We start from the raw sequence: 72,089 nt of genomic DNA on the forward strand, positions 1-72,089 counted from the left end.
ACAATATAGAAGTAATCACCCAAAATCACAGAAAGACAACATTCCCTTTGGGGAATTTTTAAGATTGCGTCGTAACTGCACAACTTTGAATGATTTTTATTTTCATGCAGAAAAGATAGAAAAAAAGTTGAAAGCTAGGGGTTATCCCCAAAAATTAATTAAACACTCTTTCAAGAGAGCTCGATATTATGACCGGAATCAACTAATTGATAACACCAGAGAAAAAAACAATAAAGCTATAGAAAGAATAGTCTTTGTTAGTCAGTTCTCCAATGAGAGTAATAGAATTAAAAATATAGTAAACAGGAATTGGAAGATTTTGAATTCAGGAATTGAGACACGATTGGAAAAACCGTTGTTCTCATACAGACGTAACAAGACAATTCAAAATTGTCTGGTCAAAACTTACAAAGTTGAATCTAAAACTCAGATTACATTAGATGGACAATCAGCACTAGGCAATTACAAATGCGGAACCTGTTCTATATGCCCTCATTGTATACAAACTAAAAGTATGGTGTTTAATGGAAAAAAGACTGGTATCAAGGACCCTAAATAATGGCCGCAGTAAAAACATAATTTACTTACTCACCTGTCCTTGTGGCTTAGGGTATGTTGGTGAAACTAGTAGAGAGATGCGTATACGCCTTTTGGAGCATAAATCGGCAATAAGAAGACGAAAGGAGAATGCTCCTCTGACAAATCATTTTTTCAGGATGAACCATGATTGTGACCAAATAAAGTGGTTTATCCTGGAAAAAATTGTGACCAGCAGGAGGGGAGGTAACTCCGACTCTGTGAGGAAGCATCGTGAACAATGGTTCATGTGTTATTTAGACACCATTGATAAAGGGCTTAATTCGCAAGAGGATTGGCTGTTAATTGTGGCAAATTGAATATTAATTTGGCCGCGACTTATGTTGAGTAGAACCAAGTTAAGAACAGTACATAGGAAACAATACTGGTCTTCGAATATGTGATCAACACTAAAATTATTATTTCATAATTCATGTTGATCCATGCATGGGGGTAATTTGTAGAACACCATCTATCAAATAATAACATCAGAATGATCAACTATGTATTGTTGATGTAAAAATGGTGTTGACCAGTAGACAGGTAGGGCCATTAACAGAAAGTTTAAGTCATAGAAGACAATAATTTTGATGTTCGCATATGTAGGATGCAGGTTTTAATTTAATAGGCATTCTTGTAAATATCACTCTGTTTTAGTGAAAAGTATACATTTTATTGATATAGAGAATGAGGCAACATTAGAGAACACGAAAATAAAAAAAATTACATTATAATTGTGCAATTTAAAAAAAAACGTAGAACTTAAAGTTGGAATAAAAACAAAAAAAAACAAAAATAAGAACAACATAACTGCCAGGCCAATAGTGTCAGTGAAATCAGTACACGTAGCAATACCCGGGTAGTCGATATAAGGTGGTGATCCCAGAAGTACTACCGGGTTAGAACAAGCAGCGTCAGTACAAGAGCAGTAACACGAATGACTGCAAGAGTCATTGAAACAAACTATGTGACGTAATATGAGACCCCAGCCAATCAAAAAATACGCATATATATTTAAACTCGGCATTTTCCCGTGATTCCGTTTACCTAACACAAAGGAAAAAGAACACGTTGAAAGCCCGGGCACTCCGTAGATACGGAAGGTAAGATACTCGTGAGATAGGCGAGTCAGCCTTTTTGGTACTTTTGACAATGAGGGCCTTAGTTTAACGTGTTAATTTTCATGCCCCTTTTTTATCTTTATTTCTGTAAACAGTGAAGTGCAGCAACAAGCAAGAGGAGGCTTGTAAATTTCAGCCCCTCCAGCTCGGTTTATGGTCGTAGGTGGAATTCGTGACATACCGCGATCTCCTGCTATATACATTTTTTGAAAAAGGTATGAAAATCTTTTCTTGTGGATACATTTATAGTGTGGCTACGTAATTATATGAATTATAGATTGTAGCGAAAACAACTGTTATGTCTATTATAGGTTCAGTTACACACCAAAGGGCCATTACGTTTCTAAAATATATACAACAGAAAAGAAAATACGTAAGGCAACCAAGAATGCTGATTTTATATCAAGGTATGACTGGCTGTGAGGAATATATGGTAGTACTATATTTTTATTTAATTAATAGGTTTAGTGAAATAAAATTATAAACCTTTCTTTTATAGGTGTTTGGAATAAAAAGGTAATCTTGCTGCTATAAGAAGGGCTGATATATGACCCTAATTCATGCTAAACAGCACCAGGGGCATAATATTTACGACGAATAGGTGAGACCATAATTGTCAGTATAAAGGTGGACGAAGATTAATAATGAACACAGAGAGAGCAAGAATGTGGATTTTATCTCTTGAAATGTCTAGGAGAAGACCCTATAGTCTCCTATTATAGGAAATGCCCTCCTCCCGTTAGAATGAGAGATGATAGGCCACACTGCAGGGGTGATGTAGGGTGATAAATATAAGCATAAGAATAGTATTGGGAGACGAGGTATTCTCAGCCCAAAAGCAAGGTGGTGTATTTTTGATAATAATGGGCATAAGACGAATAATTTTAGCAAAAGTAGAAAGTAAAAAATGGTATTCTAAAATGATGTAAAGTTATTTTTGAAGAAGGAGTGTTCAATTTAGGAAAATACTGAATGTGTTGTAATAATAAATGGGCTATGAAAATAGTGAAAACAAATCTCGTGGTATTAACCATATGGTTTAAAGATGATAGGAACATGAAATTAAATAGTGCTATGTGCCATATAGAGGCTTTTAAATTAAAATATTATTTTATTTGTATTCGCTTTGTACAGGATGCTCACAGCGACTGTAAAAGAAAACACACAGAGAGACTTGAATTTAATACGGTCTTGAAAAAGATGGAATATTAATAAGAAACCATCGAAACACGTCGACACAAATAAAAGCATAATCCATGGGAAGTCTTGGTCATGCAAATGGTGTAAAGATTTAGTACATTAAGGCCTAGTCTTTATATTTGTCCCAATCGATATGCTCTTTGAATGACAAATGGTGCTGTCATAAGAATTTTTCTCTCTGCATAACAAATACTGTTTTCAATATAAAATGTTATTTTGTATTATGTTTTAATTGTATTGTACTTTAGGCAATATTGTACTTTTTTTTTTTTTTTTACAAGAAACCTTTATTACACGGTAAAAAGATACAAACAAGGGCCTACAACTACAAGGGCCGGCCGCTAGAAAGCTCGGGAGCCAGCAAGGCAACGCCATACATTCAAATGAGCCAGAAGCAAATGCTCCCGAAAGTTCGTAAGCACATATAACAGGCCGCGGCCACAGTCCAAGGGCGATCAAAAAGGACGGTTTCATATTTTCTATTAAAAAACAAACAATAACACACAAACAAGGCAATGAGAGTCCGAAATAGCAGCGTGCGCTCCCCAGGACGGGGGGAAGATCCACGTTATCTGGAATAACTCTTGACAGGAGGTGGTAGTGGGGGGCGGCGGAGGAGAGGACAAAGCATACACAATTATGTAGAATGTGCGGCTAGGGGGACAAAGCGACGTCGACCTCTCGCGGCAGAGGCGGAGCGCAGATATTTCCACGATAGGAATTCCATGGACCCCACACCTTAGTCCACCTCCCAGGCTTGGCTCTCGCCACATACACCGTCTTTTCCCTGAACATACACCAATCCATATTCTCCTTCCATACCGAAATCGTAGGCGGCCTCGGGGAACCCCACAACTGTGCGATATTGCGCTTAGCCACCATGTACCCCAAAGTCACCCACTGCGTCTGCGCCGCATTATAGTCATTTGGTTCCCAGACATTCAGCAAACACCTCCTGGCCTCTGGTAACAAAGCGACATGCGTGACCTCCTCCATTACAGTATGTACCCCATTCCAAAAGCGTACGACCGCCGAACATTCCCATAGGATATGAAGAAAGGTACCCAACAAGCCACAGCCACGCTTACACATTCCATCCCTCGAATAACCCATACGTATCAAACCAGGCCCTGTAACATACACTCTATGGAGTATATTCAGCTGCACAAATCTAAGGCGGGCCGGGATCGCCACCTCTTTCGGGGAGGCCACCGCCGATACCCAATCCTCATCGTCCAGTTCCAATCCGTCGGCCGCCCAGGCCTCCCGCAGATGGGTCAGCAAGTCCGTACGATCATTAATACGTTTTTTATAGATCAGAGAAATAGTGCTGTCGGGCACATAGCCATCTAACACCCTATCTTCCAACGGGGAATATTCTGGGATAGCAGCAACATCCGGAAAAACCGAACACAGCGCATGGTAGACCTGTGCATATCGGAAGTACTCCCTATCATTTAATTTGTATTCAGTTTTGAGCATTTCAAACGTTTTAAAGGACCCTTTCGCCCAGAGGTCACCCACCTTACTTATACCAATCATATCCCATTTTTCAAAGCCTTTCATTTTCCACAGACAACCCAAGCGCTGGGAGGCATCCCTCCACCCCATCGCAGCATTCACCGCATGCCACACGCGTACCGCAACTTGCGTTGGTCCAGTCAACCGTGCATCCGGAGTCGCCGAATACAGTGCCCTATTGTAATCCCCGCCCGGAAGTAATAACTTATCCATCTCGAAGGCCGGATTCAAAGCAGGACCGTATATCCCGTGGTTCACCGCCGCCAACTGAGACGCCCAATAGTATCTTTTAATATCGGGGAGGGCAACACCCCCATCATACCAAGGGCGAGAGCGATCCTCGGTCGCCCATCCCAAAACAGTTGGCGCTGAAGACCCTCCACCTCACGGAAGTAACGGACCGGCACGACATCTAGCGTATTTTGTAAAGCGTACAAGAAGCGAGGCAGTGACATCATTTTAAACAATGCCGCCCATCCGAGCGGCGAGAGCGGAAGCCGTCGCCACCTCGCGACGTCGGCCTTCAATCACTGGAGTGGAGGGAGAAGGTTTCGCTCATAGCGGACCGCGGGGTCCAGTGATATGAAGATTCCCAAATATTTGAACCCCAATGTAGCAATCTGAATAGGGCACCCCCGCGGCAGGAGGGGGGCCTCGCCCGAGAGGACGTAAACACATGACTTGGCCCAGTTGATAACCAGGCCAGAATTACGACCGAAGGAATTCAATACGTCCACCAATACAATTAGCGACTTTCGAGGAGAGGTGAGATACAAAAGGATGTCATCCGCATAAAGGGAGACACGGTCCTCAAATTCCGGCGTCCATCTAATGCCCCGCAACGACGGCTCCCAACGCAACCAGGCAGCGAGAGGTTCTAAAGAAAGTGCAAAGAGGAGGGGCGACAACGGACAGCCCTGTCGCGTACCTCTCCCCAGCGCGAGGGGAGCCGACACCCTACCATTCACCACAACCTGCGCCAATGGGTCAGCGTATAGTAATTTTACCCACCCAATGAATTCAGGGCCAAACCCGAATTTCGCTAACGCAGCCCAAATATACGGCCACTCTAAAGTATCGAACGCCATGGTAGTGTCCAAAGACGCCAAGATGGCTGGCTCACGCAGAAACTCCGCTCTAGCAAGCACGCCATGCAACCGCCTCAGGTTCAGGGCGGTATTACGATGAGGTATAAAACCGGACTGGTCCTGATGAATCAAGTCGACCACGACCCGAACCAGACGATTGGCCAATACCTTAGCCAGAATTTGGGGTTCCGCGTTCAACAACGAGATAGGCCTGTAGGAGGCACAGCGGTCTCGCGGCTTCCCCTCTTTATGTATCACAACTATGGTGGCAATACGTTGGTCAAGGGGGAGGGAGCCCGCCGCCCGTGCAGCGAGGAACATGTCACGGAGATACAGTGCTATCTTATCTGGACGCAACTTATATAGTTCAATGGGGAGACCATTGGGACCCATGGCCTTACCAGAAGCGATCGAGCGAATGGCCAAAGCAATCTCATCCGGCGACAACTGCGCCTCCATCAATATGCTATCAGCCTCCGAGAGGGACGGCAATGCAATATCTCTAAGCAACAGATGAGAGTCCTCCGAACGCCCAGAGACCGGAGAGTATACCCCACGGAAGTAATCCACGAAGCAGTTAACAATTTCTACCGGGTCAGTCACACACACGCCATCCACTCTCTCCACAACCGGCACCACTCTACTCGCTCTCTCCTTCCTGTCCAACCAAGCAATCAACTTTCCGGCCTTATCTCCCACATCATACAGTCGTCCTTGTTGCTCTCTACTCATCCTTTTAGCAGCATCCGTGACCAGCGCTATATAATCTGACTGTTTAAGGCTGAGAACGTGCAATTTCTCATCCGTAACACCCCGCTCCAAATCCCCCTCCATCTCAGCGATGTCAGTTTCCAGGCGAACCACCTCTTCCCTCCCGAACCTCCTAGCATGGGAAATAGGAGACAAGGCATGCCCCCGGATCACCGTTTTATAACCTTTCCATAGGGAGACAGCAGACGACACTGACCCTACATTATCGTCGAAGTAGTGATCAATGGACTTAACCAGTTCCGCGCGAATATTAGGGTTACGTAAATACCAGGGGTTAATTGGCGCTACTCTTCCCTCTGCCCCAGGAACAACCTCCATCTGCAACAATAGAGGGGAATGGTCAGAAATACCTCGGGCCAAATGACGCACCTCCCCGATCATTCCAGCCTGGAACGCCGGCATAAGTATATAATCAAGCCTCGAGAGACTCCCGTGGGCCCCCGAGTGGAAGGTGTATTGTGCCTGCCCCGGGTGCATCAGTCTCCAGCAATCTATAAGTCCTAAAGTATCTAGAAAGCCACCTAGCCAGGCCTGGGCTCTAGGGAGATCCCTGGGGGGGGGTGACGGTCCTCTATACCGTATACAACAGCGTTAAAATCACCCCCTAACACCAGAACCCTCCCAGGGAGTCCCAGGACCAAACGCCCCAAATCAGCAAATGTAGCCGTCTGCAATCCCGGTGGCACATAGACAGCAACGAGCGAAACAGTTCTACCCTCCCATCTCCCCACCAATGCTGCATATCGCCCTCTATCATCGTGGAGCACCTCGTCCACCTCCAACGGGAGAGAGGCCCTGACCAAGATACCCACTCCCCTAGAGCCAGAAGTAAAACCAGAGTGAACAGCAAGGCGATAGCCCCGCCTATTCAGGGCATGGAATGAGTTCCCAATCAGATGTGTCTCCTGCAGGAAAACAATGTCGGGCGAGATCCGTTTCAAAAACTGCAACACCACCCCGCGCTTGATCCTATCCCCCAGTCCGTTCACATTCCACGAAAGTATTCTCAAACCCTTACCCCCCACCCCGCTCCCGTGCATGATGCCCACATCCCGGAGAACACAACCAGGACAAATCAGCAACTAACCTCACATTGCCTTGTGAAACAAACAAACAGTCCCCAACACCCCCCCTCCCCCACAATATCCAAACCACAACTCCCCCCTCCCTGCACCCCTGCTTGAGCCCAAACAGCCCCCCCAACTTGCAGTGTGCCTGTCGCCCTAACATATACTGAACCACAAAAAGAACCCCTGAAGGAGGAAAGGGCCCCAATATGCTCTCCACAACCTCCGAGCATTTGAAGGGCATATTGCACCAAACTTGAGTCCCATAGAGCTAAGGTGCAAAACATCACCAGCCTAGTCCATCACCGGGAACCAAAGTTCTAGTCCTGTTTCGCCGAACCCTCGCCACTCTCCGCCGTCTGACCATCCCGACCTTGACTCCGAGGCAGGGTATCCAACCAGTCTCCAACCGCCTCCGGCCGGTCGAAGAAGTGCGAGCGATCCTCGAACTCAACCCGCAACCTGGCCGGAAACAGCTCGCATACTTCAGCTCCATGTCCCTCAAGCGCCGTTTGACGCCCAAGAATCCCAGTCATTGTTTCTGGACCGCTTGCGTAAAGTCTGGATAGAAGCTGACGTTAGAGTTGTCAAACTTCAGCGGCCGATTCACCCTCGACGCCTGAAGGATAGCATCTCTGTCCCGAAAGTTAAAAAGTTGAAAGTGCGGGGTACGTGACAGGCCAGGCCCTGCATGCCGCTGTTGTTCACTTCGTACCCGGGCACCTCACCAACTCGAGTTCGGGACCAAGGCAGGAGCAGGCCGTAAACTTCAGATCGCAACCATTCCGGTTCCCCGAGCCCGATTTGAATTTGGAGAACGGATGGCACCTCAGCTCAAGCTCATCAACAACAGCCCGTCGACAAAACCAGGATTAATTCAGGATAGACGTGGGAGGTTGCGGAGGGCCTCGGGAGCCTTGAGCCTACGCGGCCATCTTGGTTACGCGCTAGGCTCCTCCAATATTGTACTTTTAATTGATAAAAATTGCTACACATAGGTTGTGAAACAAATTTTTTTTTTAATGTCATTACATCTGTATACGATGTGTTTTTTAATAAAGTAGTCTTTTTGTGATACAATTTGGGACTTGTTAAGTGGATATTACTAGAATCAAGCTAGAGTATTCTGTTGAGGACAGAATTACTATATGACTCAATAAGATGATGGGATTACTGTATGTGTTTTAAATATACTTCAAGGGACAGCTGACTTTACAACTATTTGATAGTTCTCCAGTCCCTTTGTGTTAAAAGGGCTCTCTCTAATTTTTCTATATACCAATGAATGGCAGCCATATCGCGATAGCGACCGCTTGGCCTCAGCGGCATGTCACCCCCAATGCCAAAGCCACACTTGCGGTACTGATACACATATGTTGATAGTCAAATGGCGGTTGGCATGCTCCGCCACCCAAATCAAGGTCACTGGCACCTATGTATGGCATCCATATCGTGGTAGCGGCCGCCTGGCCCCTGCAGTGTGTCACTGCCAATGCCCAAGCCCTTACAGCCAATGGGAACAGCAATCGCGGTAGACTAATGCAATTTTGAAAAGCGCGATACGCGTGCACCGCCACTGCAGGGCTGGTCATTGGATGCAATTGAAAGATGCACGATTGCCGTAGCGACCGTTGGGCCCTGCGTTGTGTCACCGCCAATGCGAAAGCCATTACAGCCGATGGGAACCGCAATCTCGGTAGCCTAATGCAATATTGAAAATCGCGGTAGGCGTGCTCCGCCACCGCGGGGTCGGTCATTGGATGTATTTGAAAAAAGCTGACCTGCAACACCAATTGCAGCAGTCCAGAACCACTGACACTACCCCAGGGGGCTATATATGTGTGGGAGAGAGCCTCACATTTCCACTGCTTCCAGAGCCTGCTGCCTGACACCCCTCACCACCAACTGCTGCTGCTCCTGTCTCCTGGACCCAGTGATGGTGAGGTCTGAGAAGATCCGGGCCCGTCCCTTCACCACCGAGGAGCGGGAGGTCCTGGTGGACGAGGTGGTCACACATTGTGCGAGGCTGTATGGTGCTCCAAATGTCATGGTAAGTGTTTCAGAGTGGAAATGAGAGTGCAGGGAGTGCACACATGAAGTTGATCTGCTGCAGTATGTGCCTGAGAGTGTGGGTTGGTGTCATACACTGCCTAGCATGCTGTCCCCAGGGGACAGGGGTGTTAAGCCTATTTTACACGTTTCCCTGCCTGCACATCAAAATTGGAGGACATGTATTGTTTTGTCAGCCATACAGGGACGAGGCAAGTCGGTTATGCAGGAGTCAGGACAGAAATTGCCTGTGTGAATGGATGTTTGGGTCCCTGATGTTCATCACAGGCTCATCTGTGGCCTTACCAAGGGTTTACGTCCAGAGGGCCTTGATGGAAGTGTGTCTGATGCAAAATTGTCATCATGTATAGTTCAGCACTATGCTCAGGACTTAAATCAGAGGGTGACACTCTTGGTGGTAATTCACCTATGACACAGCAGATTGTAGTACTTCTGTACAGAGCCCCTTCCATTTCCACCAGCATGTGTACTGACTCGCATGTGTGGGCATTATTTACGCTCTCAATTTGTCCATTCATGTGACATTTCTGATGCTCCACGTTGGACCTCAGTGTGAGCCCACTTGGCCTGCACAGTCACTGCCTAATCTGACAAGGACACATCACTGAATGTATAGCGTGAAACCTATGGGTTGTCTGCTAGACTATCCATCAAAGAGCCATCTCAGCCCTGTAGATTGCACACAACAGGCCTTGTGAGAAGAGTGTGAGATTGTAAGGTCATGTCCCTAAATGTGACCTCCATGACACAGTGAGCCATTCACAGGGCAAGGACATTGAGGGCTGCGCAGAGTTGGACACAGTGAGTCTGCCCCGAAACATAATTCCCTCTGTGATGTATGTCTTGCTCACCCATAAACTGGATAGTAGATGTGGGCAGCCCATACACAGCTTTCTGTGCTGGCATCCTGCATGTGTATGAGATGGGCGGGTACTGTGTCCAGCCTCGTACCTGCATACATTTTCGTATGATTCTCACATGCTAATGTACTATGTGAGATGCTGCATTGTCTCTGCTAGACATATCTGTGAAGTTGTGCTGAGTTAGTATCATGCTCCTGTACTGAGAGTTAGTTGTACATAACACTGTGTGCTTATCATGTCATTGGAGTAATGGCCCTTGACATTGCATTCTGAGTTGTGGCCTTCTGGCATCGTCTAAATATGGGTGGTCAGGGACATCCCATGGAAGGCAGTGTGCCTCATCTGAGTGTGCTTTCATCAATGTGTTGATTGCCTGACATCCGAATTGTGTGGACTACACATCTGACACCAATGTGCAACTGTAGTTGTGCCCCAAAGTACGACATGGTGGATGGCATGAGCTCATGGCCATTGTGGACTGATATGTTGGAGTCTGTATCTGTGTTGTTCACTTCTGCTGCCTCCAGATGTGACAGTGGCAACATGTTGGGAGGTACATCTTTTCCCACCTCTGGGACCTAGGTGTGCTCAGAGGGATCTGTGTGTCTGGTTCCACAGAGCCACAGGCAGGCTATTTGGCTGTCTGGTCATCACATGGGTCACTTATGCCAAGTTTGCATGATCACACGCAAAATTCGAGTTTGGAATTGAGGTCGCACAATGTTGCTGCACAGGGTGGTGAGCAACATGGGGGATGTCATCATCTTGTTCAGTGCTTTGCTTGTATATGATGTTTGTGTTAATGTCACTGAACCGACCCTACGTCTCTGTCTCTTGCGGCATCTACCGTAGGAACAGAAGGAAAGGGGACGGACACCAGTGGTGAGGCATCAAGCACGACTGCTACACACGAGCACAGTGACACTGATGTGACCAGCGCCTCAGAGGGGGACAGGAGTCTGCTTGAGGAATCACAGCCAGAGACACCAACCTCAACATCAATTGATGGCAGCGGTGACACATCTATGTTGGCGGGCACAGGGAGCGGGAACCCTGCCTCCTCTTCCACCACACAGCGTCCAGTGCCCACACTCCCATCTACTTCCACTAGTGCTGCCCGTGTTCGCACCAGTAAGAAGGGAAAAGTGTCCTTCACCCCAGGCACCGCTGCCCCTGTCTCCCCTGCTGCCATCAGTGCTGAGTCTGTGGACCGTTTGAGCCAGCTGTGGGTGGGCCAGTCAACTCTCATCAACACCTTCCTAGACCATGACAAAAAGTTGGCACAGGTAGTTGCTTTCATGGAAGGCATTCATTCAGACGTGGGTGGGCTACATCGGACTGTCCAGTCTTTGTCCTCCACAGTGACGGCAGACATTCAGCTGGCACAGTCTCAGAGTCCAGCTCCTGTCCCTTTGGCCAGACCCCTGCCAGTGGCTACAGCTGACGATAGTGACCACACACCACAGACCTCAGGCTCAAGATATAGCACGCACAGCACACAACAGCAGCAGCCCAAGCGGGCCAGAGCGCAGACACCATCCCCCCAAAAAAGCAAAGCCACTCAGAGCGCAAAGGCAAAAGCCCTTCAGGCGAAATCCAAGGGGCATAAAGCCAAAAAGCAGGCCTCAGGCTCACATGCCTCAGAGGCATCCCCAGCCAAGGACTCTCCTGTCCCAAAAGCATCTCACAAAGAAAGTCAGTTCCCCTTCCTGCTGTGAAGCTGGTGCCAGCTAAGGGTCCCCAGAAAAAGCCCGCTAAGGCAGATTCACCCACAACCTCAACTCCCATCCCGAGCCCTGTGAAACAGGGGAAGGTGGTCTGTGTAGGGGGTTCACCAGTTCAACAGGTGATGGGAAGAAAAGGGAAGGCCAGGCCAAGAGTACCCCCGGATCCAGCAGGTCCCCAGAGGGAAGGCCGTCGGCTGCACCTGGGGCAGCTTTGGTGTAGAGTGTGCCTGTTGTGGCCGCAACACCTACCACTCATCCCAAGAACAAACCTCCATTTAGACTCCCCAAGAAGTGGAAAGGCACCCCTCCACATTCTCCCTCCCACACTGTGTCTCACGGCTGCATGACTCCACCTCCATGTGCCACCACACCATCTGGTCCAAGCAGCCCTTCGGCTTCCAAAGCCAGTGATGCCTCTACCTCAGCTGGGCCTCTCTCTCCCCGGTCCAGTCCTACAACTGGCCACGACACTCAGCCACCTCCCAGTCTGACTGACAGCCAAGTCTGAGTCAAAGTTCCCCTCACACACCTGTCTCTCCTACAGCGGTGCCTGTACTGCCCATTGTTATCCCCCTGTGTTGCTGACCATGGCAGGGTACAGTCTCACCCATTCCCTGTACAGGATCTAATGCACACATGTACCTACTCTGCACTTTGGACTGGCCACTGCCCTTGCTGTGTTTGCCCATTCCCTGTGCAACTTCTCATGGACCTACTCTGCACTATGTACTGGCCACTGGCCTTGAAGTTCCTTGCTGCGTTTGCCCATTCCCTGTGCAGCCTCTTATGTACCTACTCTGCTCTTTGTACTGGCCACTGGCCTTGATGTTCCTTGCTGTGTTTGCTCATTCCCTGTGCAGCCTCTCATGTACCTACTCTGCACTTTGTACTGGCCACTGGCCTTGAAGTTCCTTGCTGTGTTTGCCCATTCCCTGTGCAGCATCTCATGTACCGACTCTGCACTTTGTACTGGCCACTGGCCTTGATGTTCCTTGCTGTGCTTGCCCATTCCCTGTGCAGCCTCTCATGTACCTACTCTGCACTTTGGACTGGCCTTGATGTTCCTTGCTGTGTTTGCCCATTCCCTGTGCAGCTTCTCATGGATCTACTCTGCACTTTGGACTGATCACTGGCCTTGAGGTTCCTTGCTGTGTTTGCCAATTCCCTGTGCAGAGTCTCATGGACCTACTCTGCACTTGGGACGGTCCACTGTCCTTGATGTGCCTTGCTGTGTTTTTACCATTCCCTGTGCAGCCTCTCATGTACCTACTATGCACTTTGGACTGGCCTTGATGTTCCTTGCTATGTTTGCCCATTCCCTGTGCAGCTGCTCATGGACCTACTCTCCACTTGGGACTGGCCACTGGCCTTGATGTTCCTTGCTATGTTTGCCCATTCCCTATGCAGCTGCTCATGGACCTACTCTCCACTTGGGACTGGCCACTGGCCTTGATGTTCCTTGCTGTTTTTGCCCATTCCCTGTGCAGCTTCTCATGGATCTACTCTGCACTTTGGACTGATCACTGGCCTTGAGGTTCCTTGCTGTGTTTGCCAATTCCCTGTGCAGAGTCTCATGGACCTACTCTGCACTTTGGACTGGCCACTGGCCTTCATGTGCCTTGCTGTGTTTGCCCATTCCCTGTGCCGCCTCTCATGTACCTACTATGCACTTTGGACTGGCCTTGATGTTCCTTGCTATGTTTGCCCATTCCCTGTGCAGCTGCTCATGGACCTACTTTCCACTTTGGACTGGCCACTGTCCTTGATGTTCCTTGCTGTTTTTGCCCATTCCCTGTGCAGCTTCTCATGGATCTACTCTGCACTTTGGACTGACCACTGGCCTTGATGTTCCTTGCTGTGTTTGTCCATTCCCTGTGAAGCGTCTCATGGACCTACTCTGCACTTTGGACTGGCCACTGGCCTTCATGTGCCTTGCTGTGTTTGCCCATTCCCTGTGCAGCCTATCATGTACCTACTTTCCACTTTGGACTGGCCACTGTCCTTGATGTTCCTTGCTGTTTTTGCCCATTCCCTGTGCAGCTTCTCATGGATCTACTCTGCACTTTGGACTGACCACTGGCCTTGATGTTCCTTGCTGTGTTTGCCCATTCCCTGTGCAGCTTCTCGTGGATCTACTCTGCACTTTGGACTGACCACTGGCCTTGATGTTCCTTGCTGTGTTTGTCCATTCCCTGTGAAGCGTCTCATGGACCTACTCTGCACTTTGGACTGACCACTGGCCTTGATGTTCCTTGCTGTGTTTGCCCATTCCCTGTGCAGCTTCTCGTGGATCTACTCTGCACTTTGGACTGACCACTGGCCTTGATGTTCCTTGCTGTGTTTGTCCATTCCCTGTGAAGCGTCTCATGTACCTACTCTGCACTTTGGACTGGCCTTGATGTTCCTTGCTGTGTTTGCCCATTCCCTGTGCAGCTTCTCATGGACCTACTTTGCACTGTGTACTGGCCACTGGCCTTGATGTTTATTACTGAGTTTGCCTATTCCCTGTGCAGGTTCTCATGTACCTACTTTGCACTGTGTACTGGCCACTGGTCTTGCTCTTGTCTACTTTTGATGCCTATCTGTGTAATATGTGAATAAAGACAGTTACTCCTGTTGTCTGCCTTATCAGTGTCCTTGCTAAATAAAGGGTTTTATGTGTGAGTTTGCTTTCATGTTACACATGCTCTGTATGCCACTTTAACGTTGCAAATGGCTGTTTTGACTTTTTCTGTGGCTTGCAGAGGTGACAGGCACTTCAGTTCTTATTGACTCTAAGGCTTGGGGGTGCAATAATGGTTGTTTGTGATGAGCTAATGTTATCCTAATCAATCTGTGGTGATGTTAGCTAAATTATACACATGTCATGTTTGTATGCACTGCCAGCACAGAGTAGGCTTCTATCCCAAGTATTGCAAGCAGGCTGGCCAGGGTCCATCATGTCTGTGTGATCTTTCTTAATGTGTGACCAGCAGTGATGGTCAGTCATCACAGTCACATGGTTAGATTTCAATGGGTGTACTTGTGTGGTCATGAAGTGTGCAGTGTGAATGGGGTGACTTTATCAGTAGTGTTGATGTGGGTGTGCCCCTGCGATGGAAACTGCACACATGTGTCAACCTGGAATACAGCTCCTGTTAGTTTGATTGGTCAGCCCTGTGCTTGTGATTGTGTGCACATGTGGGAGTTGTAGGTTGTGCACTATGCGGTGTGTTGGTGTGTCCTTGCACTTCTGGGGGACACCTACTTGTTGTTGGTGCCAATTGTGAGTATGTAGAGTGTGTGACTGGCAAGTCAGTGTTGTGTTTTGGTGATTAGCCATGTGTCTTGTTACTATTTGTGCTCACTGTGCAGACCGGCTCATCCACACTGACATTGTGGGTGTGTTTTATCATGCTTTGCTGTCACCTAAGGCATTTTTGGCTCCAGTATGGCATGTGGTATGTGGAGTTATGACATCCACTAGCTGTAAGTGAGCACTTTATCTATTTGTGTATGGTGCACTCCAGACATGTCTACTACTGACGTAAACACCACTTCACTCTCATGTCAGCTGTCCCCTTGGGTTGCCAGTGTGTGTGCCTTCCCACCACTTTATTTGTTACACTATGCTTTGTAGTGCTGATCTGTGCACAGGACCAATGTTGCACTCAGGACAGTTTACCAATTGGCTATATGTGAATTTCCTGTACTGTTTTGCCTTCATGGTTGCTCATATGCAGTTCTACTGTTTGTGCTGCACAGTCCTCTGGTCGTGTGGGTTTCACCTGGGTGTCCCAGACTTGGGCATCTGTGGGTAATGGGTAGGCCTGGGCTAAAAATCTGTTCCGCTCGCGGAAATTGTGATCATTTGACATTTTCGCGTTCCGCGGAGAGCGCGAAAATGTCAAACTGTCCGCAATCCGCATTTTACCGGAAATTTTTTGCTTGCTCGCGCTGTAAAATAATACATTCTCGCGTGCGCGCGATCGCCTTACCTGAATCCCCGCGTTCGCCGACAAGTTTTCCCGATCCGGTTGCGTTCTCCACGAGATGTTGGATTGTTGGTAGCCATTTGCGCTGTCTCACGACAGTTCGCGCCCGCAGTAATGTCATGCGTCGCGCAATCACGTCTTTCTTCTCGCGATCATGCACCGCTAGACAAGTGAAAACAAGATGGCCGCGCCCGCGAGCAACTGCATGGGTAAGTTGGCGAGCCGCGACCACGCAGAAAATACCGCGAACGGGCGGGAAAAAAACTTCCGCATCTTTGCGATATTTCCACGTGTTTGCGGCGATTTTTAACATTTTCGCGATAATTTGCAAAAGTGAATTTCGCAAATTCCGCCCACCCCTAGTAATGAATGAGCTGTATGTGTGTTTGCTGAAGTACCTCTTCCCTTCCTGAGTGTGATGTTGTCTGTGTGGTATGGTGATTGGTGTTGTGGGTGTTAATGGTGTAGCACTCATGTCTGTGTGGAATTGGTATGTTTGGTGTGCAAACATTGCTTGTCGTGCATGCAGTGCTGTGAGTGTATGTTGCCTTGTCCTTGCCTGGTGTGCATCCCCTGATGTCCAGCTGTGTTTGCAATGTGATGGATTGGCATGTGCATCTGTTGTGTGTTTGATTGGATGTGGGCAGTGTTTGGCTTGTGTTGTCTCTTGCAGCTGACAAGTGCTCTGTGTGTGATGTTCTATTTGCATGTCATTGTGTCTGATTTGTTTGTGCATTGTGATACATTCACATGCGTGTTGCAAGTGTAGTGTGCATTACTTGTGTGACTGTCACATGCACTTATGGCTATTCTTGTTCCTGGGCTTGTTTTGAGTACATCCTTGGTGTTTTCTCCTCTTATATTTGACCTGGCACTTGTCAGGATTGTGCATGTGCAAGCATGTGGTACACTATGGCACCATGTTGACTTGATGGGTGTTGTGGTATGTCTGTCTGTGTTTTCTTATTGGCCCATTGCCCTCAGTTTGTGTCCATGATTGTTTTGAGATGATGCACTTCTTGTCTGTGTTGGGGTATGTTGCCTGTGCATTGTTCCTGAGTGATGATATTGTGTACTCCTGTTCTGTGTGGGCTCCCATCGCCTTTTCACTGTTTTACTGCACAGGTCTGGGCTTGTTGTACTTTTGTGTAAGTTGTTAGTGAGTTTTGTGTTCGGCTGTTGTTTTTGTGCCAACATTGGTTCAGGCATCCCTGAGTGTGTGTGTGTGATGTTTGTGGATGCCCCTCAGGGAGTGTGATTGTTTGTCAGTGTATTGTCTGGACATTATTGGCACCATTATGTGTGTTTGACACTGGTGTTGAGTGGTGCAGATGTGAGGTGGGTATGGGAGGGGTATGTGTGAAGAATCCAACTTGTGTTTGACAGTCATGTAGTGTGTCAATGGGCCCTGTGTGCTGTGCTGATATACACCTGTCAAGTTGTTGGATACATATGTGTGGCTGATCACTGTTTGACTTCAGAGACTTCCTATCATCCCTGTGCCTATGCATGGGTTGCCTTGCTGACTCCCTGAGTTGTTGCACAGGGGTAACTGTGGTTTGATTTCACTCACTGTGCCAGCCATGTGTGATTTGATGGCCTAAGGGTGTTGTGATATGTTCCTTCTCATGCATGTGATGTACACATGCTTTGTGGCTAGCTCCTTAGCTTTCCATTAGTGTCTACCTCACTTTGGTTTTGCTCATTTGCTATCCTCCAATGCTGCTGACATCTGGTCTGTGTATGTGGCTGTGTGTCAGTGTGGGGTGTGTCTGTGTGACTTGACAGGCTGTGTGTCCAGTTGAGTGATTGTTCATATTCTGTGTTCATTTTGTGCTTGGACTCAGTTTTCTGGACATGAGTGTAGTGTAGGTGTGGTGTTTGGGTTGCCCTGGCACTGTGCTTCTGTGCTGTGTGTTCCTCTACAGCCCCACCAGCTGACACTTTCTCCCTAGTTGTTTGGTGTGTGGTGCAGGGTGTGGTTATTGTGCACGGGGGAGCACAGGAGGGGCACATTGCATGTACCATAATGGGTGTGGGGGGCCTAGTGTGTGAAGAGTGGAGGTGTGGCCCTATCAATCATCCACATTTGTAAAGCACGAACAATCACCCGGAAGGGTCTCTAGGCGCTGGGGGCCCTCGGAAAGATTAAGCAAGCTATTGCCCAGAGTCACATGGTGCTGGGCTAATCTGCCTCCGGCGCCGGGGATCGAACCGTGATCCTCAGATTCCGGAGTCAGTCGCCCTGGCCACAGCGCCACACCTCTTCCCTATGCCCTATGATCTTTGTGCACTGCCCATGCCTGGTGCTGGCCCTGCCTCCTACATTGTGCACATATTTTCCCGCGTCTTCACTGCTGCTGTGACGGTACCGGGACATTGTATTGATATTGTGGTTGGTGAGTGACCTGGATGCGGAGGGGTGATTTGAATACAGGTAGGACATGGGTGGGTGCACTTGTGGATGTGTTCCTGTCCCCACCAGGGTGTCTAGTGTGGACAGGAACCCTATCATCGGCCCATGAGTTGTGTGTTGTGGTTGTGGGCGGAGTTGTGTGATTGCGTACCTGCGGCGTTGTCCACGACGTGTAGAGCTTGATCCATTGAGGTCAGGACTGGGTGGAAGAGACCGGGAATCTGGTTTCGCGCTCCGCAGTCGTGCTTCCGCCGTCTCTGGTTGGGCATTTTCTCCGCTGCTGTTTGGGGCATCCTGATTTGTACGGCGGTCAGGACGTCATTACGCACAGCGGTGGGTCTCCATTGGCTCCCACGGCGGCGGTGGGGGGTGCTTTTTTATAGCGGTTTGCGTCGCATCGCGGCAGACGGGAAATGGGTTATGTTTGACCATACCGAGGACCGCTGCTGGCGAGCAGAAAATTGCAGTTTCCGCCAGCACTGCAGTGGTGCCTCCGCCCGCCATACAAATAGGGCCCTAAATGTTAAATTTTATAATTTATTTTATATTGTTATAATTTACATTATAATGCTTTAGTTTATTTAAAATTGTAATATTTATCATTATTAGGGGCTGATTATGATGTCGGTTGGAATTGCCTCCGACTGACATCCTTGTGGTTTCCAAACCGACCGACCTTGGGTCTGCTGTCCGAAACTGCAATTACGATGCGACTGCACATGGTGGGGTCACAAACTTCCATTTCCTTTTGAGAGCTTTTGCGGCGGTCAGAAACTGCCTTCAACACAAGTGTAGGCCGCAGAGAGATGGGAGGCCCTGCTAGGGACCCCCAGAGTCGCTTTCTGACAGGCTTTCCATGTTAGAAAGCCTGTCGGAAACCGACATCATAATCCCAACGGCAGAATCGCCGGCTGTACGGGATTATGTGGCGGTTCCGATTGGCCGACTGCCTCCTTGACCCTGTCGGAAGCCACTCGGATTGACCGGCCAGTCTCAAATCCGACCCTGTCATTGTAATATAGGGGTCAGATTTGCAACCTTTGTCGGTCGGGAAGCCTCCCACCTGCGGTCAAAGGCTTTACGACCAACATCCAAATTAGGCTCTTAGGGCCCAATTCACAGAACAAACTTAAGACAAAATCCTAAACTTAGTACCATTTTGGTATTCACAGAATGAATTTACTACTTTTGCGATTCACAGAATAAAATTACTACTTTTGCTATTCACAGAATGGGTTTACGACTACTAACTTTACGTCCGCACTCGGGCCGGAAATTCCGGCCCGGAGGCTGGGCTTCCGGGCCGGAGGCGGAGCTTCCGGCCCAGAGGTGGAGATTTTGGCCATGGCTAAATCTCCGCCACTGGCCGGAATCCCCACCTCCGGGCCGGAAGCTCTGCCTCCGGCCCGGAAGCCCCGCCTCCGGCCCAGAAGCCCCACCTCCAGGCCGGAATTTCCGGCCCGAGTGCGGGCGTAAAGTTAGTAGTCGTAAATCCATTCTGTGAATAGCAAAAGTAGTAAGTTTATTCTGTGAATCGCAAAAGTAGCAAGTTCATTCTGTGAATACCAGAAGTAGTAAGTGCATTCTGTGAATGCCAAAATGGTACTAAGTTTAGGATTTTGTCTTAAGTTTGTTCTGTGAATCGGGCCCTTAATGTTTTTAAGGATTAAAAATATTTTTATTAAATAGCAAGATATTTTTGGTGTTTACTTTTTTATTTTAATTAAAATGGGTTGTTTTTTGAATATTTTAGTTTCTTGTTTTCTATCTATCTATCTATCTATCTATCTATCTATCTATCTATCTATCTATCTATCTATCTATCTATCTATCTATCTATCTATCTATATATATATTCACTGAAAAAACCATAGGTTTCAGGGGTGTTATAGTTAGCTGGACTTTTCACTTGTACAAAACCATTGAAATTCCCCCGTTATAGTTAGTTCAGCTAACTATAACTCGCGCGCCCGCAATGCACTGCTGATGACGTCACATATTACATCACTCATGACATGGTCAGTGACATCACTCATGACATCACTGATGACATCTCAAATGACATCACTGATGACATCACTGATGACATCATCCAGTGAATGTGTGTTTTTCTGAAAATTAAATATGTTTTATATATGTATATCTCAAGGTCGATGGAAGAATAAATGGGTATATAAGTGTCTAAATGGATGATTTGTTTTTGAAAAATTGATTGTGTAACTGACTGATTAAGTGTATCATAGTGAATACATGGCTTAGTGAGTAATGTTTAAATATGTAAATATCTGTATCAGTCTCTCACTTTGTGTATAAGTGGCTGCATGGGTTGGTGAGTAGCTACATGGGTGTCTATATAGGTTATTAGTTGTTTTTTTGAGTATCAGTCTGAGTGTCTGCATGGTTCGGTGGGGGGTATTACGTAGTGCATAGGTGCATGAATGAGTGACTCACTGTTTGTATGTGTTGAACACAGCATGTGTGCAGGACTGTATGGGTGGATGAGTGTGTGTATGGGTGTGTTAGTGAGTGAATGACTGTCTCAATAGTGTCTTTATGAGTAACTACATATGTTTTAAACTAGTATATGTGACTATTGGTGTATATATGTGAGTATATGTGAGAGTGAGAGATTGAAAGAGTTCCTGTATGAATAAGTATGTGTTTCTATAAGTGATTGTTTAAAAGACTAAGTATGTGTAAGTTTCCGTAGAAGTAAGTATGGTGGTGTGTGTATAACTGTATATGCAAGTAAATGTATGTTTGATTCTTTATTAGCATGAGTGACTATGTGTGTGAGTAACTCTATGGATGAGTGGCATTGTGTAACAGGATGTATAGGTGTATGAGTACATATGATGAGTGAGTACATGTATGAGTGACTGTATAGGACTGTTGGTGAATGAGTGGATGTGTATGTGGATCTTAGAATTACTGAAGAGGTTGTTGTAACTGGTATTGGTATGTCCATTGTTTTGAAAATTTTAGTCTCTATTTTTGAATGTGTGTATCAAAGGTTATATTAGGGTGAGAGGAGGTCTGCCACTCTATCACAAGGATGATGTCATCAGTGATGTCATTTGAGATGTCATCAGTGATGTCATGAGTGATGTCACTGACCATGTCATGAGTGATGTAATATGTGACGTCATCAGCAGTGCATTGCGGGCGCGCGAGTTATAGTTAGCTGAACTAACTATAACGGGGGAATTTCAATGGTTTTGTACAAGTGAAAAGTCCAGCTAACTATAACACCCCTGAAACCTATGGTTTTTTCAGTGAATTTCTGAGGTTTTTTAAATGCTAATTCCTAACTATAACGTGCCTGAAACCTATGGTTTTTTCTGTGAATTTCAAAGGTTTTTTAAATGCTAATTTCTAACTATGCCTACAGAGATAGGACATGTGAAGAAAGAAGAAAAAATGCACAGAAAGAAACAAAAGAAGTGCAGAAAGAAGCAACAGAAGTCCTCAAATACGAAGATAAGTGCAGGAAGAAGGATAACGTGCAGAAAGAACAAAAAGAAGAGCAGAAAGAAGCCTTGTTGCAAAATCATCCTGTACCCTCAACTTTTTCAGACGGATACTGGTGGTAACTGAGTCTGACTAACCAGTCCTAGAGCCAGTGCTATGTTAAAAGACACTTAGAATACAGTGAAAACACCTACATACACTAGGGAACATTATGCGTTGGGGTCCCCCTGTGATTAGCATGACCTCCTCTGTAAGCCCCTAGTATATAATGGGGCATGGAGATTAAAACTACCTCTTAAAACAGGCCACAGGGCTTTTTTGCACACGTTAACTCAGGCCCCGTCCCCTCCATTCACCACTGTGTAAACACGCCCTGTGTCCATTTTTAATTGGGAGATTAAGTTCATTTGAATCCTGAGGGTCCCTAGGGTCCAACTAGCCCACTAGGTACCTCCAGTAAGTGCCACAGAGCTGCGTTGCAGAGAGGTGTAAAAAGTGGCACGGCCTGGACCACCTCTCTGCAATGCAGCTCAGTGGCGCTTACTGGAAGCACTTGGTGGGCTAGTTAGCCCCCAGGGGCCCTCAGTATTGAAGGGAAATTATATCCCCAATTTAAAACGTGCCATAGTGCGTGTTTGCACACGTCACCTCAGGCCCCGTCCCCTCCCTTCACCACTGTGTAAACGCGCCCTGTGGCTGTTCTAAGTTGAGAGATTAAGTCCCCTTGAATCCTAAGGGTCCCTAGGGTCAAACTAGACCACTAGGTACCTCCAGTAAGCGCCACAGAGCTGCGTTGCAGAGAGGTGTAAAAAGGGGCTTGGCCTCAGAACACCTGGCTGCAGCGCAGCTCCCTGGCGCATACTGGAGATGCCTGTTGGGGGCGCGTTTGCAGAGTGCTGCACGGAGGGGGCATGGCCTCCGGCACGATGCCAGTCTTTTATTTATTTTAGTTTTTTAAGAAGGGGGGCTGTTTGGTTCCCCTTCTTATTCTAATTTATTGGCCCTGATGACCCCATCCCCCAGGGCCAGTCTCCTAATTATATTTTTTTGACCCCAATCCCCAGGGCCGGCCACTGTTTTTTATTATTTTTAAAAAATATATATTTATAGACACACCTAGGACATGCTGGACAAACCGTACGTACCTATCACCATGACGATTTGCGTGATATTCATTAAAAGGCGACTATGCATGCAATGAATCCACGTGGAATGTATTTACACCACTAGTGAAGCTCTGACATGTCTGATGCCCTACCGTGCCTAATCCTGGTAGACACCCTTGTCGTTTATTTATACAAACATGGGTAGCTATTGACGGGCACATTTAATACACATGCACACCAAGCCATTCAAAGGGGATTCGACAAAAATTCGACCAAAACTATGCAAGAAACCCCCCTCACGGTTAATAAAACACACATCCACTGCCGGATGTGTAATACTTTTTATTTTACTCTCTGGAAAGGGGACGAACATCACTTGAGAGTCACAGCGTGCTCCTGACAGAGCCCAATGCTGTGTTACACCCACCATTGCCTGCCGAGTGCCACACACCTCTGTGTTGTATTCCACTAGCTAGTGCATATGCTATGACACTCTCTAGCCCATGTGCACTGTAACACCACCCCGTGAATATGTCATGCCACACTTGTCTTCGCACGGGTTATATTGCCCCATCTAACGTGCCTTTCTCGATGCCTATGTTATAACGCACAGTGCTATGCCATACATATTACAATCTGGGATCCATATCTTTGTCACGGTGCATATGCAACGTTACACTCCCCAGCACATATTTTATATTACAACTTTAGAGACTAGTTAGGTTACACAACACTGCCCTGTGCATATTACACTCCAAGGCGCATATCGCATAGCACGCGCTAGTGCCTGTGCTATCTCGCGCTCTCCAATGAATCTGTCATTGCGCACAATGTATTGCATATTATATTTCATGCCCGGTTCATCTTATATCACACTTTTTGGTGCATAGTTTATACCATACACTATATCTAGTTTTCATTTTCAATCGTGCTCTCAGGACTATGTTCTATATAACACTGTGTTCACCTACCCTTTTCACGGGCATTACATTTTGCGATAGGGGGTGGAGGGTCAGGGGGTGTTTCTGCCAAGTGAGCCCGGAGTCACAGTCACAAACGTCCTCTTCTTCCTGAATAAAAGTGAGATTATGCTGCATACTTGTTCATATTTTAAGTAGTTCGCACAGACACAATGTTTTAAAAACAATAAAGTTCCTAATACCCGCCTTCTCTGAACAGTTAGCTTGCTGCCCCATCCCCTTCCTCCCTATCCTCTGTTGTGTGAATCCATGGACTAGCCTCCTCCCTCCTGCCATGCATGGTCTGATGTGCTGCCACTGCCCTTAATTTAGTATGATGTACCAGTCCACTCCTCCTGCCCTCCATTGCCCAATTCTATGCCCCATCATTGACCTCCTGCTTAAACTCTGTGCTTAGCTTGCTGCCCCTATTCTCCTTCCCCCTGCCCTCCGATGTCTTTGTGCATGCCCCTGCTCCATCCTTTTTGCCCACCATGTCCCATGGACCTGCCACTCCTATCTACTCTGAGTGTTCTGTTGAGCTGCCACTCCCCTCCCACCTGCCTAGCATTGTCAGATGACTGTAACCTGTCCCTGCCACCTCCACCCTGCCTGTCCACATGCCATGCCCCTATCCTCTTCCTCCTGTCCTACATGGTCCATTGTACTGCCACACCCTTCTGCCCTCCCTGGTCTGTTGTGCTGCAACTGCTCCTCCTGCCTGCCCCGTGTGGTCTGTTGTGACGTCCCTTCCCCTGAACTTTCTTGTCTGTGCACAGGTCCTGACCCTCCCTTCTATCCTCCATCGTCCTTTGTGCATGCCCCTCCACCCTCCTTCTTGCCCATCATAGCCATTGTGCTGCCACTAACCCTCCCACTTGCCATGCATGGTCTTCTGTGCTGCCATGGCCCCTCCCACCTTCCCTGTGTGGTCAGTTAGCTGCCCCTGATCCCCTCCCACCTTCCCTCCATGGTCTGTGTGTATGCCATCACAGTCTCACTGTTGCTCTTCATGGTGTGTCTTGCTTCTAGTGCCCATCCTGCCTGACCTCCATGGCTATCTTGCTGCTCCTGCCCTGCCCCCTTGCCCCCAGCCCTACTCCCTCCCTCCTGGCTTGTCTGTTCCATTGTAATGCCCCTGATCCGTCCCTCCTGCCCTTTATGGTCTGTTATGCTGCAGCCTTCTCTCCTGTCTGTCCATTATGGTCAGCTAGCTACCATTGCCTCTTGCCCCTCTGTTCTCTGTTGTCCATGTGCATGGTCCTGTCCCCTCCCTCTTGCTTTCTATGGATTGTTGTGCTGCACTCCCGTCCTGCATGCCCTGTGTGGTGTATTGTGCTGCTGCAAACCCTGATGCCTGCCCTGCAGGGTCAGTTTGGTGCACCTCTCCATGTCTCTCCTGTCCTCTGTTATCCAAGTCCATGTCCCTATCCCATTTCCTTCCATGATCCAATGTACCATACTTGCGAACATTTTGAACTTGGTAAGAGGGAGATTTTGAAAAAAAACTGGGGTATTGATTTTCCCCTTTGAGTTACATTGAAAAAGAGGATATTGTAGACAGGAGACAGATCAAATAAAGCCCATTTGAGCTTAAAAACATTGGACGTTTCCTGGCTGAATCGGGTCTGTTGGCATGTATGGTTGTACTACCATTGCCTCTTCCTTCTGCCCACAATGGTCTATTACATTGCCACAGCCTTGAAGGAGGGTAGATTTTGTATCACAGGGGGCCCCTGGCCCGTTCTGTCCACACCTGAAGTATGAGACCCTTGTCCTTGCCCTGCCAGCCGCATTTGTAGGCCGTATTAAATTGACCAGCGGGTCCTGTGTTGCTATATAATTATCCTGAGACATCCTTACCACTCAGCCAGCATGAAACCCCTGTGTAGGCCCTTCTGTTCAATATGTAGGCCTCTTTGTTAAATTGACCATAGCTCTGCAATTTTAGTGTATAGCAGTCTGAAGGCAGGTCTGCGAGGCCTTCTGATCCAAACTAGTAGCCCCCACCCTACCCGAGTGCTCCGTGCTCGGTATCAAAGTTCAACATCCCCCTGAAGCTGTCGACATACAGTAGGCTGCATCCTGGACTGGTACTTGCTTCCTGGGCAGGTTTCCCGCTTTTAAGGAAGTGGCAACCGCAGAGCGTCAAGTTAGGAGAACTGAGGAGATTTTATACATGAATATATTGAATTCCTGTACAATACCCATTATTTTCTGCTTGCTCTATGGAACTTACGATAAGCGATTGGCCTGAGAGACTGACCTTTTCACCCAGTCCATTGTCAGCATTAAGTGGGTAAATGACGAAATGTCTGGTAAAATCTGCAGACGAAGCTTTTGGGTAGCATACGTAGGTAGATGTAGCGTGCAAAGGAGCCCACAAAATGATATAAAAAGGGAGCACCCACAGATATCGACGGACAACCTCGCCGTCTGTATGTAGGTTAACAGGCTGTGCAGGTTTTCCCCAAGAACTGGGAGCTCTTGTCTTCCTTTGCTTAAAATGTCTTGCTCTGCTTTGCTTGAAGTATCTTATTCTATTTTACCTATATGAAATGTCATGTTATGTTTAACCATTGTTCTCTTTACTTTTGCATTTAAAAGATGTTGTATTGTAATTGCAGGAATGCTTGCTCTAAGAGTAAATGTGAGTGTCCCTAGGTAACATTTTCCTTGGTGTAACTTGTTTCTCATGATGCATTTATAGATGTGTTTTCTTTCTCTCTCTGTCAGTACATTAATTGAGATACAGAGAATATCATGACAGCTGTATGATTATCTGGATTCTGTATTTTGTACTTTATGTCTCTATTCTGCGGTTTCTTTGAAGTTGCATCTTCTCATTAAACTGCCATTGTATTCTGCCTCCAATTCCATGTCTCATATGTCTGTTTTCTTCATTTTTGGAACAAGCGTTCCTAGGCACCCCGGCTCAAATTAAGGTGCCCCTTTTGTCCCTGACTCACTCTCCTGCTCAGTTCTGTGGTGGCTCCCGGGGCTCTGGGGACCGCCCCTAGCTTCCTTGACCCGTAATAGATCTTCCCTCCAACAGCCTCTCTTGCAAGTCCTGTATTGTTGGTTTGTTGCCCCTGCCCCCCTTTCCACTGCCCTCCATAGTCTGTTGTGCTTCCACGGCCCTTCCTGCCTGCTCAGTGTGGTTAAATTGTTGCCTTTGCACCCTCCTACCTGCCTTCAATTTTCAGAGTCCGTGCCCCTGGCCTCTGCCTCTCAACAGTATCCTAATGAACAACTAGATTGCTAACATTCTATATTTATTACAAAAGTGTGGAACGCCTGACATCATCTTGATGTAATCAAAACTGTAATACCTAGAGCATTCCTTTAGAAATTACATATATGAGAGGGTCTTATTGGCATCAAAATTATGGTTAGTGCTCTAAAAGACTAAAATAAGGACATATTTTCTGAGTTTTCAAATAGCGACAAAGCACTTTTAAATTATTTGTTATCTTTATGTTTTTTTATCTAGTTGACAACTTGATTAAATGTTGCACTTAGGGGAGAGGATGTGGTGTTACTTCCAGAACTGCAGACTTTGCAACTGGGGAACCAGGTTGAAGTTTCTGCTTCAGCTCGACATTCTGTGATTCTGGTCAAATCACTTAGTCTCCCCATGTCTACAACCAAAATGAATTTGTTCTTGTGTGATGTAACCAATGCTCATGTAAAGCACTCCAATACCTGACAAGTCTGCACTATATAACACTGCAAAAACACAAAATAATAAGTGTTTTGCACACTTCTGTCATTGGGCTATATTTGGGCTATATCTGGGTGATTTTGGGCTACATTTGGGCTCTTTTGTCTCCGGTGGCCATCTTGGGAGATTCATTTGTTATGAAGTTTCCTAATTTCCTCATGTACTGCAGTCTCCTCAGTCAGGAAATGCTTTCAGTTTTTTACTTTGATTCCATCATGAAGGTATTCAGATATGTCACACATTTGCCATAAATTCTGAATGTTAGCACTCTAGTTGCTCATTAGATCACTGTAGTAAAACTACTGTTCACCATGGAAGTCTGCTCCTGGTATTAAAAGTGCATGTTTCAGTCTGCATGTCAGAATTTTTTAATGAAATAGAAGAGGATTTGAGAAGTCACTCAAAATGTGCCCTCATTTTCTTTCTTCAGCATTAATCATAATTTCTATGGCAAAATGAACCCCCTCATTGTGTTCCTTTTTAAATTAAATGTTTTAAGTGTTACCAGTTTATTCCAATCAAGATGGCTTCAGGTGTGCCATACTTTTGTCATAATGAAGACAGTAAGTGCTCTAGTTTTTTTTAAGAACATTCTTGGACATTCTGTCATTGGGCTATACTTGGGCTACATCTGGGTGATATTTGGGCTACATTTGGGCTCTTTTGTCTCTGGTGGCCATCTTGGGAGACTTATTTGTTATGAAGTTTCCTAATTTCCTCATTTACTGCAGTCTCCTCAGTAGGAAATACTTTCAGTTTTTTACTTTGATTCCATCAAGAAGGCATTCAAATGTGTCACACATTTGCCATAAAATCAGAATGTTAGCACTCTTTTTGCTCATTAGATCACTGTAGTAAAGCTACTGCTCACCAGGGAAAACTGCTGCTGGTATTGAAAGTGCATGTTTCAGTCAGCATGTCAGAATTTTTTAATGAAATAGAAGAGGATTTGAGAAGTCACTCAAAATGTGCCCTAATTTTTCTTTCTGCAGCACTAATCATACTTTTTATGGAAAAATGAACCCCCTCATTTTGTTCCTTTTTAAATTAAATGTTTTAAGAGTTACCACTTTAATCCAAGCAAGATGGCTTCAGGTGTGCCATACATTTATCATAAGTAGGACTGTTAGCGCTCTAGTAGTTCTTTGGAACACTCTGGAAAGCTGCAGTAGAACACAAAGGAATCAACTGACAGTCTCTGCCCTTGTTGGATGTACATGTTTTACTGAGAATGTCAGACTTCATTCTCACATGACTGAGAAAGATAATGTGAATTTACAGAAAATAAGCTCTCAGTTTAGCTTATAGATCACCTTCCAAACCTCTGTGGTAAAAGCATGAGAAAATATTTTTCTCTCAATCATGATATCCCAGCAGAAGGCTTTTTCACATGGTGAAATCACCTTAGAACATACCACAATTCCTAAAATGAGTATGGTACCATCAACAAATGATTTATAATGTAACTAAAGTCTTAAAACCTTCTATTAACTGCAATGCTTTTTAATGAGGTGCTATCATTTATATTGGTCCCAAGATGGCTGCCAACACTTCTTGGATGAAGTGCTGACAGCCAATCAGATCTCAGGATGAGATGTGTGGTTAGGCTCCGCCCACATATATATATTGATTTAAATGCTATTTTCTCAGGAACTACTGAACAGATTTACACCAGACCTACAAAAGGCACTTCCTTGACCTGAGGACTACCTCTCTGCCAAATTTCAAGTATCTCTGTTCAGCCGTTCGGGCTGTAGCTGTGTCTAAAGGTCCTATGGAAAAATGCATGGGAAAAACGCGTTTTGGGACCCCCCTTTTTTCTCAGCCCCCGCTTGACGAATCCCCCCAAGACTTTCAGGGTAGGAGCGGAGCGTAGCGCCCCACCTATTTTGAAAATTTCGCGAGGATTCATCGACCGGCGCCAAAGTTATTCCAAATAGAATGTTGCGGATTTCCTATGGAAACGTGGTCCTAACTATAACTACCTACTGGCGACCGCCAGTAGGTAATATATAAAAATATATCTATCTATCTTTATACATATAGAGATATATATATCAAGAATAAAAACAAATCTTCCAACTAAGACATTTAAGTAGCGCCATAAAGACAGAATCTCGGGAAGCAAGATGGCGGCTTAACCACAGCCGTTGCGAGAGATGCAGTGACGGCTCGCTGATCTAAACTGATCGAGGCGGAGAATTACGGACCCGTTAATCTTGTCTCTGCGCTAACCATCTCCTGACAAATGCGCTTGGGGATGCCGAAAGTTGCGGTCTCTCTGTACCTGGTACTTTGCTGTTCCGGGAGGAGGATCACTCAAGTGCCGGTGTCAGCGGTAGCGGCAGCGGCTCTCTCACCCGCAGGCTGTGCCGGACGTGTAAGGGGGCGGAGCTTGCCTTCTGGTCGGCGTCCCAGGCGGAGTTCTGCGGAGTTTCGCATCGATTCAGAGGGCACCTGCTGTGCGGTCCTGGCGCCTTCGAAGTGGTTTCACAGGAGGAGAAGCGCAATGGCGCCAAAGGCAGCAGTAGGTGGAAAAATGGCCACACAAAGGGGAAAAAAAACACAAGAAGGAGGAAATGTGGCAGGGAACGAAGAACTGAGCGGAAAAAACTGTCGAGCAGGCTCATCAAAAAACAATCAACAAACTCTGGGGAGAACCAGACAAGCTACATCCTCTACAGCCTCAATAGCTGACATCTTTCCAAGAACTGGAACTGGTAAGGAGCAGGGGGGTCCAAAGTCCAAAGTTACGGCAGACAGTAGGGATAGTGCTCCCTCGGAGATTATTGAGGCTGTCAATTTAAATGATTTAAAAGACGGATCCACCAATCGCGAGCAGGCATTATCCTTGGAACCTTGTCCGTACACTGTGGGGGAACATAGTGAGGGTTTGATTATTGGAGATGAGATTAATAAGGATTTCAGGCTGCAAGAGGTTGCAAGTGATAATAGTGGCCTTCCTGAGCAGGATCTTAAAAAATCCGAAAGGGAGCTGTGCCCGCAAGAGGCCGGGCAGCCAACTTTGATGAGTGCGCTGCTGACTTGGATACCGGCCTGGATATCGGCCTTGGCACTGGGGCTCATCAAAATGAAGGAGAAAAGGGTCAAGATAAAGATAAAGATTCCAGCGAATGCTTTTTCTCTGTTTCAGAGGGGGCAGAGTGGTCCGACGATGATGATGTCGAATGCAGCTCTTTTTTGGACTCAGAAAGTGAATTAGAGCTAGACCCCCCTGTAATTACATCTAGGCCCCCAGCGGGTCCTCCCGGGAAAAAGCAACCTCTAGCTCATGTTAGCCCTCAAGGTGAGCTTAGCAGGGATCATTCTTCTACTTTGGCGTTACAGGGCTCCCCCAATCCGGACACTGCTCATATGACTATGTTGGAAACCATTCACAAAGAGATAATCTCACATCGTGAGGAGACCCGTCAGGACAACCGTAAGGCCCAAGTCGCTATGAGGAAGATCCAGGGGGTTGTCAGGAAACTGTCTAAGACATGTGCAAACATAGGGGATCGAGTATCTAACTTGGAGCAGAGAATTGTGTCAACTGAGACAGAGTCAGCAGAGGCGATTAACCAAGTAAAGACCCAATCCGCACAAGTGGCTGACATGCAGTGGAAAATGGAGGAGATGGAGAACAGGCTACGACGGAATAACCTGAGAGTTTTGGGAATACCGGAAGGAGTCGAGGGTCAGGATATTAAGGCATACATGGTCAAACTCTTTGTGCAAGCATTCCCAGAGCTTTCTGATTGGAATTGGGCGAGCGAAATCCAACGGGTACACCGTACCCCCTTCACTGTTCGTAAAAAGTCCAAGGAAGGTGATAAGCCTAGGGCTGTGTTGGTTTTCTTTGGGAACTTTATTTTGAGGCAATCCATTGCAGAAAAAGCCAGACCAGACTCCAAAAGAAGTGGCGAAGGGGTCTCTTTCTTTGTCCGTCCCGATTTCTGCCATACGACAGTAGAGCGCAGGTGGAGACTAAGAGGGATGATAAGCCTATTCCAGGATAAAAAGATACAAGCCTATCTGATAAACCCGGCGCAGCTGAAAATAATTAATGCAGGGAAGACGATCTTTTTCTCCTCAGAAATCAAGGCAAAAGAATACTTGGTCTCTCTTGACAAAATGGAATAGTATGTTAAGTAGGCCGGGGGAGGGATCATTTCTGGAGTGTCTACTATTACTCAACTTGTTTAAAATAAGATGATGGGGGTTCGTCCACTGATATTATGATGGTTACAATAATAGCGGGGCCTCGACGGTACCTAAGAGGAATTTCTTTTGTTGTTTAAATTCTTGGTTTCAACAGCCAGTCGTCACTGGAAATCACGTGCACCATCCTAAGCACAGACTAGGTCTGAGCGCTTCACAAGAAGGGGGGTGGCACAGGGGGAGGGGGGGCGGGGAGGGTAAGGGTGGTGGGTCAACAAAAAATGGAAAATATGGATGCAGTATGATGTTTATAGAAATTTGTTATTTTTGTAGGCAGGTCAGGGTGATTAAAACCAGTGCTAAATCGCCAAAGGATCAGATGGTTTTTGTTATATGTATATATTTTAGGGATGACGGGTATTAAAATTTGTTCAGTCAATATTGGGGGGATGAATGATTGGAGGAAACGTAACAAACTGGCATTGTTTGTGAAGCTTAATACTTTCGACATTTTGTGCTTACAAGAAACTCACCTCCCCTAGGCTCGGAGAAGCCTCATGCATATCAATGGCTTTGAGCTATTAGCTTGCACTACTCAATCATCAACAATTAGAGGGGTCGCTGTTTTAGCCAGGACCTCCATGGGTGGTGTTAGACGAATTAAAACCGACAGCAGTGGGAGATGGCTATTGGTGGAGATGGTAATAGGCTTGACACTGTGTGTTGTCTATGGCTCAAACTGTGACGACCCTGAGATTTTTGATTTCCTAGAAATAGAGCTGGTAAACTGGCTACCCCCTATAATTTTGTGTGGGGATATGAATATCTCGGTTGATTGGGTCAGTAACATAACGTATAGTGGACGAAAACCTAGAGTTTTTAGGGCTATAAAAGCTCTTATGGATTCACATGGGATGATTGATGTGTGGGGTGTGAAAGAACCTTCTAAATCTGGCTTTACTTAATTTTCGAATCCTTTTCAAAAATATTCAAAACTGGATTATTTCTTTATATCCTCCTCAGAAATTAACAAGGTAGAAATCTCTAAACTCCCCAAATTCCTGTCGGATCATAACCCTTTGGTCTTGTCATTTCAAATGGTAGGAGTACCAAAAATTCGGACACGGTGGACGTTTGAAAGGAAGCTGTTATTGGATACCCGCTATGTCGGTCATATCAGGAAATGGTTGGTTGATTTTTTTGATGCCAATAGATATAGCGCATCACGAAATGGAGTTTGGGAGGCTTTTAAGGCCGCTTTTAGAGGTGAAACAATAAGCTGTGCAGCAAGGTTGAGAAAAGAGGATAGGAGTAAGGTCGAAAAATGTTTCAAGGATTTATCAGCTGCAGAGGAACAACATACCTCTGATATCGCTCAAAACCGGGCTAGTAGCGAGAGTTATAGGCTACTATTGGTAGCCAGAGCTGAACTACAGAAGGAGGTTACTCAGAGAGCAATGTTGGAGTACCAATCGTCTAGGGCTAAACGGTATGAAACAGGGGAACAGGCAGGCAGAATATTAGCTTTACAAATACGGCAGGGCAAGTCTAAAAATATTATATCTCAGATGGAAGAAAATGGTACACAATATACAGACCCTTCAGATATTCTCCAGGTTTTTAAGAATTTTTATCAAAAATTATATACAGAAACAATATTAAATGAACCTTGGACGGAGGAGATTGCTGATAATGGCCCTCGTCTAGGGGATACTGCAATAGAAGAGATAGAGAATGAGATTTCCGGGAGGGATATAGCGGAAGCCCTGCAGGAGTCAGCCATCGGCAAGGCAGCAGGCCCTGACGGAATACCTTTAGAGGTTTATCGATGTTTTGAGGCAGAGATTACCCCGCTTCTTAGTGATCTTTTTAACGGGGTAATGGGAACAGGAGTGGCCCCGGAATCATGGAAAGAAACAAACATAGTGGTTTTCCATAAGAAAGGGAAACCAAAGGAAAAACCGGGCTCCTATCGCCCAATCTCGCTAATAAATTCAGACACGAAGTTATATTCTAAAATTTGGGCTAAAAGACTGGGCAGGGTCATTGGTGATCTCGTCTCCCCTTGGCAGCATGGATTTGTACCTGGGCGTGGTACCACAGACCATATTAGGAGGGCAATAGCTTTATTTGATATTCAGTCTGCGATGGGAGGAGAGATGGCCATGATCCTGCTCGATGCTGAGAAAGCCTTTGACCGTGTTGGTTGGAATTATTTATGGCGGATTTTAATCGGTAGAGGCTTTGGTAAGAATTGTATTACAGCTCTGCGGGCAATGTATTGTGATCCAGTTGCCCGGGTCGTGGTCATGGGTGAGCGTTCTGAGAAAATTTATATAACGAGCGGTACGCGCCAAGGATGTCCTTGTTCCCCTATCCTCTTTGCTCTTTATATCGACCCTCTCATCCGGGAGATCTTAGCCAGCCCTCTGATAGAACCAGTGATACATAATGGATTTGAAAATAAAATTATGGCATATGCCGATGATTTGGCTGTGATTACAACAAACCCGCAACAGACACTTGGGGTTTTGGTTCAGATGGCTAACATTTTTGGCATTAAGTCGGGGTATCTGTTAAACGAATCTAAAACCCAAATTATCTGTACAGCAAATATAGATAAAGCTGACTCTAGATATGTGGATTCAGCAATCTATCTGGGAGTTAGAATTAACGCCGCGGTTAATAGGATTACAGCAGAGAATTTTATCCCACTTGGGAAAATGATAGAAGCAGATCTCAAAAGAATCGATGTTCTACATCTTTCATTGATAGGCAGGGTCAATGTTCTCAAGATGACAATGTTTCCAAAAATCTTATATCTCTTTCGAGCTATACCTTTGCTAGTAGAGGAAAAAACTATTAAGGAGCTAGAGTCAATATTCATTAGATTTGTTTGGCAATACGGGAAACTCAGACGCTCCACAAACCTTTTGTCACTCCCATGGGATAGGGGGGGGCTCACTTTACCTAATTTAAGATTGTATCACTGGTCCTGTCTGCTGGCAGAAATGTTTATTCTTTTTCAACCTACTCAACCCAATGATTCAGGGCAAGGAGATCTACAGACCCCACCATCTATATATGAGTTATTAGTTGGAAGTAAGGCATATGGTCTCCTGATGTGTGAGGTTGAACGGAGGTATTATAAAAGACCACGTTTTAAGATATTGGAAGGAGTATGGGGACTTTGGAGAGCTATATCTTGCTTCTGTAAAATTCCCAAAATCCATGCGCATCTGCACCTTAGTAATTCGAGCTTATTTCGGGGTAGAGGTCTTGAGAGGAATATCCGGATCTGGCAGGAGCATGGAATTAGCACATTAGGAGATATAGCGGGGGCAGAAGGGCTGATCGGCTTCGAAGCACTTCAGAGTAGAACTGCCATCCCTTCAAGTCACTGGCTCTCCTATGTTCAGTTGGCCAGTGTCATTAAAGCTTTAAGAATCAGATGGCCAATAGCGTTAAAAGTTCCTCTGATTGATATGTTGGTAACAGGGGGTATAAGAATTAAAAATGTCTATCTGTCTTTGCTGGATGCACTACAAAGCGATATCGAGAAAATGGAGAATACTCTTGTACGGAAGCTGGATAATCCCGATGTGGATCTCGATAAGGCACTCTATCTGAATAAAAAAATCTTTCGCTCTACGAACTTGAGGGCCCAGCATTATAAAACCCTGTTTGATTTATATTTCACTCCAGCAAAGCTTTTTAGGTGGGGGTTAAAGTTGATGACAGGTGCCCCAGATGCAATTTGGCTCAAGCAGATTTGACGCATATGTTTTATAACTGTAGCTCGTTATTAGCTATTCAGGGAGAGATAGCGAAATTCTGGGTGGAGGTGCTTGGTCGAAGGGTTGAATGGTCCTCCTCTTTGATGATATTGGGTATAGATAATAGTTTAAAACTTGGGAAATCTGAGGAAGCTTTGGTCTTTTTAACTGTAGCAGTACTTCGGATATTAATCACCTCAGGGTGGAAAGATGTAAATGCCCCCTCTTTCCAGCTATGGTTATCTAGATTATTGGGTATATATAATATTGAAATTTCTTTATATGCTCAAAAAGGGAGGAAAAAACAGGACTTCGGTAAAAAGATATGGTCTCCAATCTCTGACTGGATTGTTGGAAGACCAAGAGTTTGATGTATATTGTATTGTATTTTCGAATGTATGTATATGATGCCTCCCTGTCTCATGTTCTGATATGTTCCTACTTGGCTTTGGTGCCTTTTGAAGATTTAGCATATGTTTAATTGTTGATAATATTTGTTTCTGTCTAATGTATTATGTAACATCTAATTGCATCAATAAAAAAAAAATATAATAAAAAAAAAAAAAAAAAAAAAAAAAAAATAAGTAGCGCCATAAAATATCAGAAATTGAACACAATATATAGATTTTCCTTGTAAATAAGTACTTTTTGTAGTGTGATACATACATTTACAGACCTTATTCATTATGCAACCCGGTATACTTGCAGCTTAATAGCTACACCCTGCCATTCCATTCACGTACCCCCTTTGCTTTTCACCAACCCCTTAGGCCTGAACCCTCCCACCATCCCGAAGTTGAGCCACCCGAATCCCCCATGTATTAGGAAAAGAATAACCCCCCTCTCTGCTGTCGTTGGCAAGACAGCCGAAGAGAGCGCCAGCACCCTGAGAACCGCCCCACCCCTCCAATACACCATGAAACTCAAACTCAGAAGAGTCTGTTAGAAAAAAAGAGAAAAAATAAATAAAAGCTCAGAAGAGTAAGAGAAACAAGCATTTCCAATACAATAGGTCTCGCATTTTCGAAAATTTGACCTATTGGTGTTGTAAATGACAATATCTTTTATTATTGCAGGTTTTTTAAGCACATTCAAAAAAGGCATTGTCATTTATGATGCCAATAGCTCAAAATCTCGCAATTGAGAAACCTATTGTATTGCAAATGTTTGTTTATTCATGTCACCCAAGTTGAGCAGTACCACTTCCCGATGGTCTGATATTTGTATTTTCCTAAGGACTTTTCATTCCTCAAGGTGCTGCCTCTGTCCATTCCTGCAGCTCTGATGGCCAACTCTTAATGGAGAGATCGGGTTCGGCTCGTAAAGGAAAGTCGCAATAGTTGAAAACCGGACTCCTTTTATGAGGCTACATTCTAGCCTTGCTGTGTACTTTCACTGAACGTTCTTGAGTTGTAGAAAACATTGCGCTACGTGCATTCCCACTTTGGAACTAAACTTCACACTTCAACAGGACAGACATAATTGAAAAGGTTTTGGGAAATCGAATGCTAATTATTTTTTCCTGGTCCATCTCCTGAGAGTCCTTAACAAAGAGGCAACTACTTCCCAAATTAAAATTAAAATCCGGCTACAGCCATCAATATTGATCGCAATGTATTGAAAGCAAAAGTTGATGTGTTGACTCAGGAAGATTCTATCATGAAAGGATATCCTTGGCAACAATAAATGTGTAGTAAAGGTGTGAACGGTGTGAATCTTTGTATTGCATTAGATGTGAATCCAATTGGTCGCACACTGCTCGTCCTACCAGCGTGTTACCCCAAAGCATTGTGGTCCATGAAGTAAGCATCAGCGAGTGCGCCTCTGCCAGGGTATTGAGCAAGAATCAAAGTCGCGTTGGCCATCCCTGGACACGTGTTTCGAGGTCATTACCTCTCGTCAGCAGGGAATAGGCATGTGTGTAGGGTTGCTGCGTAGGCTGCCAAAAATTCTTCTCAGGTCCGGTACAGCTCGTGGCACGCATGTGCGTAACCATGAGCTCGTCAGCCCCACCGGCTCAAGGGAGCCTGAATATAAACATGAATCCAATTGGTCGCACACTGCTCGTCCTACCAGCGTGTTACCCCAAAGCATTGTGGTCCATGAAGTAAGCATCAGCGAGTGCGCCTCTGCCAGGGTATTGTGCAAGAATCAAAGTCGCGTTGGCCATTCCTGGACACGTGTTTCGAGGTCATTACCTCTCGTCAGCAGGGAATAGGCATGTGTGTAGGGTTGCTGCGTAGGCTGCCAAAAATTCTTCTCAGGTCCGGCACCGCCCGTGGAACGCAGGTGCGTAACCATGAGCTCGTCAGCCCCACCGGCTCAAGGGAGCCTGAATATAAACATGAATCCAATTGGTCGCACACTGCTCGTCCTACCAGCGTGTTACCCCAAAGCATTGTGGTCCATGAAGTAAGCATTAGCGAGTGCGCCTCTGCCAGGGTATTGAGCAAGAATCAAAGTCGTGTTGGCCATCCCTGGACACGTGTTTCGAGTTCATTACCTCTCGTCAGCAGGGAATAGGCATGTGTGTAGGGTTGCTGCGTAGGCTGCCAAAAATTCTTCTCAGGTCTGGTACCGCTCGTGGCACGCAAGTGCGTAACCATGAGCTCGTCTGCCCCACCGGCTCAAGTGAGCCTGAATATAAACATGAATCTAATTGGTCGCACACTCCTCGTCCTACCAGCGTGTTACCCCAAAGCATTGTGGTCCATGAAGTAAGCATCAGCGAGTGCGCCTCTGATAGGGTATTGAGCAAGAATCAAAGTCGTGTTGGCGATCCCTGGACACGTGTTTCGAGGTCATTACCTCTCGTCAGCAGGGAATAGGCATGTGTGTAGGGTTGCTGCGTAGGCTGCCAAAAATTCTTCTCAGGTCCGGTACCGCTCGAGGCACGCAGGTGCGTAACCATGAGCTCGTCAGCCCCACCGGCTCAAGGGAGCCTGAATATAAACATGAATCCAATTGGTCGCACACTGCTCGTCCTACCAGCGTGTTACCCCAAAGCATTGTGGTCCATGAAGTAAGCATCAGCGAGTGCGCCTCTGCCAGGGTATTGAGCAAGAATCAAAGTCGCGTTGGCCATCCCAGGGATGGCCAACGCGACTTTAATTTTGCTTAATTCTCCGGCAGAGGCGCACTCGCTGATGCTGACTTCATGGACCATAATGCTTTGGGGTAACACGCTGGTAGGACGAGCAGTGTGCGACCGATTGGATTTGTGTTAATATTCAGGCTCCCTTGAGCCGGTGGGGCTGACGAGCTCATGGTTACGCACCTGAATGTCACGAGCGGTACTGGACCTGAGAACAATTTTTGGCAGCCTACGCAGCAACCCTACACACATGCCTATTCCCTGCTGACGAGAGATAATAACCTCAAAACACGTGTCCAGGGATGGCCAACGCGACTTTCATTTTGCTTAATACTCTGGCAGAGGCGCACTTGCTGATGCTGACTTCATGGACCATAATGCTTTGGGGTAACACGCTGGTAGGACGAGCAGTGTGCGACCAATTGGATTTGTGTTAATATTCAGGCTCCCTTGAGCCGGTGGGGCTGACGAGCTCATGGTTACGCACCTGAATGCCACGAGCGGTACTGGACCTGAGAACAATTTTTGGCAGCCTACGCAGCAAACCTACACACATGCCTATTCCCTGCTGACGAGAGGTAATAACCTCGAAACACGTGTCCAGGGATGGCCAACACGACTTTAATTTTGCTTAATACTCTGGCAGAGGCGCACCCGCTGATGCTGACTTCATGGACCATAAGGCTTTGGGGTAACTCGCTCGTAGGACGAGCAGTGTGCGACCAACTGGATTTGTGTTAATATTCAGGCTCCCTTGAGCTGGGTGGGGCTGACGAGCTCATGGTTACGCACCTGAATGCCACGAGCGGTACTGGACCTGAGAACAATTTTTGGCAGCCTACGCAGCAACCCTACACACATGCCTATTCCCTGATGACGAGAGATAATAACCTCGAAACACGTGTCCAGGGATGGCCAACGCAACTTTAATTTTGCTTAATACTCTGGCAGAGGCGCACTCGCTGATGTTGACTTCATGGACCATAATGCTTTGGGGTAACACGCTGGTAGGAGGAGCAGTGTGCGACCAATTGGATTTGTGTTAATTCTCAGGCTCCCTTGAGCCGGTGGGGCTGACGAGCTCATGGTTACGCACCTGAATTGCACGAGCGGTACTGGACCTGAGAACAATTTTTGGCAGCCTACGCAGCAACCCTACACACATGCCTATTCCCTGCTGACGAGAGGTAATAACCTCGAAACACGTGTCCAGGGATGGCCAACGCGACTTTAATTTTGCTTAATACTCTGGCAGAGGCGCACTCGCTGATGCTGACTTCATGGACCATAATGCTTTGGGGTAACACGCTGGTAGGACGAGCAGTGTGCGACCAATTGGATTTGTGTTAATATTCAGGCTCCCTTGAGCCAGTGGGGCTGACGAGCTCATGGTTACGCACCTGAATGCTACGAGCGGTACTGGACCTGAGAACAATTTTTGGCAGCCTACGCAGCAACCCTACACACATGCCTATTCCCTGCTGACGAGAGGTAATAACCTTGAAACACGTGTCCAGGGACGGCGAACGCGACTTTAATTTTGCTTAATACTCTGGCAGAGGCACACTCGCTGATGCTGACTTCATGGACCATAATGCTTTGGGGTAACACGCTAGTAGGACGAGCAGTGTGTGACCAATTGGATTTGTGTTAATATTCAGGCTCCCTTGAGCCGGTGGGGCTGACGAGCTCATGGTTACGCACCTGAATGCCACGAGCGTTACTGGACCTGAGAACAATTTTTGGCAGCCTACGCAGCAACCCTACACACATGCCTATTCCCTGCTGACGAGAGGTAATAACCTCGAAACACGTGTCCAGGGATAGCCAACGTGACTTTAATTTTGCTTAATACTCTGGCAGAGGCGCACTCGCTGATGCTGACTTCATGGACCATAATGCTTTGGGGTAACACGCTGGTAGGACGAGCAGTGTGCGACCAATTGGATTTGTGTTAATATTCAGGCTCCCTTGAGCCGGTGGGGCTGACGAGCTCATGGTTACGCACCTGAATGCCACGAGCGGTACTGGACCTGAGAACAATTTTTGGCAGCCTACGCAGCAACCCTACACGCATGCCTATTCCCTGCTGACGAGAGGTAATAACCTCGAAACACGAGTCTAGGGATGGCCAACGCGACTTTAATTTTGCTTAATACTCTGGCAGAGGCGCACTCGCTGATGCTGACTTCATGGACCATAATGCTTTGGGGTAACACGCTGGTAGGACGAGCAGTGTGCGACCAATTGGATTTGTGTTAATATTCAGGCTCCCTTGAGCCGGTGGGGCTGACGAGCTCATGGTTACGCACCTGAATGCCACGAGCGGTACTGGACCTGAGAACAATTTTTGGCAGCCTACGCAGCAATCCTACACACATGCCTATTCCCTGCTGACGAGAGGTAATAACCTCGAAACACGTGTCCAGGGATGGCCAACGCGACTTTAATTTTGCTTAATACTCTGGCAGAGGCGCACTCGCTGATGCTGACTTCATGGACCATAATGCTTTGGGGTAACACGCTGGTAGGACGAGCAGTGTGCGACCAATTGGATTTGTGTTAATATTCAGGCTCCCTTGAGCCGGTGGGGCTGACGAGCTCATGGTTACGCACCTGAATGCCATGAGCGTTACTGGACCTGAGAACAATTTTTGGCAGCCTACGCAGCAACCCTACACACATGCCTATTCCCTGCTGACGAGAGGTAATAACCTCGAAACACGTGTCCAGGGATGGCCAACGCGACTTTAATTTTGCTTAATACTCTGGCAGAGGCGCACTCGCTGATGTTGACTTCATGGACCATAATGCTTTGGGGTAACACGCTGGTAGGACGAGCAGTGTGCGACCAATTGGATTTGTGTTAATATTCAGGCTCCCTTGAGCCGGTGGGGCTGATGAGCTCATGGTTACGCACCTGAATGCCACGAGCGGTACTGGACCTGAGAACAATTTTTGGCAGCCTACGCAGCAACCCTACATACATGCCTATTCCCTGCTGACGAGAGGTGATAACCTCGAAACACGTGTCCAGGGATGGCCAACGCGACTTTAATTTTGCTTAATACTCTGGCAGAGGCGCACTCGCTGATGCTGACTTCATGGACCATAATGCTTTGGGGTAACACGCTGGTAGGACGAGCAGTGTGCGACCAATTGGATTTGTGTTAATATTCAGGCTCCCTTGAGCCGGTGCGGCTGATGAGCTCATGGTTACGCACCTGAATGCCATGAGCAGTACTGGACCTCAGAACAATTTTTGGCAGCCTACGCAGCAACCCTACACACATGCCTATTCCCTGCTGACGAGAGGTAATAACCTCGAAACACATGTCCAGGGATGGCCAACGCGACTTTAATTTTGCTTAATACTCTGGCAGAGGCGCACTCGCTGATGCTGACTTCATGGACCATAATGGTTTGGGGTAACACGCTGGTAGGACGAGCAGTGTGCGACCAATTGGATTTGTGTTAATATTCAGGCTCCCTTGAGCCGGTGGGGCTGACGAGCTCATGGTTACGCACCTGAATGCCACGAGCGTTACTGGACCTGAGAACAATTTTTGGCAGCCTACGCAGCAACCCTACACACATGCCTATTCCCTGCTGACGAGAGGTAATAACCTCGAAACACGTGTCCAGGGATGGCCAACGCGACTTTAATTTTGCTTAATACTCTGGCAGAGGCGCACTCGCTGATGCTGACTTCATGGACCATAATGCTTTGGGGTATCACGCTGGTAGGACGAGCAGTGTGCGACCAATTGGATTTGTGTTAATATTCAGGCTCCCTTGAGCCGGTGGGGCTGACAAGCTCATGGTTACGCACCTGAATGCCACGAGCGGTACTGGACCTGAGAACAATTTTTGGCAGCCTACGCAGCAACCCTACATACATGCCTATTCCCTGCTGATGAGAGGTGATAACCTCGAAACACGTGTCCAGGGATGGCCAACGCGACTTTAATTTTGCTTAATACTCTGGCAGAGGCGAACTCGCTGATGCTGACTTCATGGACCATAATGCTTTGGGGTAACACGCTGGTAGGACGAGCAGTGTGCAAAACTTCTGCTGTGGAAGCGCACACACAAATACAGAGCTGCGCTTTGTACACACAAAGATTTGGGGACAACATGACAACATTTTAACACATTGTGAAAGAAGGACGACACTCCCCGAGTTGAAGGATAATATCGGGCAGGGATGAGGTACTCAGGAGTGTAACTGCAAAACTTTCGATTTGTGTACAGGGCGCCTTGGTGATAAAGACAAAAGTGGGCGCAGTGCTAAAACATATAGCGCGGGGCCCGTGCTTATTAAACTTATACACATGATGATCCGTGAAGGGGGTCATGACTGCGGCACACCAAAAACAGGAAAAAGAGTACTTCTGCGGAACAGATGAATAATGTAGGCGGACACTAACTGTAGTTGGTCGGTGCTGCTCTTCCTTAAATGGAGGTGATGTATCGCTCCATTTAACCTTTAAGGAGGCAGCAAAGTGGTGCAACAATGCATTAAACCAATAGGAAAGAAGCAGGCGGGCTATAAGTCCTTTCCAGTTTTTACCTACTACAAGAGGTCTTCCAGACAGCGGACTCGACCTAAAAAGGGAGCAGCACGGTTGTATCAAACATAGATCGCAGGGGGAATCCCTGTGAGAACAGAGGCTAAAGAAAGGGCTTGCGCAAAAACCCAGAATGTCAGCATCAGTACGTTGCTTACTGTTGGTATGACCCCACTAGTATCCGTTTGCTCCCCTCATTAACCATACTTTATGATATCATTAGAGTAAAGCAGAAAGAAGGAAGGAAGAGCGAGATTATTTAGTTTCTAGTTGCCACTTTGTCAAAGCCTGTTGAGCGGCTTGCTCTGTGTACAGCAATTGAACTCAGACATTTTTGATGATTTTCAAAGGGGCCGCCTCTTGTAGAAAGACCTGTGCTCCTGCAGATTTTAAGGGGTCTATGAACTGGCGCAGTTTCCAGCGTCTATCCATCGTGTTCTTGCAGAGATCAGACCTACTGAAAATAGAATAAGAACCCACACTAATAGGGGTAAACACCCAAAATATCGATTCCAAAATATCAACTGCCCAGAATATCGAAGTTAAAATATAGAGTGGACAGAATATCGACTCTACAAAATATAGATAGGTCAGAATATCGAAATTGGGGTACAAAATATCGATTACCAAAATATAGACCTTAAAAATATAGATTACCATAATATCGATTTTTTTGTGTTATATATGGTAATATATGTGTTAAAATTATGTATTATTGTTGTAATGTATGTTTACATTATTTAAACAAATGAATGTTATGTAATTTAATTATTGCGTAATTTAATTCCGTAGCGGGTTGTGGGTTTATAGGGGAATAGGGTGGGAAGTAATTTAATTATGGTTAATTAAATGTTAATTATATTTATATGTTTTGATAATTAATTAATTGATAATTATTAATTGGTAATTTATTTTTATTAATTGGTAATTAATTTATATTAATTGATTAATTGATAATTATGTTAATTGTATTTGTTATTAATAGGAGCGGGTTGTGGGTTTGTAGGGGAATTGGGTGGGAAGTAAATTAATTGTAATAAAGTAAATAATTAATTTTTTATTTATGTGTATTGATAATTCATTGATAATTAATTAATAATTGGTAATAAATTTGTATTAAAGGGTAAATAATTTGTATGAATTGCTAAATAATTTTTATTATTAGCAAAAATATTTTTATTAATTGAATAATTGATAATAATGTGATTTGTATTTTTTATTATTGGGATTGGGTTGTGGGTTTGTAGGGGAATTGGGTGGGAAGTAAATTAATTGTAATAAAGTAAATATTAATTTTTTTATTTATGTGATAATTAATTTGTAATTGGTAATCAATTATTATTAATTGGTATTAAATGTTTATCAATTGATAATTAATATTTTTAAATGGTAATTAATTGTTATTAATTGGTAATTATTTTTAACTTTTTATCAGTCTTGATAATTAATGTCATCTTATATTTAATTTAAATCATTACTTTCCCTACTATTGCACTCTCTGGAGTTGGAATAGTAATTTATACCCCTACGCTATCCAACGTTTTCCCTACTGTTGCACTCACTGGAGTGGGAATAGTAATTTTTACCTCTACGCTATCCAACGCTTTCCCTACTGTTGCACTCTCTGGAGTGGGAATAGTAATTTTTACCCCTACGCTATCCAACGTTTTCCCTACTGTTGCACTCACTGGAGTGGGAATGGTAATTTTTACCTCTACGCTATCCAACGTTTAACGTACTGTTGCACTCACTAGAGTGGGAATAGTAATTTTTACCCCTACGCTATCCAACGCTTTCCCTACTGTTGCACTCACTGGAGTGGGAATAGTAATTTTTACGCTCTCAGTATCCACCAAAATCTCAACTTTTTTATATTACTTATATTATGTTTAAATTTTAAGCTATTTTATATTATATTATGAATGTTTTATTTAATTGTTTTTAATATTTAATTAATGTTATATTATTTGTAATACATTTTTAAAAAATTGATATTTTGGCTAACTATATTTTGACAGTCTATATTTTGGAATCGATATTTTAGTACTTACCTGTTTGTAGCTAGGGAGTCGATATTCTGTCCCTCGATATTTTAGTGTCGATTTTTTTGTATAGTCGATATTTTGTCCCTCGATATTTAGTCACTGAACCCTAATAGGGGCAGTAGGGCGAGCTTTGATGGAGACTGCTTGTCGTAAGAGTTAGTTTCCAAAATTGACAAAAAAAGGCAGAGAAAAACGACCTGCAGGATTGTTGACAGCAGATGGCATATATGTGCTCGTTGTACTTGGATGACCGAGTTCTAGTCATCCAGATCAGTAAATGCTCTCTTGAGTAGTTGTACAATAAATGCTCTAGGGTCAGCGCCTTCTTCGTTATCAGGTACACCAAACAGGCGAATGTTATGACGTTGTTGCCTGTTTTCTAAGTCCTCAACTTTACTTTGCAAGAAGATGAGATGATTTTCGAGTGCGTCGGAGACCTTAGCGGCCCTAATCGTATGATCTTCTGTATCTGCAACTCGTTGTGGCAGCTCTGTGATATCCGTTGTTAATGCAGCTACTTTGTTGTTTACCTTAGCAAGAGCCTGCTTAATCACAGAGCTGTCTGCTTTGATCTGCGAGTAATATGCCTGTAGTGCCTGTAAGATTGCAGCAGCAGAAGAATCCAGTGAGCCAGCAGGTAAAACATTCGGTTGAGCATCAGCCAGAGAAGGGGCTGGAAGAGACAGGAGAGAAGAAGAACTTATTGAGTGTCTGAGGTCGCTACCTGATGCTGACGCAGATACGCGCGACAAGCTTGAGTCTTGAAGTAACGAGGTGAAGCCAGAGCCAAGCCCTGGTCCTAGAGTATGGACATTGGTAAGGCCAGTGTCAGGTCCGAAACCGAGGAGCCAGTAAGTCTTGAAATCAGAGTTTTCACTTCTCCTTTTGCTGTAACCAATTTACAAAGGGGGCTACTGGTAATGCCCAGATTGATGGATGTAGAGTTAAAACCACGCAGGTCACTTTCTTTGTCGCTTCGTTTCTATAGTTTCTGGTATTTTGTATATTAAAGTTGCCTCTTTTTTTCCCCTCCTTCCCACTGGATGAACAAAACGAATGATCTGTTGTCTCTGTTTCACCGAGAATCAAGTCACCGGGGATACTTAAAGCTGTGTCATTAATGAGAAGATTTCCGTCTTTACGACAGTATGACTGAGCGCCGGTAATAGTTGGGGAAGTAGGAGAAGCAGAATCTTGCTCGGGCCTCATCAACGAAGCTGCCTCAAGCTCATCAGTCTGTACATCAGCTACAGTTCCTAAGGAATATTCACCTTGCTGCCGGTTCTTGCCATTACTTTGTTGAGCAGGTAGGGTAGCACTGTCAGTGTTAGGGGGATTTCCTGAGCCTGCTTGGTGGGTAAGCAATGGTAACGGGTCTACTATTTGTGTGTACCCGGTTGTGGTGTTATCACATTGTTTAGGTATGGCATCCCCTTTTATTGCAGCTTCCAAAGGTAACCAGGTAACCACGTCTTCGTTCCACCCTGCACCGGGTGAGGCAGAGCTAAGAAGTTCTCCATCAGAGCATGATAGGTTATATTGTGAAGGTTCCTGCCCCAGGGGACATTCTACGCAGAGTAAAAAAGAAGGGACCGATGGTGTGGTGATAAATTCCTTTAACCCATTTAAAACTGCCACAATTAGTGCCTCCACCATTTCCCTGTCTGGAGGTGGGTTTGTGGTTCCCCAGGATAGATAAGCTGATTCACATTGTCGGAGTGCAACATTTTAAGAATAGGGCGCCCTACCTTAGAAGTAGAGCGATTCACAGTACCTTTTGTAGGCTGTAGCTGTGGTTCATCCCTGCTCATCAGTACGGTTTGCTCCGAGGCAGCTGCGAGAGCATGAGTGCCGGCTCAGGACCCTTTCTGGCCTCTTGTTTTCAACAGTGCCATTCTGGGCCGTGAAGAGCAGGAGGAGAAAGGCACAAGGGGAAACCATGCGAGGGGAAAGTGCCAGAAAAAGCTCCAAAGCCGCAGCAGTTTCCCAGCAATCCGGAGCAGCATCAGGTAATTGCACATCCAAGCAGTGGGGCTTTCCCTCTATTAACAGTGAGCGTTCCTGTTTCCACTGAGTGTCTAGGAACAGTTATGTTTAATCTGCTTCCAAGCGGAGATCTGATGGATTGCTGCCTCGTAGCACACAATGTAATAGCTTTAGATACTAGATCTTATCCTCCCCCATCATCCAACTTACAATTCAAGTAGCAGATGGCTCACAGTCCACCCCTTGCTACCCCCAACCTTCCCAGCAACAGGCATCCGCTAGGCCAATCATCCAGTTTAGTTGAGTTTGCTTGACTTCAGCCTAAAGCTGCTTGTGGAGATATAATGCCTTGCGCTTTCAGGCTCTCTCCTAACCAGAGACCTCCACTGGTTGGTGGGTCGTCATTATTGGGAACCATCAAGGATGGTAAAAGGCGAGGTTGATTTATCCAAATGGGGGCAACCAGGAACCATATCAGAGTCCCCCAATGGAGAATCTGCCTCCTCTCTCCCCAATTTAATATCTCTACAAGGAGACGCTCAGGCAGACTCCGGTCCTCCACTTCCTCCAACGTTCAAAAGCTCTCCTAAGCTCAAGTTGGTATCGTGAAATGTGACATGGGTCAAGAGGAAGACGTGCCTGTCCCACTGGATGGATTTTATTCAATCATTTGACATCAGTATTCTCCAAGAAACCTGGAATGTAACACCAGTATTTTTGCAGGAGTAACATTCTATCACCCTACAATTGCCTCCAATCTCGGGCGCCCCTCAGGAGGACGCTCTGTTGTAATATCCTAGAGCTACCCAAAGACAGTCCAGACATTCTTGCAACACAACTGAAGGGCAACGCAGGCCATATTCTTGACATTTATAATGTTTACACTAGAGGCACCAGAGGGGGTGTGAGATCAGCCACCCTGCAGGCTCTTGAAGAACTTCTCGACAACAGGGAGTCCTTGATTGTGGTAGGTGGTTTTAATGTGACCTTTGAGCTTCTGGACAGGGATGACATCTGTAAAGTCAATGAGGAGGACAAACTATTGTCAGCTCCACTTCTCGATTTACCCCCATCAAGAAATGGTCTCAAGTGACCCTGCAACTAAATGCCCTAGCCCTAGAGTACAGCCTGATAGCCACTAATGGAAGGATGATATCAGATAGAGAAGGAGAAAAAAGTAAAAACACTTTCATTGGCTCTACCGTCACGAGTCATATCAACTACATCCTACTCAACATAAGGCTCTGGCCAAAGTTAAAGGATATGTCCAGAGGCAAAAGCATTGACAGCGACCATAACCCCTTAAGTCTGAGTCTGGTATCCCCCTGGGGTAATCCACTCATTACACCCAGAGATCTCCTTCTAAGAAATGAACTGTATCCATCTAACAATAAACGTCGCCTTAAGTGGTACAGGATACGCAAGGATGAAAGCAAACTCAAGATAATTAATCAGGACTTAAGTGGCAGAGGTTGACACCCAGTTAGAGGAACCGGGAGGGTCGAGTAAGTTTGCTATTCATTCTTGCCATTTTGAGCAGCTGGCACTGCACTTTGTCGCCCACCCGCATTGCCCAAAGCATAGATTGGAGAACAAATCGCAACACACCTGGTTGTCAAACGAGTGTAGACTCATAAGGAGCCACCTTTCCATGGCCATCAAAACTAAGAACACATCCGCTGCGAGAGTGTTAAGAAAGTTCTACAACCTAGCCATAATAAGAGTGAAGAGGGAGTGGGATGAGGCTAAGTGGAGACTCATCAGGGAAGCATGTGCCTACAAAGACTAAAAAACAAATGTGAGTCCCTCGTTACTATGGGGCACGACCATTTTAACACCCTAGACAGTACCAACACACAGGTAACCCCCCTTGACCTACCTCAAGTTACTATCACAGCCCTCTTTACCAAGAGTGACATTCTAGTCTCAATGGAGTCAAGTGCTCCATCAAAAGCCCCAAGTCCGATCTTTTCTTATATGAAAAAGACAACTGGTCCAACTATATTTTGGCACTTTCCAATGCCATTGCAGGGGGCGCCCAAATTCCAGATTTGTGGAAAGGAGAAGAGGAAATCCCGATTTTCAAGAAAGGCGATAGGAACGTCCCATGCAACTACATAAGCCTTATTGATTACACACAAAAGGAATTTTGTCGTCCCCTCCTGGCTAGGAAACAGGAATGTGACAACAATATGTTATCCCCTCATCAAGACAGTTTCCGCCAGCAGACTGGGAGAGTAGACCAGCTGTTCTGTCTTCTCCTTCTATATTGGAAGACTGTGGTCATTGGCAAGGGGAGTCTTTATGTCCCATTCATCGACTTGAAGACAGCCTTTGACCTTGTGCCTCGAAACACTATATAGCAAGTGCTAAAAGTAATGGGGATGCCCAAGGAAATTCTATCTCAGGTAATATGCCTCCACGAGGCCAATTATGCAAAAGTGTGCTGCGGTAGCAAGCCCAACTCACCGATCCTATTCAAATAATTGGGGGGGGGACGCCAAGGGTGGGTTTTGGCACCAACTATTTTTTTCCTCTTTATGAATCAAGTAGTTGAATTTATATCTTCGACCCCCAGCTGATGCACCAACATTAGGGAGTGAAAAATTGTAACACTTTTATTTGCAGATGACACCTTGTTAGTTTCTAAAACTCCTGGGGGTCTCCAGCTGCTCCTAAACCAATTCAAAGTGTTCAGTAACATGCAAGGCCTCAAGATTAGGACAACAAAAATGAAGTTCATGACATTAAATCCTCATAAATCGTAGAGAGGGCGACCGACTCTAGGTGGAGTCCCACTGGAGAGGCTTGGTGGGTTTGAATACCTGGGTATTAAACTAGCGGACGATATGTCCTGATAACCACACATAACAAAGGCGACTATGAAAAACAAGCAAATAGTTGGGGCCCTGAGGAAAGAAAACAGTACCACATTTAGCTAACCTGTCGCAAACGTCCTTGAGAATACAAATCCAAGGTGGTGAGTTGCATCCTATATGGGGCGGAACTGTGGGGCTTTGACAGGCTGGATGACCTTTCCATATCTGAGAATAAGATTCTAAGGAGCTTGGCGACACCACCGAAGAGCACACCACTCCACCCACTACAGTTGGATATGGGAAGGAAATCTATTGCTGACATGGCCAAACTATGCCCGCTGCTTTTTTGACAGAGACTAAGATCCACCCCGGAATTGTGCTCTTACGCCAATGCACCGGAGGAAGTTAGCTCCCTTGATACATTCAATAAGATAAAAAACACAAAACACTTATTAGAATGCATTGGGGTTAAGGGTAAGAACGGGAGGCTGACTCCGCTCCGCCAGCGGAGTTTACGGAGTTTTGCCTACTCCGCGCTCCATTGAGAACCCTGAGTTCAGGCAAAACTTCAACTCTGTGGCAGAGCTGAGTTAGCTGGCCCCTCCAACCTCCCTATTGTAATTATAATTTTAAAAAGCCACTTACCTGCTGTGGCTGCCTCTTCCTCGCCATGGTCTCTTTCTCCTTCCTCGTCCTTGCCATCCCCGTCCATGGAAACCCCTATGTTGTACGTCTTGCGCATGCAACATAGGGGTTTCCATGGATGAGGACAGCGAGGACAAGGAAGGAGAGAGAGACCATGGTGAGGAGGAGGCAGCCACAACAGGTAAGTGCCTTTTTAAAATTATATTTACATTAGGGAGGGTGGAGGGGAGAGGAGCGGAGCAGAATTCCACAGAGTTTCTTTCCAACTATGTGGAACTCCGCGTAGTGGCATTACGCCAGCTCCACCCGGGGTTAGTTAAGGGTAAATGAGATAATACTAATCCCCTATTGCATCCCAGCAAAAATCAAGTGAAATCTTTGTATTGGGACTGGGTAGCCCAGAATGAGTTCAACAACATATTAAGGGGTAGGCTAACAGAGGAATTTGTCCATTTCAAGATGGCTGACCCCTGGAAGCTACATTGACATTATACAGACACCGAGTGACATGAAACTCTATATGCAGTTTAGGTTTGGTACACTTCCTCTGAATTTGTTTATTAGTACATGGCAACATAACCAAAGTCATACCAGGTCCTATCCTAGTTGTCTTGCACTAAACAAATCACCTGCACATGTCCTATTCGTCTGCCCAGCATACTCTTTCCCAAGAGCCAGGTGGCTTACGTTTACCTGCTAGCAGTCAGGAACCGCTGAGCATGGTGAAGCCCTGCATATTCGCAAATCTGACGCAAGACCTCTGTTTGCATGTTCATTTGCCAAATGTCTGGGCCATATGTGGGAAATCAAGAGGAAACCTCAGAAGTCTTGCATTATTCCCACATTATTAGTTTTAATAGTGCAGTTTTAAGCAAAGACTTTCTTTCTTTTTGATCTGGGAGCTATGTTGATGCTTACCCAATGCATATTAGAGGTCTAGACAGCATAGCGGACCCTATTGTTCAACCCTGCCTACTTGTGGTTTTTGCTGCTATTGCTCCTATTTGTATAAAAGGAAGGTTTTTATACATTTTAGGTGGATATCCAGCCAATCATATTTTACAGAATGGTTGTGTAAACTAATTTGTTGATCTTATATCTTTTTATTAAATTGTATGTAATGTTTTAAAATGCACATAGGACTTATGGTTGAATGACCGAAATAAAGTTATTGATTGATAGATTAATTATATTATGCTTCTCTTGATGTTTTTGTTAGTTTCTAGAGTTTTGGGTGTGGTGTATTTAAGTATTTATTTTTTGCTATTTGCTTTTATCGATAGTTAATTCTTAATTTGGGTAATTGTTTTAATAACTTCTTAAACTACTTTTTAACTTTGTATTTAATTTAATTAAAAAAGAAAATTATAACTGATGTTGACTTTTTCTGCTACCTGTAGAAACTAAAAGCTGACCTCTTCTGAGTTCGTCACTTTCTCCGGTGTGGCTAAGTTTGGAGTGGAAATGGTAAATCTGACCCACTGGGAGTCCAACCCGTTCCCAGTGTAGTGAAGTGTGGAGGTTTGGAGTGGGAATAGTAAATCTGCCACCTTCCTCCAAATGTCCAATTTCCCCAATTTGGCTACGTTTGGAGTAGGATCAGTAAAATCTGAACCAATAGAGTCCAATTCATTTCTCGTTCCCCAACAGAATTTCACACTTTTTCCAATGTGGCTAAGGCTGGAAGGGGAATAGTAAATCTGACTTCTTCAGACTTTTACATAAGTCTTTGAGGTTTTTTTTTAATAGTGACTGCTGTTTTTATATTGTAATATTTAAACATCATTAACAACATTTTACTTTTTAATTTGTTAAATAAATCTTTTTAAATTTTGACTTTTTAAACATTTTATTTCCATGCATGTTTCAGTAATATGAATAATTTGTAAGGAAAGTGGAAAATATTTAATTTAATTCTGGTGTTAATGATATTTTTAATATCATAATGAACATTTATTTATCCTTTATATAAATGTAAAAATATCAGAAATGTACTTAAAAGCTCATTAACATACATTAATTTATGATCATTTTTATTTCATTAGTAACATTTTTGTTAATTTTTGAAAATACATTTTTACTACATTTTTATCCAGTATATATTTGTTATGTATTAAAAAATGCTTTAAATAAATTAAAGTTCATTTATTTATCAGTATTTTATCTTTACTGTACTTTTACATTATTATTTTTGTTAATCATGTTTTACAATTTATCATATTTTATATGGATTTTAGATACAGTTTAACATATAATACATTTTATATTTTTTCTTTTTTGTTCTAATGGAAGCAAAGTCTTCATTTTATTTCAGTTTTTCATCAATTTGTTCTACTGTATAATGTCTTTTGTAATCTTTCTTCTTCTTTAGTGTTCACAAGCGGATCTTCAGGATGGTAATTCTTCATTGCAGTTCTCTGGTGCAGGTCAGAACATTTTCTATTTAATTGTATAGTACTTTGGTGGGTGGAGGGATTGTTAGTTATATGGTAGTTTACTTAGGTTATTAAAGTTTAAAGTGTAGTATTAGTTATGTGTTTTTAGTTAAGGGAAGAATCTAGTTATTTTACATCTTTCTAGATATAATAAGTAGTGTTTTATATTTTTTGTGTGATATGTTTGTTGTTTTTAAAAAATCATTTTTGACAGATTGTTTTTAGATGGGGTTAGGTTTTTTTATTTCCGTGAAAATAAGTTGGGATTTTTATACCAACAGTTTTATATTTGGTATTGATTTTTGAAAAGGTGTTTGTTGTGTTACTGCTTGATGGCTCACAATAATGCTGCAGATGCAGCTTGATTCCCAGCCCTCCTCCCCCGGTGTTACTACTTCATGGCATCTCACATTTGCAATTGTTATTTATATGCTTCTTTTAAAGAGCACTTCTTTCACACAAACTCCCTGGGTATGTAAATGATAGGCATAATGGTGATGTTGCAACTCATGATCTCAGTTATTAGTGATGGATGTTTGAAAGGCTATGTTTTGAATGACTTTCCTGAAGAGTAGATTGCTGGGCTAGGTACTGGTGGCTGTTACAGTATTTTGAAGCATCAGCTATTTTACTCACAAAGATTTTCTTTCTGGTACATAGTAGCATTTCAAAGATTCTTTGTTGGTATGTTGTAAGATACCATTTTCTGGATACAGTTGAGGGCCTTTACTTGCTATATGGAACTTACAGTGTAATCTTGGATTCCAACTGGAATAAATAGGAGCTGAAGGGCAGAGTTGATGTGGTCTTGTATCTTCCAATTGAGGGCCAGACTGACTCCTGGTCTTGCACTAATTATAGCCTGTCACTGAGGTTTTCGGATGGGCAGCATGAGGCATAATCTAGTACTCCAGGCCTGTTCTCACCTAAAATCTTGTCAGTTCTGTTAAAGCATGAGGACAGTTCCAAATTGCTCCCTTTCAAAAAATTACATTTATTTGGGAGCTGTATCATGGGTCAGAGTTAAAGATTCCATAATTTTCCTTAGCCCTTTGGTGAAATCCCTAGGAATCTCCACTCAGCAGCAGAAGCTTTGCTTTCGTGCCATATAGGCACATGATAATTGGCAAAGTGAACTGAATATTGGTGGTAACTACTCCCGCAGATATCATTGGGTCTAGAGAGACAAGCATTTATAACTGTTTCCTAAATGCTAAGCAGTTGCATATCAAATATGACTTAATTCCATCTGTGCATTCTAAATACCGGTACATCCATATCTTGTATACATGTTCTTCTTAAAAAAAAATCTGGTAATGTATCACCACTTTGAAAGGGTTGTGTTAGAAAGCACTACGTTTGTACTCTGGATCCAAAGGGAGTGATCCACTCTTCAATCTCATACCTCCTTCACCAATGACCAGATACAGCAATATTATGAGGGCCTGTAGTATAATAAGGGTTGTGGAATAGTATAAGAGAGAGACCAGAGACACCAGACACCACCAGTCTGACTTGTGCCTTCTGCTGGGTACAGAGACTGCAGGTCTCAATGGGTATCTAGAGGCAGTGAGAGATGTCTTAGTAACCTATCATCAGAGTTCTTCGTCTAACTGTAACAGAGGCAGCATATACCTTATTTGTAGTACTATGCAACCCACTCTTTGTATTCAGTATGAAATCTTCTATTCTTGAAGCTCAAACATACAATAGATGAGTCTCCTGGCTATGTATTCATCAGCCTATTTCCGTGTAAGTACGATGACTGCCTCAAGCTTTGTAATTTTGCACTCTATAGTGAAGATGAGCTATGGGCCTGATTTAGATTTCGGTGGATGAGTTACTCAGTCACAACAGTGCCCAATTTCCCATCTGCTGAAATCTAAATACCAATATTTCCTATGGGATTTAGATTTCGGCGCATGCAATATCCATAACCATTGTGACAGGGTAACCCGTCCATTGAAATCTAAATCCGGCCCTTAGTTTCTAATTGACTCTTTGTGCCACTGAAAAAGTAATTAACAGCCATTAATATTCTGTGCTTGCTATTTTAGCACTTCATAAATTCCTTACTATGAACTTTCAATAACTTACGCATAACCATATAAACACATGTTTAACACTGTTTCTCATGAGAATTCTTCCTGTTCTGTCAGAGGACCCAACCCAAGTAAAATGCAACAGTCTTTATGGTCTTTTGAAGTTCAGAATTAAATGTTATAAAAAAATTCAAAGTTTGATTTCTCAATATAACTTGATTCTGAGAATACTTTGCTGTATTTCCAAATGTCCTCCAACAAACTTCAAAGGAAGCACGTTTTCATAGTACTGAATTTCCTACAGCCATGTAGCAAGGTCCTGGCTTCAGCAACAATGTATAACACTTGTTTAGCAAAGACACCATGACCAAAATGGAAGTTATTCCTGATAATTCAAGATGACTGCCACCTTCTCCAACCAATGTGAGAGTTCCAGGATTGCTAGGAAATATTGTTCGTCATCAGAGCATTGTTTTCTAATGCATTCTCCACACATGTAAAGCCTCACTAATTCTCATCAATTGGAAAGAAAGGAGTTGCAAACATTTTGCTGCTGAACTACACGAAATAGTTAACATTTCCTTTTACCCACAACAATGTCAAGTAACCTTGGGCAATATAGAGGAAGGTCAACTCTACCAAGGTGCAACACCCTGATAACTTGGATGCTCATAAAGAAATGTAAAAAGATGGTAAGTAATACATGCATTTATGCTAGCTGAGAAGACTGATAACATTTTGTCATGAAGTGACACACATTTGAGAGGATAATGGATAAGACAATTTCCAGGCGAATAGCAAGCGAGCGCTTTGATCCCAGTGTTGAAGTCCTACTCTTCCTGTTGAGTGATTTCTCAAATTAAGTTAGTAGAGATATTGTTAAGTAGTTTGCTAATGAGCTATGAGAGACTTATGCTACTAATTGAGCAATGTGGCACATAAAGGTTGTACATTTTGAAGCCTAGCTCACATGATGTCTAGTTCATATGCCCCATATATGGGTGTGTGTAAATATTACAGGGTAAGCTCAATCAATTGCAAGTACAGACATGAGGTGGGTGTTGATGTTAGAGCCTAAATCTCCTCAGAAAGGAATGGCTAGTGACAAGTCTGAAAGTAATGAGAAAATATTGTACAACTGTACTATTCCACAATGTCTCAGTCATAGGAAATGTGTTGTATGAATGTTATGCCTAATCAATGCTATTTCAATGTTTTATTATTATATATTTTTTATTTTATTTATCTTTTGTATTTCTTTTGTGAAAAACTGAGTCTGGAATCTTAATAAAGATAGAGTCACCATTGCAACACTGTTATACAGGAAACACTAAATTCCAGTCTACAATGGCCATATATTGTCATCTTAAGATGCTGTTGTTATAATACACCATGAGGTCAAAGGACAAATATTGTGTGTACATAAAAGGACCATAATAAAAATTAATCATTACATATTAGATAGATTTTATTTTTCTTTCTTTCAATCCTCTGATAACAATTAATCAAGGTAGCTTGAAAAAAATTAATCTTTGAGGATGGTTGTTATCATGGGTGCCACCTGTTAGGTTTTAAGGAGTTGTCTCCATGTTTAAACACTGCATTAGAAATTCTGCAGATAGGCAAGGCTGGATAAGGACACTGTACATAGAAACACATTTTCTAGCACGCATAATATTTCCAATGTTTCTAGTTACCTGGTTTGCATGAATCAGACACAGCTACGTGGAAGTGGGGTGTTGCCTGAATAGTACACTTGCGCAGAGGGGCATGAAGCATACCACAAACCTAAAGGGCTGCAAATATACCCAAATGAAGCCCCTAAAGTATAAGGGGTAAATCATATTATAGCCCATGGCAGGAGATGGGGAAATCCAGATTAACTCACCACAGGAGTGGGTAGAGAGCTCAATTAAAACTGATAAGTTAGATGAACCACACTGTATTGCCTGAGAGAAGTGGAGTTGATCCTCAGCTATGCTTAATTTGAGTTAGTGGTTGCCCGTGGGGCGTACCAGCACTTATTTTTGGGGTCTGGCACTTATTTTTCCGTATCAGATATTTACTGAATGTAAGAGAAGGAAAAACACACAGATTGGAAAGACTGAAGAAGAAAAAGACGGCAAAATGCTCACAAGCAGAAATCAAGAACTTGCAAGAAAAAGGGGCATGGAATGTCCGGTAATCTATTAAAGACTGCCGGCATTGGTATTCTGCGTGCCAACATCTAATTGCAATAGCCGCTGGCTTTTGAACAGGACTTCCGGCATCAGCACTCTTTCTTTCACAAATTAAGCACTGATCCTCAGAATAGCCCCTGAGGGGCATGGGAGCTTGTACAGAACCCTGGAAGAGAGGAAACGAGGCCTATTACCTGACTCTTCTGTGTAATAATAATTAGATCTTGAGACAATTTCCAACCTATTAAACCCACATAAGGCCCTGCCTTCTTATTTTCCACTTCCCAAATCTTTTTTCCCTTTTTTTGATTACATCTCCTTATGTCCCACCCCATTTTGGAAGGGTTCACAAAGGAATCACCGGAACCACTTTTTTTGTTCATCCTGTGGACCAGGACATTTCAGTTCTCTGTATTATTTAACCTTCTTGTCAAGACATTCAGTTGGGTGTTTGGATATTTGACTGGTGCAGTCTATTGCTCACATGGATGTGGTACCTGGCATGTCTTTTTCAATTACATTGGCACTTTCATGATGATGTCCTGCAGGATGTCAGTCAGATCAGGTGTTGCATTTGGCCGAACACTAGCGGACAGTTCATCTGCTTCTGTTTCGCCCAAACAATGGGGTGGGAAGGCATCTTCTGGAATGGGTAGGGCTGGAAAAGTGTCTGCTTCTCTTATTTTGTTTTGAGTGCGGAATTCAGGATTCCAAAATCTTAATACACAAGTTCAAGGCTGTATAAAATGGGGGGACACTCACTACATCAGAGACTCTGGCTTGTAGACATGCTCAACTAAGCGGCCTGATTTGAAGGGTTTGAATTGCCTAGGACGCAAGCAGACAGCAGGCTTTTATTTGCTCTAAAGTCATTGATGCTGCAACCACTGACCGTGGCTGGTGCTCCTCTTCTCAATGTTTGTTGGGAGAATCTGTAGAGAGGAGGGCCTGATGTTGGTCTCAATATTTTTGTCCGCAGAGCTAGTGCTGCTGGTTCTTGCCCTTGTCAGAGAGAATGCTGATTTACCTACTTCAATCACAAGAACTGTGGGGGACATAGACCTTTTTGGTAAATAGGAACATCCTTCATCATCACATTTGCTAAATCACTGAGCCATGTTATCAGTCAAACATCAAAAGTGGAGGGATCTGGAAAAATTGTTCTGTCCCAAGGTCATGTTGGGTTGGCTGAGGAATTGAGTATGGCAGATTCTGTGGATGTCATGCTCCCTAACCTGATGGGGAGTCTGCCACATGCCAGTGAATGACATTTCTCCAACAGATTCATTATACCACAAGATGAAGGGTGCCCCTAAGAACGTTTGTGCTGGGCTGTTCTTTTCTTGAAAGTGGAGGTTTCCATTATGTAGGCTGCTGAATGTCTGAAAAAACGCTTCCCATTTCTACAAGAGATTATGCAGCAGCAAGCTGAAGTCTTGAAGTGTTATCTGAATTAGAAAACCAGGTGGATTATTTGACAGATGCAGCATTTGATTCTATTCAGGCAGTTGCTCTCTTGAGTGGGTGTCTAACATCAGCTAGGTGGAACTGCTGGGTCTGATACTAGAGACAGAGATTTCTGCTGCATCTTCTGTTTGGTAGGTATAAGCAATTTAGCCCTGAAATGCATGATCTGTTGAAGACTGCACTTGAAAAAAGGGAAAATGCTTACTTCTTTCAATTTCTGATTCTTCCAGGTCCTTTGGATCCAACAGGCTTGGTGTGTGCCATTTGCTGGTTGTGGCAAGTTCTGTTTCCAGCCTCATCGATGTACAAAACCATCGTCCTAACTGGAAGCTCCAGTGGGTGAGCACATTTGCCTTTTCAAAGAAGCCTGAAAGTTGTCAGTGTAAGATTAGTTTGTTCCGAAGGTGGTGTCTTGTGGATACTGCATCAGCTTTCTTCTCACCTCCAGACTTTTAAAGGGTTTTTATTGACCAACCTTCGGCTAGAGGCTTTACTTCCTCTTTGGGATCTTCCCTGGTTTTGGGTGTCATGCCGGATCTTTCTTTTGAGCCTTTATCAGACCTTCCTCTTCAGTTCTGCCCTTTATATGTAGCATTTTGGTGGCATTGATGCCTTCGAGGTGCTAGAGGGATTTGGGCTTCGTAGTTTGAACTGCTCCTTATCTTTGGCTACTGCAGGGTTCTTTCATCTTCCTGTCTGGTCCTCCTTCCTTCCTTCCAAAGATTTTGTTTCTTTTCATATTGAGTAGCAGGTGCTGCTGCTGGGTGTTTTTCTATTTAAAGAGAGTCCTATTATTTTCAATGCATGCCATATTCATTTCCCTTCATATCATATTTACATCAGCATGGACCATGTTTATTTTAATGCATGCCACAATCCTTTGAAGAGGGGGTCATATTCTTTAAATATGCATCATAATCATTTCAATAAATAAATGTCATTTTTATTTCAACATTGGTTATATTAATTTCAATGCATGTCTTATTTAGTAACCCATATATCTTTTCCATTTTAGCAATCTTCATACTTGCTCTAAAGTGTTTTATATAATTCCAGTACATCTCTTATTGATTTCAACACAAATTAATTTTAACGTATGCCATTTTCCTCTCAATGCATTATATATTAATTTCAATGCACATCACATTTATCTTAGCATAGGTTACAGTCTTTTTAACACATACTTGTCATACTCATTTCTGCACATCTCATCTTTATTTGTACATGTGTCATATTCATTTCAATGTAGCTTATATTTGTTTCAAAATGTCTCATATTCCGTCATATTCATTTCAGTATGAGTCATATTCAGTTAAATGTGGGTTATATTCATTTCAACATCAGTAATAGTCATTAAAATAGGTGTAATGTTTATTTCAGGGTGTGTCATATTCTTTTCAACATGTATTAAATAAATTTCAAAACACAATATAATTATTTTAATATGTCAACTTCATTTTTAGTGCATCATATTCATTTCAACATATCATATTCCTTCTGATACGTCAGTGACAAAGCGAATATCATATTCTTTTTAATACATGTCATATTCATTTCAGAACTTGTTATGTTTTTTCAGTGACGCCCATATTCATTTGAGTATAATTAGCAAACGTTTAGTATATACTTTACTCGGTTTAGCATCTGTGGTATTCATGTCATTCAGTTGTGTATCCTATTTGTTTTGCTACATAGTACGTTGATACTACCGTGTATCATATATATTTTGGAATGTGCTATATTTCTTTTTGCTATACGATATGCATTTTAGGAGATGTGCTATTTGCAGAGCTGTAAATTTAACATGAACAGCTTCCCATAGCTAACCGAACATAACTAGGACGTTTGAAATGTTAAATATGTTTATAATTGCCAATTTTACCAAATAGTCGCGAACAAATATGTTTTTCATTCAGAGGTGGCCTAGAACAAAAGGTTTTCACACGGGGGTGAGGCATTAAAAAGTTTGAAGACCACTTGGATAGCCCTTGCAGAGTGCAAAGTCATGCAGCTGGAAAACAGCCCAGGTGTCTAGTCACGGGCAGGGAACCTTCACATCCATTTAGTGAGGCAGAATTAGAAAACAATGCCTGATTATCGCGAGACTTCATGGGTGAAGGATGTACCACTGCCCACCCCTGAGTGAATGCAGTATGGGACGCGCTTTGAAAATCACTCTGCCTACCGTGAGGGGAACGGTTGCTTCGTAGTGCCCTTGATCTTTTTCCTGCCTCGCCTGTAGCTGAGTCTTAACGGCCGTGAGGGGAACGGCACCTGCCTGCTGGCAGCCACGAACTACAACCCCCAGAAGGCCTAGCGCCATCAGCACATCACGAACAGCTGAGGGGAATCCCTCATAAGGGCGGGACGCAGACCGCAGCGCGGGACGCGCTTTGAAAATCACTCTGCCTACCGTGAGGGGAACGGTTGCTTCGTAGTGCCCTTGATCTTTTTCCTGCCTCGCCTGTAGCTGAGTCTTAACGGCCGTGAGGGGAACGGCACCTGCCTGCTGGCAGCCACGAACTATAACCCCCAGAAGGCCTAGCGCCATCAGCACATCACGAACAGCTGAGGGGAATCCCTCATAAAGGCGGGACGCAGACCGCAGCGCGGGACGCGCTTTGAAAATCACTCTGCCTACCGTGAGGGGAACGGTTGCTTCGTAGTGCCCTTGATCTTTTTCCTGCCTCGCCTGTAGCTGAGTCTTAACGGCCGTGAGGGGAACGGCACCTGCCTGCTGGCAGCCACGAACTACAACCCCCAGAAGGCCTAGCGCCATCAGCACATCACGAACAGCTGAGGGGAATCCCTCATAAGGGCGGGACGCAGACCGCAGCGCGGGACGCGCTTTGAAAATCACTCTGCCTACCGTGAGGGGAACGGTTGCTTCGTAGTGCCCTTGATCTTTTTCCTGCCTCGCCTGTAGCTGAGTCTTAACGGCCGTGAGGGGAACGGCACCTGCCTGCTGGCAGCCACGAACTACAACCCCCAGAAGGCCTAGCGCCATCAGCACATCACGAACAGCTGAGGGGAATCCCTCATAAGGGCGGGACGCAGACCGCAGCGCGGGACGCGCGCGGGCAGCGCCCGGGCAAAGCCCGGGCCAAGGGCGGGCCCGTCCTTGCCCGTCATCGCCAGTTGGAGCCAGGGCAGGGCCACCCCCCTTAATTTGTATGTTCTTGGACTCTGCCCTTCCACTAGGACTGTTGACTAAGGTATTTTGTTATTTTCTGTTGCCTCTCATTGTGGGAGCATTTTACACTCCTTTGTTCCCTTCTTCTTTAGTTTGCTGACATTATTTCCAACTTTCTTCACGCTGTGTGGGCATCGCCTCATAGAGGGGCGCTTTTCTTCTTCGGTCGAAATCTCTGCTGGGATAAAACAGGGGTTGAGGGCTGAGGGCTGCGAGCAAGAGGGCTGGGACTCATTTTTTAAAGAGCCCCAGGAACCCGTGCCCGCTCCATCTGGGCTGCTCTCCCTCTTTCCCCACCCCCGTCCCCAAAGACCGGGTGAGCAAACACTGGCTTACCTCGTACTCTGTGGGACCCCCGAGCAAACCTGTTATTGCCACCTTGGATTCCTTGAGGTCGTTTAACGCAATTTCGCCCACGTCTCGCGGAACCCGCAGTTCGGATTCCGCTGAGTAGAGGGGCACCTTCCTCATTGGCCTAAAGCTGCTCTTGGGGTAAAACAGGGGCTGAGGGCTGCGAGCAAGTGGGCTGTGACTCCATTCTCTAGGAGTCCCAGGTACCCGTTCCATCTGGGCTGTTCTCCCTCTTCATCCCAGATCTCTTATTTTAAACTATTTTAAACTATTTTAAACTGTTTGATTGTAAGTTATAGTATTATTGTTCATTTAGCTGTTTCCTAGAATCCACATGATGTCTTTGCGTTCAGGGAAGGGTAGACAGGTTACTGTAAAAACGAACAATGGGAAAGCTACTGGAACTTTAGACGATTTTATAACTCGGGCAACTGTTATCTTGGAAAAAGAAATAACCCTTACCGAAAAGCGCCTGTCCTTAGATCTAATAACAGGCAAACGCTCCTCCCTGGGAGATATTGCCTTTAAAATCACACCCAATAAGGCACCCACTCCCGAGAAAAATCCAGAGACTGCAGACAGCAACCTAGAGGCCAGTCCAAATCTAGTGGCACTCTTTGACTCCCAGATAATTATGACGGTAGACCCAGGGGATTCCCAAATTGAAGCATCTATACCCACTCTTATACCTATTTCATCAGGTACTATGGGGGAAAACGCCATAGACGGCAACTTGAGCAGTAATAGGCTCATCCATATACAAGATCACGTAGTAGATTGTGAGCGGGAAGCAAACAATCTGAACAAACGTAAAAGAGGGGGAAACCATAGAAAAGGAACTAGAAATAAGTTAGCGAAGCCAGCACCATCTAAAGTCCCGACAAATCTAACCAAACAAAAGGGCACCCACCCAGTTGACGCGGGGCAGAAAATTTTCTCATTTAACACCAATAATAATGATCGTCTCTTGGGGGTAATTGAGAAATCGGTTCAGATGCTTTTGCTGCCTGTTTTAGAGAAAATTCAAACTGTTAAACTAAAACTAGACCAATTGGAACATCTTATCTCTCTTAACACTAACTCCCTTGAAACTCTAGTAACTAAAAATAAATCACCTGAGGCGGCGTGTACTAATAACTATAATAAAAACAGTATCGCCAATAATAGTAATCCAAAGAAAGGGGGAGAGAATAAAAATGCCAGCAAACCATCCGAAACACTTATACCTGTCGACCCTAAGGCTGCATCGGTCCCCTTAGTACGAACAAAACCTGTTCTTTTAGCTCGTACCAAACCTGCAGTGGCGGGCATTGTGGGGCCCCCTAACCAAAATATGGGCAGCACAGTATTAACATCAGAAGCTCTTACTTCCAAACAGGGAACTTCCCAAGGGTTAAAACAAACACCTTTGCAGGGGCCTACAGGATATAATGATAACGAGAGAGTACACAAAAGGAAACCACCACCTATAAATTTGCCCCCAGATTCAGCTCCTTTTATGGCAATACTCACAGGAGTACCCCCAGTTTTGTTTAATAAAATGGAATCGAACCAGGAATTAAAGAACAAAGTAATATACTGGCTCAATAATAACAGACCACTTCCTCCTGAATCTAAAACCAAAATACTCAGCGTACGCAGAGTCCCCTGGGTGGGCCCAAGTGATAAGGACCTAGAGGGGGACTGTATCCTGATCAATTTCAGTGATACTTGGGTAAAAGATATCATCTGTGGCAAACCAAGATTTGCTAGAGCCGGGGATATTCAATGTATAGGCCTAGAATATTTTTATCCAAACTTGTATTTTCCTCCCGCGACTTTGCTTTATAAAAACACTGGGCAGACATCAAATAGTGAAACACACCCAGGGTGGGCCCGGAGAAATAGAGCCGATTGGCCAATCCAAAACTACTGGGGCCCTCGGCAACAGTGTGACGGTTTCTTTAGGGGATCAATTCATAACAATAACAACTCCTTGCAAACCCGGCATAATGACTTAAGACCACAATTCCAAGGGGAAGACTATCTAGGACGGTTTCCTAGTAATATCCCGCTAAGAAACCGTTTTGATGCACTTGCAGGGATGGAAGAGATAGACTGACTACCATTGAATTCTCCCGGCGACACTAATGCCCTGATATCAGGAGAGCCGAGCCAGAGAGAGAAGGATGAAAGCTGTGATGATAACCCACGGGAAATTGTTTCTGTTGATGACGATTGTACATTCAACCCCCAAGTCCCTGAGGCTGGCCATACTAAAGAAAGCGAATCAAGTCCAATCATCTTAAGGCACAATCCGGAAGTACTAACTGAATCAGGTAGACAAAACCAAAGTGCGGTAAGGATGCGCCTTATTTCCTGGAATATTGCTGGGCTCACCTCAAGATTGGAGGACGAGGCCTGGCTAGATTTTGTGGGAAACTATGACATCCTGTGCTTTCAGGAAACTTGGAGCCGATCCGCTCAGAATATTGAGGGCTTCCAAGCCTTCAATACCCTTGCGATACCCTCACAAGCGGGTAGAGCAAAAGGGGGCCTAATGATGGCAACATCTTTAAAATTATGCAAACTTGTAATTTCTAAGATAGTTGACTCCCCATGGTTTCAAGTGTTAATGTTGGTCAATTTGTTTCCTGAACCATTGCTGCTGATTAATTGGTACTACAATATTTTTGACAATAAAGAGACAAGCGTAATGTTGAATTTGGAGGAGGTTATAGCCAGGGCACGCCTCGAGCAACCCCTATTATTTGTCATCTGGGTGGGAGATTTTAACTGCTCATTATGCACCCATGGGGACTCGAAGGCGTGTGGTTTAAGTGACTCCTATGACCAACCCTTGTTACACTTCAAACATACACCCCAGGGGGACGCTCTAAACAACATCATTATTTTAAATGATCTATGTATAGTGGAACCCTGGGTTGGTCCAAATTCTGCTCCAATACCGACGTTTCAGGGCAGCAGAGGTATGATGAGTTTTATTGATTTTGTAATTGTCTCTAGTGGACACCTCCATCATGTTGACAAGTTGGAAGTAATTGCTAATGCTGCTAGTGACCACAATCCCCTAAACTTATCCTTGCTTTGTCCCGTCAAACCTAAACATTCTGTTTGGGAGCAACCTGTAAAGTATAGTAGGAACAAAGGTATTACACTTAAATGGGGTAAAATAGACGCGGTAGGTCTTGAGGCTGAGATCCTAGATAGATTTAGCTCTGAGTACGAGGCATGCTTAACAACAACAACCACACCTGAAAAGGTTATAGGGAATTTTGAATGTTTATGTGGGTTTGTAGCCGAACGTCTCACAAAACCAAATGGTAAAAGCAAAATGCTTGGTCCTAGATGGTTTGATGCTGCATGCTCGGCAACACACAGATCTCTGAAAGCAGCATTAAAACAAAAACCCAGGGACATAGAAGCGGTTAGAGCATCTAGACTGGCATATAAAGATGCCATAAGAACAAGGAAGCTGGACTTAAAAAACCAAGCTTGGGAAGATTTAGAGAAGGCCTCGGAATTGAAGGACAGCAGGCTCTTTTGGGAAGTTGTTAATCGCCCCCTTTTTACAGGTAATGGCAAGGATAACATTGTGATGCAGATTGCATGTGAAACATGGGAATCACACTTTGGGAAGATTTTTAATCCACACGGCACTTTACCCAATGAACCATCACTAGGAGACATTAGGGATTTGGTGGTCTCTCAGTCTTCCTTGTCCCTGAGTGCATCGTTCACTTTACAGGAAGTGGAAGATGCTCTGTCGAAAGGCACACCATTAAAAGCACCTGGCCCTGATTCAGTGCCTTTGGACTTTTTTAAACATAATATTAAGGTTTGGGCCCCCTTGTTATTAAATGTTTTTAGAGCAGTCGTTATTAGCCGTATTCCGGCATCATGGAAGGAGGCAGTAGTGGTACAAATTTGTAAGAAGGGCGATAGATCAGATCCCCGATGCTATCGCCCAATCTCACTAATTGATGCATCGTGTAAGATACTGGGTAGGGTCATTTTAGCTAGATTGGAAACTTGGGCAGATTCGGTGGGCCTCATTGTGGACACCCAATATGGGTTCAGGAAAGGTAAAGGTACTGTAGAACAGTGCCTGAACCTGGCCCTCATCATAGGCAAATACATGAAGGCAAGGAAATCCTCCATCCACCTTGCCTTCATGGACCTTTCAAGTGCATTTGACACTGTGTGTCGGAGCAAGTTGTGGCAAATGATGGAGGTCATGGGTTTCGAGGAACCCTTGGTCACCTTGCTCCGTAGACTTCATGAATCAACCACCGTAGCCATAAGGGTTGGGCCAGGGGGAGAGAAAACTAAGTCTATCCTCTCAACTGAGGGCGTTCGACAAGGATGCATCTTAGCCCCTTTTCTATTTCTTGTGTACACCAATGGCCTGGAAAAATACCTGTTGGATAACTGTCATGACTTTCCAAAGGTCAACGGCAGGAGCATTCCAATGCTCTCTTACGCCGACGACACGGTACTTATGACACTCACAGGAAACAGTATGCAGCACTGTCTTGATGCCTTCCACAAATTCATGTTGGACCTAGACCTTAAGGTAAATTTTGCCAAATCTTTTGCCATGGTCTGTGGCCCAAAGGGCACAAAAACTAGAAAGTTTGTAGTTAACAACTCTACTATTGAAAAGGTTGAAAACTTTAATTATTTGGGTAACCTTTTTAACAACAAACTAAGTTGGGCCCCTCTAATGCAGACCCGAGTCCAAAGTGCTAGTCGCTCTATAGAGAGTTTGTTCCGTTTCTGTGGCAAACTAGGACAAAAACCTGTCATACATTTAAAAACTTTGTATAAAGCTAAATGCTTGTCGGTGGCTACTTATGGGGCAGGAGTTTGGGGGATCGAAAGCCCTGACTCACTACAGATTATGGAGAATAAATTTTTAAAGCGTGTATTGGCTACTCCATCAGGCTCCTCAAACAGATTTGTTCACAATGAAATAGGTCTAAGTTATGTGAGTGACACCATTCGCCTTTCTCCTTTATTGTTATGGGGCAAAATATGGCAATCAGAGGACTTACAGCTTACCAGAGATATCCTCCGGGATTGTTTAAGATTGGCAAACATGAAACAGATCCCCTGGCTATCATATGTTAATGAAATGTTTCATAAGTTAGGCCTGGGTGATATTTTTGACAACCCCGAAAACATACAGGGAAATATCAAAGCTGTAATTAAAACAACCTATTGGAAATCACCGTTTGTGAACTCCCTGGTTAGCCCTTATGCTCCTAAGGCTACTTTGTTGCACCAGTTTTATTTATCCTTTACAAACCATGTGCAATGGCGAATCTACCTGACAAGGTTTAGGTTACACACCCTGCATCTTCTCTTTGCGTTCCCTAAACAGGGGGGTTGGTGTGAGAGACTGCCCCCCTGTCCTTGTAATGACAAAGATACCCAAAGCACGATGCATATTGTTCTTTTCTGTCCTCTATATAAGGACCCGAGAATCAGGTTCATTAAGCCGATCCTTAAAGAAAAGCAACCATGCCATTATGAAGAGGGCTATGATTATTTACTATCTCTATCTTCACCTGGTGTTTGCTGTGCAATGCTAAATTTTATACGGGTGTCACTTCTGATTAGGAAACGTTACGGCTAAATCTGGCACCATGAAGCCGACTTTTGATTAACTACATTGTATATTATTGCATCATGATTTTCTGATTTTTTTATCTGTTTTAATCGGCATTTTAATGTATGCCCTGGCATGAAGAACCAATGAAATCATTTAATTGATTGGAAGTAATAGCTTTGGGGTTTTATTTGTGATTATTTTTTAGCTAATGAACTCTAACAGTTTAGTGTTATAATTGTAAGAATGCTTTTTAAAATTGATTCTGAAATAATGTTTGTAAATGAAACTGTTTGACTTTTATGATTCCTTTGCTTTGAATCGAATAAAGTTTTGAAAAACAAAAAAACAGAATGCAGTATGACATTTGTAATAGTGAGGCTTTTGGGCAATAGTAGAACTATGAATAATATTTTTTCGAGCTGCATGAAAGCATCTTGTACTTTGTGCGGCAGAAGATAGGGGAGTGGAAGCCAGGAGCAGTATACAGTAGTGAAGTAGTTTATCACAACGGGTTTCTCAGTCAGCGTTTTCAGAAATGATTTATTCTGCTCTATTTCTAACAATAAAAGGCGCGTACATCTGGATCCTGTTAGTGGGCTGTTTATCAGGGCTTCGAGCTTAAAAATGGCACAGGAAGCAGTTTAATCCTAGTCCAATGCATCATGGGAGCGAGTCTCCCTCTTCAGAAGATTTGTGATTTTGTAGCAGAAAGGACTCATTTTTAAAATTGGGACCAAATGGTCCATTCTACTGCTTATTTGTCATGTTTATTGCACAGCATGTTATATGTTGCTAAAGCAGCTCTGAAAAGAAGGGGTAACAGTCCAATACTTCAGGGTCTGGCGCAGTACTAAAGTACAAAGTACCTTCTCTCCAGCAGCAAATCATATAAGGCAATTGAATGGTTTCTCATTGGGCTGCTTATAGGGGTAGTTGGGCTGAGGATTGCTTGGCCCATTCAGCCCTGAACAGAGCCATACCCCCTTCTCACATCTAGTTTGCCTGGTATCCTGGAGGGCAAACCATCCGTGTGAAAGAGTGTGTTCTGCAGATTACCAGTGGCAGTATTCTGGTCCATCTCTATAAGAACGAAGACAGAAGATACGGAATGGGCGGCATCTTTTCTGCCCACCAGAGTAGGCGCGATGTGCTTCATATCAGGTAAGTCTCTGCTCGCATGTTATGCACCCCAGCGTTCGTGTTCCATCCTATACAATGTCGATGTCCAATCTTGAGTTATTCACAAAGCGTGGTGCTTGGGTTCATACTTATGTAATGACGCCCATATTATTCCTGAACTCACAAGAGACCCTGCATCTATCACTTCTAAAGCACATTCTTCACAGGTTGAGACCTGACTGTCTTAGCCTGATCAATGCAAAGTTTGACCAATGCAAGGACTTCATTTCAGCTGGACGCCTCACCTCACCTCACCTCTGGCGCTGACTCAGGCTTAGGAATGCTGTCCATCTGTGTCTGTTCACAATAACATTATGAAACGGGGTGTGTGGCACACGCACTGCGTAATGGTACTTAGGTTGCTGATAGGTTGTTTCGTGCACCGAGGTCTCGCTTTCCGAAAAAGAGTGAGTGAAACCTGAAAAATGCACTCCCCAACACATGGGGTGAGCATAAATCCAACATTAGGACGAAACATCTAAAATCATCTGTCGCTCAACATTTCCTGGAAGCTGGCCACAATGTTAGTCAACTGAAATTTTGTGTCTTGGAAATAGTTACAAAAAAAGAAGGGAGAGACAATCGCAACTTTATGTTGCAAAGAGAAAATCATTGGATATATTTTTTGAACTCGATGAAACCAAATGGTTTAAATGATCGCACTGAATTTTCATGTTATTTATGAATGTCTATACAAACCGACATGTTGTACACCTGTATTAGTACATGATCGTTGAATATGGTTTATCATTGATTTATCAACTCTATTAATTCGTTGGTTAACACACAAACCATCCTTCGATTTAGACCAACTAACCCCTGTCACTGACTCTTCTGCTCATAATTGTTCCTTTTCAACAACACACATCACCTTCCTGTGATTAATTCACTTTCCTTTTTTCCACATACTTTTTTATACACTATTACACATCTTTATTGACGGAGTACACGTTAATGGGATCAATCGGGCAGCTTCGGATTACTGAAGACCTTTCACAACTCTTTAGTCCTATATCCATATTCATGGTTACGGGCACTTCAGTCCTTTCACCATTTTCACCATTTCCACGTCCACAATAGCCTAGTCCTATGTTTATACACACTGTCAGCCAGCACGTGACACACACCTCCCTACATTTAAACTCGTTTAAAAACGAGCATAGACGCGAACAGCCACACACGGACTACATGGACGATGCGATGAGGCGCTTAGCACCCGGTAAGAACATAATTTCTTTCATATCGTCTACTCGCATATTCTTGCGGTAGCTCCTTACCATCCCCTTAGGAACTCCTTTAGGGAACCATACTCACTAATAGCATTAGACACTTTTCTGTAGATCAAGCTTACACCCCATTCTTTTAAACTTAACAACACTAATACAAGACACAGCTTCTCGTAAACGATCTCCTGACAACTTTGACTAACTCACCTTTTTTTTCTGTTACCACGTTTATTTTTCTACGTTGCCTTTCACTTTTTTAGTTCGTTCTGACAACCATCATCACCAATTGTAAATAAATGCCGCACCATTATTGTATCCTACATTTATCCATCCTCTTTGCTATTTGTAGATCACCCCTGATGAAGGCTCAAGCCGAAATGCATTGGGAATGTGTAACCTAAGCAATGTTCACCGTGATATGTTTGAACTGAACGCCAGCAAAAAAGACGAATAAAGCTTTTTCAAATCGATGAAAGTTTAACTTTACTCATTGAACAACATTTGAAACCTCCTCGAGAGGACTACATCTGTGCCCGAGGGACACACCCCATGTGTTGGGGAGTGCATTTTTCAGGTTTCACAATAACATTATCCCAGCACCTATAAAAGAGAAAGTCTCTGGGTTCTTTATGAATTCCAGTATGTCCACAGCTCAGTTAACTCTGTGTTTAGTCCCCACATCTACAATGTGAAGATTTTTAAGTTGGCTCAAGCAAATGGCAGTGGTGGCAATGGTGGCAAACATATGGCACTGGTGGCTAGGTTCATCATAGGAGCCAAGACCCAATACTCTAATGCTTTCTAGATTAGGATGGCGCAAACTCTGCTCCCTCGGCTGGACTGCTGCAGGGACAGCGGCCGGTGCAACTCTTTGACTTGTAGAGGCGCACGGAGGTCATTCTTGCTCAGTCCCTTCGTGGCTAGGGTGGACTCCCACAGTGAACAACCCCTCACACAATGTTGTTGAAGGGCAAGTAAAATTGGTATGGGATGGGATGACTGAAAATCCCACACCATGTCCACCTTACACAGGGTAATCAGTTCATGCAGCATGTAGACAGCCATAGGAATGGACACTCTGGTATTGAGTCTGATTGTCTGGCAGTTCACAAGCACTGGCTTCAGGGTCCAGTGATCATAGGGGGCGGGTGGAGTAGGGGAATGGTCACAGCTCCAATCACAGCCACGCATTATTCCAAATTCAAGGTGCTTGGCAACGCAGGAGCAAGTACATCCGGCTCAATCCTCCCTGTGCAAACAGGACAACGATTAATGGTGCAAAGGTTTGTGTACTCAGCTAGAACACCTGGAACCTTCTCAGCATAGGAAAACAACTCATTATATGGGAGGGTAAGCCAATTGCATATCGTGAACTGGTACTCTATGTCTCCTCTTCCAAGAGGTGAGCATGATACATGCCTTCAACAAATCCCACTAAAGTGAGTTAGGAAGATGAGAACGGCTATATCATGTGTTCTTCCTCGCGGACAAGGTCAGGCCGATAGTGCTTCCCTGGTTTCACTAGGGTAGAGATTAATCATCATCCCTGGATACACCCAAAACTAGCACAATTTAACCAATGAAGTGACCTACAGCCAGCTATGGAAGACTCAGAAATGGGTGCTTTTTTTGCCCTGATCCGGCAGAA

The 72,089-nt window shown here is 44.6% G+C and overlaps 1 long non-coding RNA gene across 1 annotated transcript; it reads left to right on the forward strand.

Moving 5' to 3' along the window:
* Window positions 1-1,608: 1,608 nt before the first annotated feature.
* Window positions 1,609-59,214, forward strand: LOC146858392 (uncharacterized). The gene is made up of 4 exons (XR_014979691.1): window positions 1,609-1,679; window positions 1,793-1,912; window positions 53,123-53,177; window positions 59,106-59,214. It is a non-coding gene; the product is annotated as an uncharacterized LOC146858392 (long non-coding RNA).
* The last annotated feature ends 12,875 nt before the right edge of the window (window positions 59,215-72,089 follow it).

This window comes from Triturus cristatus, chromosome 3_2, assembly GCF_964204655.1.
Source record: "Triturus cristatus chromosome 3_2, aTriCri1.1, whole genome shotgun sequence".
Classification (NCBI taxonomy): domain Eukaryota; kingdom Metazoa; phylum Chordata; class Amphibia; order Caudata; family Salamandridae; genus Triturus; species Triturus cristatus.